General features: G+C 44.8%; 2 protein-coding genes across 4 annotated transcripts; both read left to right on the forward strand.

Moving 5' to 3' along the window:
* The first annotated feature begins 730 nt into the window (after positions 1 to 730).
* LOC146060541 (oligodendrocyte transcription factor 3-like) lies at positions 731 to 1,803 on the forward strand. The gene has a single exon (XM_083173854.1). The coding sequence runs from the start codon at positions 847 to 849 to the stop codon at positions 1,480 to 1,482; it is 636 nt and encodes a 211-aa protein (XP_083029980.1). The 5' UTR covers positions 731 to 846; the 3' UTR covers positions 1,483 to 1,803.
* Positions 1,804 to 9,383: 7,580 nt separating this feature from the next.
* On the forward strand, positions 9,384 to 57,389 carry BSDC1 (BSD domain containing 1). Of its 3 annotated transcripts, none has more exons than XM_083173856.1 (11): positions 9,384 to 9,492; positions 14,978 to 15,038; positions 27,455 to 27,571; positions 38,727 to 38,894; positions 39,402 to 39,456; positions 39,580 to 39,695; positions 40,161 to 40,229; positions 40,626 to 40,707; positions 45,011 to 45,442; positions 45,564 to 45,661; positions 56,271 to 57,389. In XM_083173856.1, exons 1-11 carry the CDS (start codon positions 9,437 to 9,439, stop codon positions 56,301 to 56,303), a joined length of 1,287 nt encoding a protein of 428 aa, XP_083029982.1. In that variant the 5' UTR covers positions 9,384 to 9,436; the 3' UTR covers positions 56,304 to 57,389. The 3 variants fall into 3 exon arrangements, with proteins under 3 accessions (XP_083029982.1, XP_083029981.1, XP_083029983.1); XM_083173855.1 differs by lacking the exon at positions 9,384 to 9,492 and adding an exon at positions 9,499 to 9,697; XM_083173857.1 differs by lacking the exon at positions 9,384 to 9,492 and adding an exon at positions 9,663 to 9,741.
* The last annotated feature ends 14,700 nt before the right edge of the window (positions 57,390 to 72,089 follow it).

Here is a 72,089-nt window from a genome sequence, read left to right on the forward strand (position 1 = left end):
ACCAGCAGCTCTGGGTCCGCCATCATCTCACTCCAGTTTGTGGTTTTTCCTTATAATTTTTTTTCTCCCTGTCAATTGTCTATTCCAGTATAAATGTTTTCAACCATGTTGTACAGAAGAGCAAAATTATGTGGGATGTATGGTCTGGACATGAATGCAGGATTCACAATGACTGTGGCAGTTGCTTTAAATCTAGCCCTACCTGAATATACTTTGGCATCTTGCGTATATTATTATATTAACTAAGCAGGAAAAAGCACTGATGTACTGCAAACCTGTAAATGACAATTTATATAAATTCCTGACTCTTATGTCTGATAACAAGGTATACCATCTCCTATGCTTTTTAATTAAATAACCTAAGCAACTTGATGTTCTGATATACTAAAATATATAAAATAAAGCAAAAAGGCATTCCAATTCAGCAAACATAATAAATAAAAAAATTCAAATGAATGCAATCTTATGCAATAACTCCCATCTCATGCACTCACATATTCCACTACATCTATCTAGCCTGCACCTATATAAAACATATTGAATGGGTAACTGAAAAGGAATGTTAAGGAATAGGTTAATATATAAAAGCCAGCTAAATGTTAACTGCTGAAGCCGGCTTGTGATTGGGTTACACCTCAATCTAGTTTTGTGAGCTTTCTTTGTACCCATTGTGAGGCATAGTGTATAAATAACATAAGCACTGCAGGACCCCAGTGTAACCAGTTGGATAGTGACGGAGGGCCTCTTCTAAAGAACAAGCAGTCCTTGCAAAATATTTGCAATTCAAATCACAACTGATTTAACTTACTTCAACCCACTGACCACAACATTTATAGACTGCAGATAATGGATTCAGATTGTCAGTCTGGCAGATCCTCTTCACCGGAGCTGGAGAGAACAGAGAGCCCCAGCTTCATGGCAGGGCAAATGTTCCAGGAACTGTGTTCGGGACAAAGAATGCCAACCCGGGCAAAGATGAGATCCAACAGGAGAGAGAATCAAGAGAATCTACATGACCTGCGTCTGAAGGTGAACAGTCGTGAACGACAGAGAATGCATGACCTTAACCAAGCTATGGATAGTCTGCGGGAAGTCATGCCATATTCTCATGGACCCTCTGTACGTAAACTCTCCAAGATTTCAACCCTGCTGCTTGCTCGTAACTATATCGTTATGTTATACAATTCACTGGAAGAGATGAAGAAGTTGGTGAGTGATGTATATGGTGGCCACCGTCTGCCTGCCTGTACAAGTTCTCTGCACCTCCAGCATATTGCACCTCTGCCTCCCGTATTACACACAATGCCACACTCAGATGCCAATACTTACACGGGACTGATGGCCCCAGAAGTCCACCGCACTCCTATTGCTGCTTCACTTCATGTTTCAGGACTTCTTTGCCACTGTACCATGTGCCAGCCCATCTCCCATCAAATTTCAAGGACTGTATCCAACCTGCCAGTCTCAAGATCTGGTAAATGACAAACAGTGTGCTGCTTTACTTGCCTGTTAAATACTCCACCAAAACTCTGATCTACTCTAGCAAGGCGCTGCTTATAACGGATATGGAACAAGGAGTATTTCATGTATATACTGTATGCAAAGGACAATCTAAAAAATATATATGTATACTTTTTTTGTCTAATACCTGTTTTCAGAACTTTTTTGTAAATGTAATACTTTGTAACATTAATGACTTCTCTGTAACAATGTAAATATCTATTACGCAGACATTGATGCATTTATATATTTTATTATTCCGTTCCATACTTTTTTAAAATAAAGTTTAAAAACAAATACAACTGTGAAGTCTCTACTCCAACTACTTAATCACACCTGCTATTTTCATTTAACAATTGTCATATCGTATTTCTTGCCTCAACAAGGCACAACAGTATTAATGCTTAAAAATACTATATGTATTGTTTGTTTAAGAATGTTAGAAAGTATTGTTTTAATTAAATAATAGATGCTTGGAACAAACTTCCAGAAGATGTATTCATGTACATGTGCTTTCCGGAGAATTATTATATGGTGCCACAAAGGGTCTGCAGCGCCTTACAAAGTACATTTATTTATTATTTATTTATTTTCAGTTTCTTATATAGCGCAGCAGATTCCGTTGCGCTTTACAGTGATAAAACAAACTGGGTAACAACAGACAGACTTAGAGGTAGGAGGGCCCTGCTGCAAGCTTACAATCTATAGGGATATAGGAGGGAAACACAAGGACAGGCATCAGTAATAGCATAGCAGTCCCACCAAGTAACAAGTGAAGCTTAACATGGATTATAAACAAGGCTGTATCAGAGGCCATAATACCCAAATAAGCAGCAGGGCAGTGAAACCCAAAGTTTTGGTGCCATTGTAGGCTGTAAGGATCAAAGTATAAGTGAGAGAAGGAAAATAACATGAGGGAAGAGAACCCTGGGGTAGATTTATTATAGTGGAGCTTATCGCGCCACTATAACATTTCCTGCTTTGCCTCATTAATGAGACAAGATGTATTAACATCTTGCCTGCTGAAGTGGGGGAGCGCAAACTCCCACCTCTGGCGATGCCCCATCCTGCTGACAGCGCATCAATTAACGCACTGACGCACTCATTTCCCCTGGCCGGCTGGACTGGTCACGCACGGGAAATTGTCGTAGTCAATAGCTGCAGGGGGCGGAATGGTGACCATTCATACATTAGGTAAGAGCACAGCACAATATAGAAAATAACGCAGTGACGATAACCCTCCTGTCCTATAGCGCTGCCCGTTATAAACACCCACACAGCGGATGTCATAGTCATCCCCTGCCATAACGCACAGGGATAGTACATATTACCCTGATCACCACTCAATAAATCTAGCCCCCTGTTCCTGAGAGCTTCTTGTCTAAAGAACTGAATAAACTATTACTAAATAGAATAAACTACTCATACCACTTTCACATCGCAGACACGTTTTAAAAACCGGTATTTTAAAACGGTAATTAAAACGGGTCAGAGCCTTAATAGTGCCCCAGATTACCGTTTTAAATACCGGTTAAGTGTCATTCACATAGCAGTTGAAACGTTTCATCCAGAACACGTTTCAAGGCAGAGTGTGACCATTGCCTGTCATTATGTGTCTGCAGAGAAAGCTGTGCATGTGCTGGGCTGGGGATGGGACACCTTCCCCTTACAATGCCCTGTACTAGGAGAGAGGTGCCAACAGCACATACTCAGAACAGGGAACAGACACAGTAGTGACTCACCTAAACTTATCCAGCAGCAGCAGCAGCAGCTCATGGTGGGGGTGGGGTGGAACTTGAAAAAGACTGAAAGTTGGATGCAGTGGCGTAAGTTCATAGAGGCACCTCGCGCCGGGCCGCCCCCCCCCCCCCGGAGAATGTAGTCGGCGGACGGGGATGGCAGTTAGCGGTACAGCTGAGACAGTTTTCTGCCTGCCTCGCCGCTCCTGGTCACAGTGATCAGATAGGCTGTCTGATCACTGTGGCCAGGAACAGCGCGGCTGGTGGAAAACTGAGCTGTCAGGACGCGGTAAGAACTAAGCAGGGAGGCGGGGGGAGAGGAGAAGAGTGGAGGAGAGAGATCTCCAAGCCCCAGCGCTCACCTCCGCTGGCTATTATCCCCCGACAAGCTACCGTGTGTGTCACACGTATCAGCGTCCAGCCTACCCCGCTCGATCCCCGGTGCCTGCTGACATATAGGAGGGGAGGGGGCGCCACAAATTTTTTGGACAGGGGCCGCAAGTTACACCACTGCTGTGCCCCCCTGACCACAGGACAGCACATGGCTACACCGGTATGTTGGACTGACCCCTGATGTACCTCTACTAGTGCAGGCTTGACTGTAGGAAAATGCTTTTGTTTGTAGTTGTAGCCTATCAGTGCTTGTGCTTGTGTTGTTTGCCTGAAATACCGTTTCAGACAAACTGTACACATTCACATTGCACAAAAAACGGCAAGGAACCGTGTAGGACTCTGCTTTTTACATGGTTCGAAATGCCAGTTAACTTTAAACGGTAAATCGGCTGTGGTGCATTCACAGTGCAGGCTTAAACGTTTTAAAAAGGGAAAAAAACGGCAATATACGTTTTAAAAGTGCGATGTGAAAGGGGTATAATAATTCAAATAAGCAGTTTACAACATTGATTATGTCAACATTATTTAATTAATATATTTATGTGTGTCTTTTAAATATTAAATAAATAACACAATGGTCTCCTACAGGGTAATGACAGTAATAGGTCACAAAAGGCAACCTGTAGAGGAGATCAAATACTTTTTGAGTCAGTAATATACCCCCCATCGAATTCTCACATAAATGTGTAAGGCCGAGTACACATCAGAACGATGTGTGTGTGCCTGATATGCTGGCCCACATATTGGGCCTTATTCTAGTTCACTCTTTCTCAAAAAAACCTTCTTAGATGGACAAAACCATGTGCACTGCAGGGGGGCAGATGTTACTTGTGCAGAGAGAATTAGATTTGGTGGGGTTTTACTACAAAGTGAGATCTATATTGCAGTGTAAAAATAAAGCAGTCAGTATTTACCCTGCACAGAAACAAAATAACTTGCCCAAATCTAATTATCTCTGCACATTTTGCAGTGCACATGGTTTTGTCCATCGAAGAAGGATTTTGTCAGAAAGTGTGAACTAAAAGAAGGCCCAATGTATTGCCCATACACACTAAGGCCCTTATTCAGATCTGTTTGCAGTACAAATTTGTTCTCAAAATGGGCAAAACCATGTGCACTGCAGGTGGGACAGATGTAACATGTGCAGAGAGTTAGATTTGGGTGGGGTGTGTTGAAACTGAAATCTAAATTGCAGTTTAAAAATAATGCAGCCACTATTTACCCTGCACAGAAACAAAATAGCTCACACAAATCTAACTCTCTCTATACATGTTACATCTGCCCCACCTGCAGTGCACATGGTTTTGCCCATTTTTAGAACAAATTTGGGTACTTATGTATTATCTGGGCTGCCGATTTTTTGATTGTATGCCTTAACCTAAGGCATACAATCAGATGCGATGCGATATCGCATCGCATACGACCATATCGCATGCGATGCGATGACCCGATTTTTCCATAGGATTCAATGTTAAAATGGACTGAGTCCATTTTAACATGGAATTCAATGGGAAAAAGGGGTCCTTTTCATACCCCTACTATCCAAGTGGGCATGGAGTTGGATATAAACCTGTGGCGAGCGTAGCGAGCCACCAAGCCCGAAGCGTGGCGAGCGAAGCGCGCCCTGCGAGGGGACGGTAATCTGTGTCCGCTCACCACGCTTCGGGCTCGGTGGCTGGCTACGCTCGCCACGCTTCTGGCTTGGTGGCTCGCTACAGGTTTATATCCAACTTCATGCCCACTTGGATAGTAGGGGTATGAAAAGGACCCCTTTTCCCATTGAATTCCATGTTAAAATGGACTCAGTCCATTTTAACATTGAATCCTATGGAAAAATCGGGTGCATCGCATGCGATATGGTCGGATGTGATGCGATGGACCTGATTTCAAAATCGGCAGCCCAGTTAGTACATAAGTACCCAAATTTGTACTGCAAACAGATCTGAATAAGGACCTAAAACTGTTTAATGAATAAGGAACAATGCCTGGCCCTAGGTTAATACACATGTAGCTCCCCTTGTAATGCTGCAAAACACGTGTACGGGCGCTCTGGAACTCTCCAGTCATACTGCCATTGTGCATGTAATGAAGGCTATAAACCAGGCACGTAGCATCTAATACTTGTGGCATGTGAAGCAGACTTTGGCTTTAGGCTGATTTCACCCCCCCCCCCCCCCCAGTCCTGGCACCTTAGGCTGCAGCCTAATCAGCCTATTGCTTAATCAGGCACTGCGTATGGCCGGAAGATAATATATGTGGCCCATCGGAGCATGCAATTGGGCACACACACTGGCCGGCATGCACAATGGCCCTTATTCTGATTGAGTCGGACGGCTCCGTGTGAAGTCGGATGGCCGATGTTTGGTACATGCGCATAGGCGTATCTGAGCATGTGCGAACACCTTGCACCTCCGAACACGGAGTGAGGTTCGTGCAGAAAACGATCGTATGGAACCATCCGAGCAGGGGGTGGAGAGGGGCGTGATGGGCTGTTTGGGCTCATTACCATAAGCATATGCCCTGCGTTTCATGGGCTGTGACGCATGTTTGGGGGCGGACAGGTGACCGCCCATATCCCTGCCTTCATACGGAAAGTCCATCATTCGATGGAGAAGGTGTTCACATGAAACATCCACTCGCGGTCCGTACGCTGGGCGTCTTACCGCATTCGGACGGTGTGAGCGATCCGTACGGTAGGTGGGGCTAAGAACACTCGGTTCCTGTCTGAAATACGCATCCGTCCAAATCAGGAAATGTAGGAAATTACATATCATGGCGATATTGGTGTAGTGTTTACCCATCCTTGAACTTTTTATTGACTGACACAGGTACTAAATATCGGTTTTGGAGCTATTAGCAGAAGTACGGTTATGTTTCCAAATGTATGGAACTAAGACATATGCACCTTATTTACAAATAGAAGCCAACTTTAGATATTCTAATGGCTTAATACATTGTGCTGGGAAAATTGTGCTTTTCTAGATCATCCCTCCCTTTCAGGCATTTGTTAGTTACAAATTAACTTATGTTTTTGTAAATGCGTTCACTTGACATTTATTTAGGTTACAAATAGGCTGTAGTTTTGAAGCATTCAAATTTTCTTTTACTTCAATTTACAATTACATTTTCACATCTTCATGTGAATGGATTTTGATTTTATACATTCAAATAATATACAGTACATAAATATATATGTATATATTTATATTTAATTTTTTTTACATGTTTTGGAGAACCTGTGGTTTTTCTTCCTTCAAAACTTCTGCAATCCACTGACCTCTAGATCAGTACATAGGCCGACACTGCGCATGTGCCTGTTCCGATATCGGTCATCTGCATTTTACAGGTCCCGAGACTTTAATTTGGCTTCTATGGGTTGCAGCTTAAGCAGCCCATAGAAGCTGGGGGTATGTGCTTGCGCAGTACAGAGGCCATCACTGCGCATACGCCGGTCATTGTAGAAGAGGCCTGATGTAAATAGACATTAGATTTTTGGGGTTATATTGTTCCTGCGCTAGGTAAATACTGGCTGCTTGATTCTTACACTGCAATTAGATTTCAGTTTGAACACACCCCACAAAAATCTTACTCTCTCTGCACTTTACATTTGTCTCACCTACAGCCAGGGTCACTGACAGGTCAACCGGGTCCCGGTAAAACAAAGGGGCGTGGCCTCATCCCCATGACATAAAAAAAACACATGAACACCCCCTCTGTAATTGGTGTGGTGTGGGAGGAGCTGTCTCTCTCCCCAGCTCAGTACACAGCACTGAGCAGAATGTGCTGAGTTGGGGAGAGAGGCTGTGCTGCAGCGGCAGAATGTCGTCTCTCTCCACTGACCAGCTCCCTTCAAGAAGGGGGCAACGGGCCCGGGACCCCCAACAGACCCAGGTCAGATTTAAGTGTCACACCGCCCCTAGGCACCACCCTATTATAAGGAGGGAGATAAAAGACAGAGAAAGGAAGGGAGGGAGCTCTGGCCAAAGCAGCAAATATACCATCAGCAGCACAGGTAACTTCAACTACACAGGAAAAAGCACTTAACGCTGGTTCATACATCTGCCCCATTGTTAACTATATTAGCCATGACCAACATCGCAATTGTGTGTATGGGTCTTTAAACATGCAAGATCCATAAAATATCTGCTCATTCTCTTCTCTTTTGGATGAAACACTGCCAGCACCCATGGTTGTGTAAATTCCTCCCCTTTTGAAGTCAGCAAACCAGAACTTTTACTAGAAAGTAATAATCTCGCCAGAGGGGGAAATTTACGAAGATGTGTATATTCTACTTCACGTGTGATGTTGCCAAAGGCAACCAATCAGAATCTACTTATTTATTTAGCACCCTCTAAAACACAGGTGTCAAACACAAGGCCCGCGGGCCAAATCCGGCCTGACAGACCTCGTCATGTGGCCCGCGCAGCCGCCGCCAGGCTTCACCTTTTATCCTCTTTTTTGAGAGGTTTTTTTTGCACTGCCGGCGGCCATGATCCTGTGGTCTTTTAAGATGTCTGCGGCCACAGGAACATGGCCGCCAGCCTCCACGGCTACGTGGAGGAGGGCCCGGCAGCCTGTTTCCTCTTATCGAGGCAGTGGCAGACGCTGGGTGGGGATGTCATGACAATGACGCCTCCCACCCATGCATCTGCAGAGAGGAAGGAAGGCAGGCCGAGTCGGGGGGCCGCAGCAGGACAGGCCGCGGCGCAGAGAGTGGAATTGAAATTACTGGAGCCGCAGCAGCAGCAGTAAAGGAGCCTGAGGGATAAAATACAGTAAGTTACATAAAAAAAACCAATATATCTGGTGGTGGTGTCATGGCATTACTTTTATATTATACAGGGGGAGCAGCCTGTGGTATCATTATAATTGTACAGGGGGAGCAGCCTGTGGTGTCATGGCATTATGCCATGACACCACAGGCTGCTCCCCCTGTATAATAATAATGCAATGACACCACAGGCTGCTCCCGCTGTATAATAATAATGCAATGACAGCACAGGCTGCTCCCGCTGTATAATATAACAATAGTAATGCCATGACACAAATTATTATACAGGGGGAGCAGTCTGTGGTGTCATTGCATTATTATTATTATACAGAGGGAGCAGCCTATGGTGTCATGGCATTACTTTTATATTATACAGGGGGAGCAGCCTGTGGTGTCATTATTATTGTACAGGGGGAGCAGCCTGTGGTGTCATGGCATTATGCCATGACACCACAGGCTGCTCCCCCTGTATAATAATAATAATAATGGCATGACACCACAGGCTGCTCCCCCTGTATAATATAAAAGTAATGCCATGACACCATAGGCTGCTCCCTCTGTATAATAATAATAATGCAATGACACCACAGGCTGCTCCCCCTGTATAATAATTTGTGTCATGGCATTACTATTGTTATATTATACAGCGGGAGCAGCCTGTGCTGTCATTGCATTATTATTATACAGCGGGAGCAGCCTGTGGTGTCATTGCATTATTATTATACAGCGGGAGCAGCCTGTGGTGTCATTGCATTATTATTATACCGCGGCCCTTTGAGGGTGACCAAACTGCTGATGCGGCCCCCGATGAATTTGAGTTTGACACCCCTGCTCTAAAAGAAAGTAGACAGGATCTGATTGGCTGCCCATAGCAACATCACATGTGAAGTAGAATACACATCTCAGTAAAATTCCCCCAGTGTGTTTTTAGTGGAGGGAAACCAAACTACGGAGCACCCCCACATCAAGGTCATGCTAACCACCAAATGGCAGGTCTGATAACAACAGTAAAGGTGACAGACTTTTGCACACTATGATGCACACAGAGTGCCATTTCACGGTCACTGCACAGGAAACCTCCATGGAAAGGTAATTGCTGGAATGAGATGAATACTGCCGAGACCGCAAAATGGATGTCTGCGCCCTGTATAGCATGGGCCACCGGTCCAAGGAACAACCCGCCACCTCCTGCACGCCCGCTGTTGCTCAGTCAGTGTTTATGTCTGAGAAAGTGGGCAGCCGCTCGCACACTTCCGGTTGTTGTCGTCGTCCCCGGAAGTGTGCGGGATCAAAGGTCGGTAAATATTGGTGATGTCACGGAGCCAACATGGCGGAAGGGTGAGAGTGGGTTTCTAAAGGCTGATGCATAAAAAAAGGATAGATAACACCCGAGCAGCTTTATACTGGGCTGGGAACGGGAAGCTCCTACGCACCGGGACGCGCCGTCCCCAGCAAAGACAGGCGCCTCCTCCGGTGCACGCCGGCCTCGAGTCCCCCATATGCCACACACTGACACTGCTGCGCTGCCCGGCTCTGTGCTGTTCCCTGGACAGTGCCACACAGCCTGCAATGGAACACCCTAAAGAGAGAGAGAGAGTTGCCAAGCCCCGGCACTGTCTCTTCCTGACAGTAGATGAGACCTCTGTAGCTCTCCTACAGACTTGCTGCACTGACGTGATCTGTTATGGCCATCAGCACTCTGCCATCTGTAATGGTATATACAGATCTATACACACCGTTAGTGTGCACCTACAGATAGCGTGTGCTGCTATGGCCCAGCATCTCTGTCCTCATTCTTAAAGAGTGTGCCCACCTAAAAGAGGCTTGGCTAATCATTAGAGTGCATGGGATGGACCCCTTTAAAAGTATATAGTAAATACTGGTAGTACATGCATGTTAATGTACCAGATGAATAACAGCAATATGCTGTAGAGCAGGCTTTCCCATCCACGATCCTCAAGGCACACCAACAGTGCAGGTTTTAGTGATATCCAGGCTTGAGCACAGGTGACTTAATTAGTACCTGAGTGATTCTGATTAAGCCATCTGTGCTGAAGCTTGGATATCACTAAAACCTGCACTGTTGGTGTGCCTTGAGGACCGTGGTTGGGAAAGCCTGCTGTAGAGAATACAAGGTAGTATAAATAAATATGTATATTGTTTAACTCAAGTGAAGTCTAGATCAGTTATGTCAAACTCACGGCCCTCCAGCTGTTGTGGGACAACACATCCCAGCATTCCCTGCCACAGATTTTATATAGTGTATTTTTGAAGGTTAGTACATCTGGCCCTATATGCTGTAATAGAAACCTAGAATTCGATAGCATGGAAGAACCACTTGACCCATCTGGTCTGCCCTTTTTCTTAAACTTTAAGCAACCTCAACCCTATCTGGTCCTGAATTCTTTGTTATAATATTCACATGCCTGTCATTGGGTCTCAGGAATATAGTCTTAAGGCCCCCATACATTAGTCCGACTTGTCCTAGGGACAAGTCGGACTTGATTTCCCCGGCAGCTCCCTGGGAGGGGAACACACGATTAGGCACTTGATGTGCCAAGTTATGCATATGATAAATCGCATGCGATTTATCATATGCAACTACCGGGGAGCTGCAGGGGGAGAGCCGGGTGGAGGGAGCTGCAGGGAAGTGCCGGGCAGGGTGAGATGACAAATAGTCAGCAGGCGGGGGACGCCAGTGAGCCGGGCATGGGGAGAGGCTGGGAGTGGACACAGTCAGCGGGCGGGGGGACTACGGTGAACCGGCGAGGGGAACAGGTCACGTCTGTGCTGGGCAGGAGGACAGGCAGCCGCAGCTTCATGGAAGAAAGCCCCAATACAAACGAATGGGCAGCCAGTGATTGGCTGAGAGCTCTCTCAGCCAATTGCTGATTGGCTGAAAGAGCTCTCAGCCAATCACTGGCTGCCCATTCGTTTTTACTGGGGGGTTTTCTTCCATGAAGCTGTGGCTGCCTGTCTTGTCCTCCTGCCCAGCACGTGAGCTTTTCCCCTCGCCGGTTCACCGGCGTCCCCCCGCCCGCTGACTGTGTGTCCACTCCGAGTCCCAGCCTCTCCCCATGCCCGGCTCACTGGCGTCCCCCGCCTGCTGACTATTTGTCAGCTCACCATGCAGTTCCCCCACGTCCCCCGCCCACTGACCCTGCCCGGACCAGACTGCACATAAGATTTAGGAAATCTTATGTGCAGTCGGTGCGACTGCCCGACTCCGATCCAATGCGCACGGGACTGCGCATCGGGTCGGACAGGGTGTCAAAACATGCGATTTGGGACGATTTCACTGCCCGATTCATCTGAATCGGGTGAAATCGGGCCCAAATCGCATAATGTATGGGGGCCTTTACACTATGGGGCAGATGTATTAAGCCTTAACAAGAGATAAATGCAAGGGTGATAAAGAGAGATAAACGTACAGCCAATCACCTGCCAACTGTCATGTTACAGCCTGTGTTTGAAAAAGTCAGTAAGGAGCTGATTGGCTGGACGTTTATCTCTCTGGAGAAAATTTATTGCAGCTATCCTATTATTCATGTGTGATAATTCTCCATAGGGTTCATGAATTCTCTTCACCTACTATGAGCTAGCTAAAAGTTTGGGAGAATCCATATTTTGGGGTAAAAATGTTGGGACTTAAGGCCTTATTCTAGTTCACTTTTTCTGACAAAATCATGTGCACTGCAGGTGGGGCGGATGTAACTTGTGCAGAGAGAATTAGATGTTTGTGGGGTTTTACTTCAAAGTGAGATCTATATTGCAGTGTAAAAATAAAGCAGCCAGTATTTACCCTGCACAAAAACAAAATAACTCACCCAAATCTAAATTCTATCTGCACATTTTACAGCTGCCCCACCTGCAGTGCACATGGTTTTGTATATCTAAGAAGGATTTTGTCAGAAAGAGTGAACTAGAATAAGGCCCTTAGTTCAGAACTCCATTATGCCACACGCTGTAATACCTATTGCATATCATACCACACGCCATAATGCACATTACACGTTATATCAAACACCGTAATGCCTATTACATAATGCCTCCTCCTCCTCCCCCCTCCTCCTCCCCCTCCTCCCTCCCCCTCCCCCTTCCCCCTCCTCCCTCCCCCTCCCCCTCCTCCCTCCCCCCTCCTCCCTCCCCCCTCCTCCCTCCCCCCTCCTCCCTCCCCCTCCTCCCTCCTCCCTCCCCCTCCTCCCTCCTCCTCCCCTTCCTCCCCCCTCCTCCTCTCTCCTCCCTCCTCCCTCCTCCTCCCTCCTCCTCCCTCCTCCCTCCTCCTCCCTCCTCCCTTCTCCTCCCTCCTCCCTTCTCCTCCTCCTCCCTTCTCCTCCTCCTCCCTTCTCCTCCTCCCTTCTTCTTCCTCCTCCTCCCTCCTTCTTCCTTCTCCTTCTTCCTTCTCCTCCCTTCTTCCTTCTCCTCCCTTCTTCTTCCTTCTCCTCCCTTCTTCTTCCTTCTCCTCCCTTCTTCTTCTTCTCCTCCTTCTTCTTCTCCCCCCCCTCCTCCCTCCCCCTCCTCCCTCCTCCCTCCCCCTCCTCCCTCCTCCTCCCCTTCCTCCCCCCTCCTCCTCTCTCCTCCCTCCTCCCTCCTCCTCCCTCCTCCCTCCTCCTCCCTCCTCCCTTCTCCTCCTCCTCCCTTCTCCTCCTCCTCCTCCCTTCTCCTCCTCCCTTCTTCTTCCTTCTCCTCCCTCCTTCTTCCTTCTCCTTCTTCCTTCTCCTCCCTTCTTCTTCCTTCTCCTCCCTTCTTCTTCCTTCTCCTCCCTTCTTCTTCTTCTCCTCCTTCTTCTTCTCCCCCCCCCCCCCCCCCCCCGCAGTACCGGCAACAGCCAGGCAGAGCGGTGGACAACTCACCCGGCTGTATCAGATCAGGTTGCGGCACTGCTATTTCAAAACTCTAATGCACATTACACGTTATATCAAACACCGTAATGCCTATTACGTAATGTCTCCTCCCCCCTCCTCCCTCCTCCTCCTCCCTCCCCCTCCTCCCTCCTCCCTCCCCCTCCTCCCCCCTCCTCCCTCCTCCCTTCTCCTCCTCCTCCCTCCTCCCTTCTCCTCCTCCTCCTCCCTTCTCCTCCTCCCTTCTTCTTCCTTCTCCTCCCTCCTTCTTCCTTCTCCTCCCTTCTTCTTCCTTCTCCTCCCTTCTTCTTCTTCTCCTCCTTCTTCTTCTCCCCCCCCCCGCAGTACCGGCAACAGCCAGGCAGAGCGGTGGACAACTCACCCGGCTGTATCAGATCAGGTTGCGGCACTGCTATTTCAAAACTTTCAAAAGGCGGCTCACGAGCAATGTTCCCTCTAATTTTACGAAGGCTGTGTGCGGCAAAAGATTTTGGCTGTGCAACTTTGGAAGGAAATTTTAATTTTTGTGCGTCACTTATATATAATTGGAAAATGACGTTCAGCATTTGTGTTAACTTTACTTCAAAATTATATTAAACATTTGAACATTCAAAACACAGCACACAATGCATTTAATGGGTGAAACACACATTAATTGAGTCCACAACTGCAAAAAAGGACCACTGCTGCTTTGTGCGCTCTGTTGTAATGTCTGTGCGCACGCTTGTCGAGTTGTGTGCGCGCGCACACGTGCACAGCTTAGAGGGAACACTGCTCACGAGCCAATTGGAGCTTGCGGTCTGACAGGCAATCAAGAGCTACCAATGCCGCTCCTGTTTGGCTGCCGATCTGCGAGCTCTGATTGGCTCGTAAGCCGCCTCAAGTTTGGAAATAGCTGTGCCACAGGTCTGCTCTGATACAGCTGAAGCTGGGTGGATTGTCCACCACTCTGCCCGGGTGTTGCCTTTAACGCAAACCACCACTCTGGCCGCATTTCCAAACTTGAGGCGGCTTACGAGCTTCCTGGCAAATCTGGTCACCAGGAAGCAGAATCTGGACACCATGGTGCAAAGTGATGTAAATGGGGGTACAGGGTATGGGACAGTGTTATTGGGGTGCTTTAGGAGTGGGACAAGTATTTTTAGGCTTGTGGGGGGGTGGTTGTGTTGGTAATTAGTTGTTTTTTTCAAATATATACTTATGCCCATTTTCACATACCCCAAATTTTATGCAGGCATTTATTTTACACAGAAACGCTTGCTTTTTTGGGGGGTGTTTGTTAATATTTTTCCTTAAAGTATATTGCAGCCGTTTTGCAATATTAGCACATTTTAAATCCCCCAAATCCTTTTTTATTATGCTCTCTAATGTAATACTATGCTGTTATGCTATGTTATTTGCCATTTTTGGGGGTATAGACTGATCTCTACATTTTCACCTGCATTTTTTGCTGGTTAACGTATTGCAGGTCACCCATTTTTGACATTTTCAAATAGGATAGGTCCAAAAAAAACAGGAGCGCGTACAACGGCGATAAGTGTGCAAACTTTACCCACAATAATGGATTGCATTATCACTGCTAATAGGATATCCCTCTATGCGTTTTATTGACTATTGTTTTGGTTTATATTTTACAAACGCACATAGAAGCAATTGCATACAGTTGCAATGACTGGCTTAATCTTTTTAAAATTGTATTATAATGTTCAGTATACCACTTTTTTTCTTGACAGGGAGGATGGGGGCTGGTGGAGAAGCTGGCTACAGCAAAGTTACAACAATGTACGGGAAAAGGTATGTGGTCATTAACCAGTTTGGTTTGTCACAAATACAAATAAAAGAACAGTAATCTCATGTGCTTGATGTGGTATGACCACAAACACCTGCTTGAAATTCCAGAAATACATGAAGCCATTTCAAATGAACTGGTTTTGGTTCCGCACTTTTTTCTCTGTATTGAACACTTGTAGTTCCCAAATATTCTTTTATCCCCTAATGGGGGGGCAGCACATACTACCCTTCTCTGGTTGGGATGCGGTCTTTTGGTCCACAGCATTATGGTAGACAGTCATTAGGTCGACACCATTAGGTTGACATGGGAAAAGGTTGACATGGGTCTAAGTTGACATAGAAAATGGTCGATAGGTCATTAGTTCGCCAGTGTCTAGGACAACATGGTTTTTTTCACTTTTTTTTTTGGAGCCGACGTGCCGACCGGCGGTATTTCATGCCCTACCATCCACTAGGGCGTGGTTGGAGAATAAAGTAGTGTGCCGAGCGTAGCGAGCACTGTGTCCATGTCGACTGTGTTGACAGTTAGGTCAAAAAAACTGTGAAAAACCCCATGTTCACCTTTTCACTGTCGACCTGGACATTGTCGAACTAATGACTTGTCGAACTAATGGCCTTTCCACCTAGAACCATGTCGACCTTTTCCCATGTCAAGCTAGACCCATGTCAACCTTTTTCCATGTCGATCTAATGACTATCAACCATCATGCTGTAGACCAAATTATCCCAACCCCTCTGGTTATGCTCCTATAGAGAAAGGAAGGACAAAGTGAGAAATATCATGGGGTGCACTCGGAACTGTGTAGCGTAGTTAGTCCAACTGATTGTAATAGCTCTTAAAACATAACTTTTATTTGAGTTTTATTAAGATAGTTTAAAAAAAAATATAGAGTGTGAATAAAGATATCAGAAAATGTGATTCCATGTGTTTGTATGTCCTGTGCTTATGTTTTACAAAGTGCTGATGAATTCCCTAAGGCAGGGGTTCCCAATCTTTTTCTAATCACGGCACCCTAGAGTATCAGAATTTTTCCAAGGCACCCAAAAATATATATCAATTTAAGTAGATTTGTGTTTATATGTGCTTCTTAGGTTCAGTTGTGTGGTAAAGGGCAGGATTTGCTTCTGATTGTACACATTTTATGATTGGCAGCAACCAGCACTGGTTTTGTCCAGAAATAATTGATCATAAATAATTTGAATTGGTCCTGGACGACCAACCCGAGGCACCCCTGCAAGTGTCCCGAGGCACCCCAGGGAGCCTAGGCACACAGTTTGGGAACCACTGCCCTAAGGCCTTTGTCCCCTTTTATTGTACTTGTATTAGGGGTTATTAGACTCAATGTATAATTAGCTTTATATGCTTTGTACCATTAGTTCCAATAATTCTGATTGATATTAGGGGTGTGGTATAGGGTTCCGACAGTCATTATCCCAACTGGCCGGACCCAGACAGCTGCGGGCACGGTGGCTCGCTAAGATCGCCACCTATCCACACGAGGGAGAATAGCCGGTGGCCATCGGGCCCCCGTGTGTCGGGGTTTTGACTGTCGGGATCCCGACGTCGGGTAAATGACTGTTGGGATCCTGTCCGGCACCCGATGTTAGTCGTGTGCCCTCTTTTCATAGGATGCTTCTGTATTAATCTAGGTTATAGTCTTCCACATTTGTCTGAGTGTCTTTCATCTAGTAATAGTTGTTACAATGTATTTCACTTCCCCCTCTGGGCTTCGTGCCAACTATTATTTGTAACAGTTACTGTATACATAGTTACATAGTTACATAGTAGGAAGAGAGTGAGCGACCCGCACCATCTATAGTGCGTCAGATATTCAATAGGGTTATTAGTACGTGTGAATGGCACTGAGCCCACCTATGGGGAGTGTGTTATATATATATACACTTGCCTCCTAGGTTGAGGGTGCTGTCAACTGATTGGTAAATTGGAACTTATGTAGAGAAGAAAAGCAAATCAGTTTCAATGTGACGCACTCCTTATTCACAAAATTGTCAAAATTGACTAAAATACAGATATGTCTTTATTAAATAGTACAGAACAATTATAATAGTGAGTATCACTTACAGGTCATCATTAATTAAGTAGTAATCTCAAATTTTTATTATTTATAAATTAATGCTTGACCCGATAATATGTTTCCCTGTGTCAGGGACTTTTTAGTGGCGAAAAATTAAAATAAGATAATAGATATAGAGAAATAGAAGTTATAGAAAGATTAAAATTAGTCTCTGTAGACCGTTAGTATTAGATATTAGTAATACGGTTCCTGTTAATGTTACAGGTAAGTATGGTACATTCTTATAGGTTGAAATGTAATTAATAAATGGGTTTTATTCCCAATTCTGCATCTAATATCGTTTTTTATTGCGTGTTTTTAAAGAATAGTCTCTTTCCACTTTTCACATATATGTGTTGTATTCCAATTATATCAAATAGGAAGATGGGTGGTGACCTGCCGTACGGCCTAGTGAACCACTTCTTTCTTCAAATCCTATTGATCACATCAAAAGTCATACATATGTCCGTAGGTGCATATATTCATTTATAGTATGGATATAATAAGCAGTTATTTCCTTTATTCCATGTCTCCCTATGTCTGTATCTGACAGGTATTAGGTGAGATGCACCTTACACATTTATGGTTATGATGCTTATATAATAACACATTTATCTAATGTATGTCACAACTACATATGTGATTTTTGAGCGTTCATAGTTATCCAGAGTGCGTGGTAATCGACAGTGAGCTTGCAGCAAATTGTCCAATCTGTGCTATAAGTTTAGTATTTCACTAATTATGCTTTACATATATTCATGCAAATTGATCAGAGCCAATTGCTCAGTCTGTACTATATATTTTGCAAATAATCGTGCATATAGTTTTATTTAGATATTTTCTGCAGACCAATCAGAGCAAATGCCAAATCTGCAGTTGATAGTTTGTGTATCAATTGTATACTGAATTTAATACAAACGCATGCTAGCATATACTTCCAGCCGTCAGCCAAAAGTCCGCAGTATAATAGGTAGTTTATAAGTGACTTTCTGGAGTGTACAGGCGCCGGAGCGCTCTCAGTATATTAGGCGACTTGTAGCCAGCACTGTCGTGGACCGTGTCACTGAGTTCTGCTTGTATCGCAGTATTTCAAGTGTACCACGCTATCCTGACTACGACAGACGCTGTAATGAGCGCTAGTTATACATTATGTATTTAAACACTTAATTATAAAAACATCAATACGTTTGCTGCCGACAGACTAGAGCAATATGCCCAGTTCGTAGAGTGTGTGTTATAACCAATCACACATGCAATTTATTGTTCCAGATATATTTATACACATTGGTCAGTTAATGCCAGTTTCGTGGGAGATAATTTCTATATCAGTTGTATTCTGACATTCACACATTCGTATGCTCTTTAATAGAGCTTCCGTCGTATAGTGAGTGATTTGCAAAGCACTATCAGAGCTGTACAGGCGCCGGAGCGCTCTCAGTACAGTGATCAGCTAACAGCCAGCGCTGTCCGGGATCGGGTCACTGAGCTCTGCCTGTCTTGCAGTGCCTCAGATGCACCTCGCTCTCCCGTCTATGACAGCCGCTGCGGTGAACGCTCATTACACGCTACGTATTAGGACACAGAATTATAGATACATTGTTACATTTGTATACATTTCAACAACTAAATTAACGGCTACAGAGCGAGCTGCCAGGCTCGCTCTGTAGCCGTTAATTTAGTTGTTGAAATGTATACAAATGTAACAATGTATCTATAATTCTGTGTCCTAATACGTAGCGTGTAATGAGCGTTCACCGCAGCGGCTGTCATAGACGGGAGAGCAAGGTGCATCTGAGGCACTGCAAGACAGGCAGAGCTCAGTGACCCGATCCCGGACAGCGCTGGCTGTTAGCTGATCACTGTACTGAGAGCGCTCCGGCGCCTGTACAGCTCTGATAGTGCTTTGCAAATCACTCACTATACGACGGAAGCTCTATTAAAGAGCATACGAATGTGTGAATGTCAGAATACAACTGATATAGAAATTATCTCCCACGAAACTGGCATTAACTGACCAATGTGTATAAATATATCTGGAACAATAAATTGCATGTGTGATTGGTTATAACACACACTCTACGAACTGGGCATATTGCTCTAGTCTGTCGGCAGCAAACGTATTGATGTTTTTATAATTAAGTGTTTAAATACATAATGTATAACTAGCGCTCATTACAGCGTCTGTCGTAGTCAGGATAGCGTGGTACACTTGAAATACTGCGATACAAGCAGAACTCAGTGACACGGTCCACGACAGTGCTGGCTACAAGTCGCCTAATATACTGAGAGCGCTCCGGCGCCTGTACACTCCAGAAAGTCACTTATAAACTACCTATTATACTGCGGACTTTTGGCTGACGGCTGGAAGTATATGCTAGCATGCGTTTGTATTAAATTCAGTATACAATTGATACACAAACTATCAACTGCAGATTTGGCATTTGCTCTGATTGGTCTGCAGAAAATATCTAAATAAAACTATATGCACGATTATTTGCAAAATATATAGTACAGACTGAGCAATTGGCTCTGATCAATTTGCATGAATATATGTAAAGCATAATTAGTGAAATACTAAACTTATAGCACAGATTGGACAATTTGCTGCAAGCTCACTGTCGATTACCACGCACTCTGGATAACTATGAACGCTCAAAAATCACATATGTAGTTGTGACATACATTAGATAAATGTGTTATTATATAAGCATCATAACCATAAATGTGTAAGGTGCATCTCACCTAATACCTGTCAGATACAGACATAGGGAGACATGGAATAAAGGAAATAACTGCTTATTATATCCATACTATAAATGAATATATGCACCTACGGACATATGTATGACTTTTGATGTGATCAATAGGATTTGAAGAAAGAAGTGGTTCACTAGGCCATACGGCAGGTCACCACCCATCTTCCTATTTGATATAATTGGAATACAACACATATATGTGAAAAGTGGAAAGAGACTATTCTTTAAAAACACGCAATAAAAAACGATATTAGATGCAGAATTGGGAATAAAACCCATTTATTAATTACATTTCAACCTATAAGAATGTACCATACTTACCTGTAACATTAACAGGAACCGTATTACTAATATCTAATACTAACGGTCTACAGAGACTAATTTTAATCTTTCTATAACTTCTTTTTCTCTATATCTATTATCTTATTTTAATTTTTCGCCACTAAAAAGTCCCTGACACAGGGAAACATATTATCGGGTCAAGCATTAATTTATAAATAATAAAAATTTGAGATTACTACTTAATTAATGATGACCTGTAAGTGATACTCACTATTATAATTGTTCTGTACTATTTAATAAAGACATATCTGTATTTTAGTCAATTTCGACAATTTTGTGAATAAGGAGTGCGTCACATTGAAACTGATTTGCTTTTCTTCTCTACATAGTTACATAGTAGGTAAGGCTGAAAAAAGACTTGCGTCCATCTAGTTCAACCTGGTATAGATATCCATTGCTGATTTGGTAGGTTCTGGTATTTTACAGACAAATTATATTTCTTATTTGTACCCATGGATGTTTTTCTCCAGTAAATGTTTGTCCAACTTTGCCTTGAACGCATTTAATGAGCCAGCCATTACCACCTCTCTGGGAAGAGAGTTCCAGAGTTTGACTGTTCTGACCGTAAAGAAATTCTTTCTACTAGCTGAATGAAATCTTTTTTCTTCTAATCTATACTCATGCCCTCGTGTCCTAGATTCCTTTCTAGTAGAAAATAGGGTGTGTGACAGTTCCTTATATTGGCCCTTGATATACTTGTACATGTTGAGCATGTCCCCCCTTGAACGTCTCTTTTCTAATGTAAATAGTCCCAAATTGCTTAATCTCTCCCCGTAGCTTAAATTCTACATTCCCCTAATAAGCTTTGTTGCTCGCCTTTGGACTTTTTCTAATTCTATGATGTCCTTTTTATAGTGTGGGGCCCAGAACTGTACTCCATACTCTAGGTGAGGTCTCACCAATGCTTTATATAGTGGCATAATTACCCTTGAGTCCCTAGTTTCCATTCCCCTCTTAATACATGCCAGAATTTTGTTGGCCTTTTTTGTAGCTACATTACAATGGGCACTACATCCTAGATTGCTGTCTATTTGGACTCCTAGATCCTTTTCAAGTATGGAATTACCCAGTTCCTCTCCGCTAAGGTTGTAACTTGCACACTGGTTGTGTCTCCCAAGGTGCATAACCTTACATTTATCTACATTGAACCTCATCTTCCATTTTTTAGCCCACTCATCTAGAATTGCAAGATCATTTTGAAGCATGGTGACATCTTCTGGTGATTTGATGACTTTGCTAAGTTTTGTATACAAACTCTATTCATAAACAATAGAGCACCAATGGTAATTAGCCTCCTAAAGCTGTGTGCACATGGTGCAATATGGTTGCTGAGTGACCATATTGCCAGTGATTTGTTTGTGCTGCAGCGATAAATCGACCCTGTGTTCAGCCCCCTAATGGTCACTTGCAATCAGCTGTTTCCCTCTGCAGCTCCCCCGGCGGTACTTGTGTACTTTCACGGCTCCCATCGCATGCCATATGTAGTGGCATGCGATGGGATGCGATTTTTGCAGTTGTTAAGCAATTTTTTTTTTAAACCGCATGCGATCGCATGTGATTTTTAACAGAAATGCTTCAAAATGCATTGAAATTAGTATCAAACATGTTCAATGGCCCCCAAATGTAATTTTTCAGGCTGTACCACCCCCACTATCAACGCGAACCCGAAGCGTGGCGAGCGTCAGTGGTACGCGTCCTACGACCTTTTCATACCCCCACTATCCACGTCGGCGTGGAGTTGAGAATCGAAAGTGTGGTGAGCCACCGAGCCTGAGCGTGGCGAGCGGACGCGGACACCTGTGAAGCCCGCGAGGGGACGCGTATACCTGTGAAGGTATCCGTGTCCCCTCGCGGGGCTCGCTGCGCTCACCACGCTTCGGGCTCGGTGGCTCGCTGCACTCGCCACACTTTCTATTCTCAACTCCACGCCGACGTGGATAGTGGGGGTATGAAAAGGTCGTAGGACGCGTACCGCCGCCCCTCGCGGGCTCGCTGCGCTCGCTGCGCTCGCCACGCTTCGGGTTTGCGTTGATAGTGGGGGTGGTACAGCCTCAAAAATGACATTTGGGGGCCATTGAACATGTTTCATACTAATTTCAATGCATTTGGATGCATTTCTGTTAAAAATTGCATGCGATCGCATGCGATCGTATGCGATTTTTGGCTATACGATGGACATCGTGGGAGCCGTGATTGTACACAAGTACCCCCCCCCCCCCAGCAAAGTCTCCTGTTCATCAGTGACCATCTCTGGTCGCTGATGAAAACCTGGTCACTGAGCAATATATTGCACCGTGTGTACACAGCTGATAAACGTATATATTCTCTATTTATGTAACGCAGTCTCATTCATATAATATTAGCTTCAATTTATGTTTAGCTGCTGTTTGTCTCTTGTAATATAAGTTTTTGCATTTGTAAATCTAAATATAGGTTTATCTGTTGTTGTTGTTGTTGTTGTTGTTGTTGTTTTATAGCTATTTTTTATAGCTATTTTTAATTGGGCTGTTTCATTATTTAATTTCTCCCAGATTATGCCATATCAAATCCTCCAGCTATCTCCGTGAACATCAGAGCTGTATTGCTGAGTTATGTGTATGCCCTCTGTGTAAATATCCACTTCTGTGTTGTTTTTAAAGCATGTACCGTATATACTCGAGTATAAGTCGACCCGAATATATGCCGAGGCACCTAATTTTTACAACAAAAAAACTGGGAAAACATATTGACTCAAGTGGGACCCTCACTCGAGTATAAGCCGAGGGGGGCTTTTTCAGCATAAAAACTGTTCTGAAAAAGTAGGCTTATACTCGAGTATATATGGTATTTATATGCTAGTGTTGGGGGTTGCTGCTGTGTAGCTATTGTGCTGCTGCTGTGTAGCTATTGTGGCTACTCATTTATTCTGTATCAGCGCCGGATCTAAATTGATCTACAGATAATATAAATGGAAAATATCTGTATGTCATTTATGTGTTCAGCGGGTTTGTTGTATATCAGAGTTGGGGCTGTGCACCAGCAGGTGAGCGGCTTTCCCGGCGATGATGCGGAAGCCATACACACTGGGCGGTTTTGAGCTGAAAGCTGCTCAAACTTGCTGTTTTGAGCGGCTTTCCGCTCAAAGTCGCCCAGTATGTATGGGCTTTTAGATTAATACAGAAGCATCATATGAAAAGAGGGAACAAGACTAATACCAATCAGAATTATTGGAACTAATGATACAAAGCTAATAAAGCTAATTATACAGTTATACCCCTTTCACATTACAGCTAAAACATGGTAAATTCACTATTTTAAATGGCTTTAAAACGTTTCTAGCTGTAATGTGAAAGGTCCAGAGAGAATTTACCGTTTTTAAAATACCTGTAATCCAAAACGGGTTAAAAGCAGTGTCCTACCCGTTTCAGAGCCAATCCATTTGTAGTGTAAATGTCTCTGAAACATCTCCCTTGTGACCTCACCAGGCACAGGCAGGAAGTAAAGAGCTGAGAGCAGACTTTTTAACCCAGTGCATACTGTGCAGGTGTTGGGATCATTTGGTCAACAGTCCTTAGGTCGACACTGTTGGGTCAACATGCTGGAAGGTCGACAGGTGTCTAGGTCAACATTACAGAAGGTCGACATGAGTATATGTCGACAGGGTTCTAGGTCGACATGGGTGAAGGTCGACATGAGTTAGGTCGACAGGTCGTTAGGTCGACATGGGTTTTTTCACTGTTTCTATAGCCGACACGTGCCGAAAGGCGGTATTTCATGCCCTACCATCCACTAGGGCATGGTGGGAGAATAAAATAGTGTGCCTGAAGCATTGCGAGTGAAGCGAGCGGCTGCGGTTCACTTCCAACTGTGTCCATGTTGACTGTGCCAACATTCGGTTAAAAAAACAGCGAAAAACCCCATGTGTCGACCTTGTCCCATGTGTCGACCTTGTCCCATGTGTCGATCTTGTCCCATGTTGACCTAGACACCTGTTGATCTTCCACTGAAGGCCGACAGGGAGGTCGGCAGGGTTGGAAGGTCAAGCATTATGTCAACAATGGGAAGGTTGACAGTCAAAAGGTCTACATGACTTCAAGTTTTTCGGTCCCGAATGTCGACATGGATACTGTGTGCTCGACACACTATTTTACTCTCCCGCCATGCCGTAGTGGATGGTAGGACATGAAATGCCGCCTGTCGGCATGACTGCTCAAAAAAACCTCATGATGACCTTTTCACCTGTGTTGATTTTAGCCATATTAACCTAATTCAGGTGTTGACTTAAGGTCGACACAAGCATTAGGTCGACAATCAAAATGTCGATCTGAGTTTTCCCGGGATTTTGTTTGAGCCAACGTGCATGGCAGGAGAGTAAAATAGTGTGCCAAGCGCAGCATGGCGAATGGACATGGTACACTTAGACATTGTCCATGTTGACATTAGGGACATTTAAAAAAAAAAAAAAAAAACTCATGTTGACCTTTTGACTGTCAACCTTCCCATTGTCAACACAATGCTTGTTGCGACCTTAGCCATGTTGAACTCAGGGTCTTCGTTTTCAGGCTCAAAGTATTCTCATCATCTTTCAAGTGTGCAACTTGTTGATATAATATGTTGGCCATTAGAATCTTTGATGTTTGTGGTGGAGGTTGTATATTTTCCATTGTAGCTGCATAAGATGCTGTACAGCATTTGTGAATCATTCTTTCTACTGGCCTCTTCCATTTCTTGGGCTTTTCCTTTGCACAGTGCTTCTTTATTTGCTTTGAGTTGCTTTTTAACTTGTGTATTCATGTGCAGGTAGAGTTTATGGTTAATGTTTTTAACTTCCACACATTCTTCCACTAAGGTGTTGGCGATCCATGGTATGAGATTCCTCTGTTTAAATGGTCCCCTTTTTCTCTGCCAAGGCCCCCATACACTAGTCCAACTTGTCCTCAGGGTGGACTGGTGTACCTTTGAGAGCCCCCTGGCAGCTCGCTTATGATTTGGCACTGGATGTGCCAAATTATACATGCAATACATTACATGCAATGTATTGCATGTATATCCCTGGGGAGCTGGCAGCGGCGGGGGCCAGGCAGGGGTACTTCACCACTGTTACCCACACCTACGGATTGGACCAACATATCGTGGGTGCTGAAAAGGACCCGCAATGTGTGGCTGATGGGTCGGATCCAACAGATTGAACCTGCAGCAGGTTCTGACCCGATGCACAGGGGACCGCGCATCGGATCGGATGAGGTGTCAAACACATCCGGTTTCTCGGCCGGATCCGTCTGGAACTGGCGAAAGCATTTCAAATCAGACAAGTGTATGGACACCTTGAGGGACACTTTTATTTTCCTTTTTTGTGTCCGTCCAGCTGTGGTTTATCATTAGATGATGGGGTGTGAAGCTGTTTTTGAGCAGAATTTGAAAGTTCTTCTGAGTGTTGAAGTCTTTTAAGGTGTTAAAGTCTAAAACTGGTTGGGGTTTCAAGGAGTTTGTTACCTTTAGTCAAGTCAAGTTTATTGTCATCAGCAGCGGGAGAAAACTCTCTCTGCAGACGAAATTGTGTAATACATAAATACCAGTACAGTAAAAGCAATAAGGGAAAATACATAAGGGATACATAAAATCAAACATCACTTCAAGCATTCAACATACGCACTGCTGATGGTAGGAAACTATTGTGCAAACGGCTTGTACGTGCCCTCATGGTTCTGAACCTTTTTCGCGAAGGTAATTTCTCGAATGAACTAAAAAACGGGTGACTGAAATCGGCTAAAATATTTTTGGTACGCTTTAAAATTCTGGAATTATAGAGCTCCAGTATGGTTGGCAGCTGCACTCCTATGATTTTTAGATTTGCTTGTAATAAATTATGCTGACGAAATTATCAAGCATACTTTTGTCTTTTATCATGGAGAACCGTGTTAAGAGATGGTTTTGAGAGTGCTTGAACCAGGTGTTCGATATTGCAAGATTGTTGTGTTTGGCAAACATAAGTAAGCACGAAGACCATTGTCATCCAGATAAAAGGCCCAGCTGCCTCTGATGCATTGGTTCTGCCATATGCACTAGTTTTTGCTGCAGTATTTTGTCCTGCCATTGGTTATGTAGCTGGGTATTACGATTCCTTCCTCATGGGAACCACCCCTCCCCATTAATCCGGGCTTGGAACTGGCTGCTGTAATGACAATGTGACTGTAAAAATCTAACAGTCTTCATTAATGAGCTGATGAATGGTGTGTGTGTGTATGTATATATGTTAGCATTAATGCCTCACAGCGCTGAGGTCATGGGTTTGATCTCCACCATGGCTCTAACTGTGCAGAGTTTGTATATTCTCCCCGTACTTGCCTGGGTTTACTCCGTGTACTCTGGTTTCCTCCCACAATCCAAAAATATACAGATAGGTTAATTGGCTTCCCAAAAAAATTAACTCTAGAATGTCTTGAAAACCCATGCAGTTCATACCTGTTTGGCATGTCGCTGTCTGCTGTGGTGTTTCTAGCACAGGTCTGGTTTGAATATCAGTGCTGATATACAGACCACACTGTGCTAGAAGCACTACAGCAGACAACGACACCCCAGGCAGGGAAGAGGAACTGCATGGGTTTTCAAAGAAGAAGAGAGATTGCTAGAATGAACACTAGTATGCGGCTAACTCAGTGGTCGTATTTTGCTTGGTGATCCCCCTGTTAAGTTGTCCTGCGGGTGAGCGTCAGATTCCATTTTCTTTTTGTTTATTTCCTTGTGTTCATTTATGTTGATGTCTAGAAATGACAACTCGAAAAATTGGCCCTCGTTAATGCTCGATCGTGGCCCTCGATCCTCTCCCTCATCTATACATGCATAGACAACGGAGTGGGTCACTAATGACCCACCGGAACGTGCATTGTCCAGCGATGCATACACACTGGATGATATACTCACAAGGGCTAAAATTAGAGACATCGCTCATTTTATTGCCCAGTGTGTACGGGGCTTAAGTGTCCTAGCTCCCAGAAACAGGACCTACCTCGTCCCTTAATGAGCTATAAACAAAAGTATTCATACGGAGATGGACACGTAAGTCTTAATGCTTGGACTGTTATAAAAGGTAGACAATAACTTTCTTTCATGCGGGATGAAAAAAAACCAACATCCTGGTAATCTCAAGTATAGTAATGTTGTTTATAGAATATTTGTTTTACTTTAACAATAGCAGAAAATGAATTGAAGGGATCTAAAATACAGATGGGTTAGCTTGTAGTTGTAACCTTATGTGTTGTCTATTCAGTCTGCAGAAGCTTTGGAGTTTATGAAAAGAGACCTAACAGAGTTTTCCAGAGTTGTGCAGCATGACACAGCCTGCACTATTGCAGCCACAGCTACTGTTGTGAAGGAGAAATTGGCGGTGAGTATGAATAGTTATCTAACAATTTGCATAACTTGAACTTCTCGGTTCACCAGCTGTCCTATTTCCATAGAGGTGCCATCCTTACCTGCTAACACCCTTCCAACCATACCCCTATATTGCTTACCTTACCCTGTTCCTGGTGCAGTGCTGCTCAGTATTCACTTCGACTGTTCTGTGAATCACTGCAGTGGAAAACATTGTCAGGGAATGGACAACCCGTCTAACAAACATATTACGGCTTAGGGCATTATATAATACATATACATATTTTTATTTCAGCCTATGGTGTCACACTGGGACCATGGGTATTGCAGGTCCTCTGACCGGGCACCAAGGAGTTAAACTTCTGGAGTGCAGCTGGGAGAGGCTCCTCCTCCCCAATACCCATCCTGCCCCAGGCCAGTCAGTTTTTTCTTCTTGGTGCCTCAGGAAGAGGGCATACTTTTAGGAGCAGGGCACTTTTAGCCCTGATTTAAACTGTCTTGCTGCAGGCCCTGTGTCCTCAAAGTGCCACTGAGCAGCACAATAATCGCACTGTTGTCGGGGCTCTGACCTCCATGCCACAGGAAGGCATGAACAGTAAGCGGAGCCCCTTTTAGCACACAGACTTCCCTAGCGGCAACTCACCACTGGTGGGGGTAGTCCTGGCGACGGGGTCCCAAACGCTCGGTTTCCCCTCTAGGCAACTAGGACTGACCTGTTAGGTAACAAAATATGGGCACGTTTCCCTGGGTTTGGGCTTCAGGCGTGGGGGGATTTCTTTTTGGATCGGCCCGTAGATCCGCCCCCTAATTCCAGTGCGGGTCTCTCTTCCCGTCCTGGGTGACGTCCCTCCGCCTCTCTCCCCATCCTCCCTGCTCAAGGGGGCCATTAAACGTGGAGCAGCACATTTGCTGGACACTGTGCCTGCAAGGGAAGCAGCTTCTGCGTTTCCCTAAGCCTTTTCTACAGCAAAGGGAAGGAGAGAGAACCGGTTTAGAGTGCTATCCTGCCTCCCTATCCTACACTGAACTGGTGTCATGTCGTATATTCCCCTTCATTACTTCATGGTGTAGCTTGTTGGGATTAGATGCCTATATAGGGGAGTTTTTTTTTTATATACACTTCTCACTAATTGGGGATATCTGTGATAGAGGATTTTTTCTCTATTTATAATCAGAACTGTCTGTTATCTTGCAGTTTGTTTTACTGCTGTGGTAGGCTCACAGATACCAGATCCACTTATTCATATTTGTGGTTCATCCAATTTAGTGTAGTGCCTATCATTACACACTGTCCTAATTTTCCTCCTCCTCCTTAGTTGGAAGGATTTTTTAAGGTAGAGTGGAAATACCCTAATAAAAAGTTCCTCCTTACTAGGTGTTTTTCAGAGTTCTATCCCATTGCAGAAAGGGATATGAAGTTCTGGTAGTCTCCGCTTCCTTTGGACGTGCATATTGCCCGTCTGGTCCGTTCCTCTACTCTCCCTATTCCGGATTGGACTTCTCTAAAGGAGCCTACGGACAGGAAAATTGAGCAATTTCTCAAGGCTATTTACTTAAATGCGGGGGTGGCTATTCGTCCTGCTACTGCAGGCGCATTGCTATCTCTAGCCATCGGGGGATGGCTGGATGCTCTAGCGGAAGGTCTGAGAGGTGGCTCTCACAGATCAGATCTTATGGGGTTGGTGGATAACATCCATGAAGCCTACACCTATCTTGGTGAGGCTACTTTTAGACTCCGGTACCTTTGCATCTAAGATCTCGGTCATGGGCAGACATGCCTTATGGATCTGATTTTGTTGTGCTGTTAGTGAATCTAAGAAGGCTTTAGAAGCCATCCCTTTCTCCGGTGAGGTTCTGTTTGGTACAAAACTAGACAAAAATTGTAGCTACCATTGCGGCCTTCTTGCCCTCTGCGGCTCCGAAAGCGGAGACTTCAGGATTTTGTTCCTTTTATCCGCAAGGAAAGCAGAGGGGACAGTCTTCCTCATGCTTCCAGCCCGCTCAGTCTACGCCACAAAAGAATAAGGGCTGCCAATCCTGGTCAGGACATCCCCAAGTCCCTAAACAACCTGAAAAACCCGCAGCTTGTCAATTTTCACCACCAGGCCAGCAGCCCTATGGTGGGATGTCGTCTACTTCTTTTTGCAGACGTGTGGTCGGCTATCACTTCAGACACTTGGATCCTGAACATTGTTTGGCTCTTCACAAGGCAGTTCGGACTCTCCTCACTGCAGGAGTCATAGAACTGGTCCCACCCCTACAGCGGGGAACTGGATTTTATTCAAACCTTTTCCTTGTCCCCAAACCGGATGGTTCCTTTCTTCCCAACGTAAATCTGCGGACTCTGAATCGTTTTCTCTGGGTTCTCAAATTCAGGATGGAACCCTGCGGTCCATTGTGCAGGCGCTCCGACAGGATGACTTCCTAGCCTCATTGGATGTGCGGGACACATGCCTGCATATTCCGATTCGGAAAGACCATTAGTGTTTTCTCAGATTTGCAATTCAACTACATTATATGTTCCAGGCTTTGCCATTTGGCATGTCTACCACCCCCCTTGTTTTCACGAAGGTGATGGACGTAATGATTGCCCATCTGAGATTACAGAGTGTAAGGATCTGGATGACCTCTCCGACCACCCTTCAAGATCACATTCAGTTGACCCTGTTGGTTCTCCAGACTCACGGGTGGTTGATCAACTGGAAAAAGTCCGGTTTTGTTCCTGCCCAACAGATGATCCACCTGGGAGCCTTGTTGGATACCCATCTCCAAAAGGTCTTCCTCCTGGCCGACAAATGCAAGTCTCTTCAGGCATTGGTCAGGGAGCTCTTAGCTCGCAGGGTGGTGATGGTCCACTTCTGTATGCGGCTACTGGGCAAGATGGTAGCCTGTTTCAACATGGTACAGTATGCCCAATGACATTCTCACCATTACAGTTGGAGCTCCTCCACAGTTCCTGGTAATCTTCAGGGACACCCGCCTGTCTCTTCTTTGGTGGCTAGAGTCCTTTCACCTGAAACAGGGGAGGTCCTTTCTCATCCTCGACTGGGTGAGTCTTACATCTGACGCTAGCCTCAGGGGCTGGGGAGCAGTAGTGGAATACCACTAATTTCAGGGGCGTTGGTCGAACAAAGAAACCAGACTGACAATCAACATCCTCGAGCTATAAGCTGTCTACCTGGCCCTTCAACAGGCGGGATCCCTGCTACATCACCAGGCGGTGAGCGTACAGTCCGGCAATGCCACCAAGGTGGCCTACATCAACAACCAAGGGGGCACCCACAGTCGGGCTACAATGCAGGAGGTGTCTTATGCACTCAGCTGGGCGGAGAATTTTCTTCTCGCAATATCAGCAGTTTACATTCCGGGCCGGAGCTAGCACGAGAGACCCAGGAGCCTTTCTAATCGACGTCCTGGCAGTGTCGTGGCCATTTCACATGGTGTATCTGTTTCCCCTGATTGCCCTCCTTCAATGAGTGCTTCGGAAGATACAGGCAGAACGGGTGACAGTCATTATTATTGCGCCCAACTAGCCAAAATGGGCGTGGTTCACAAACCTGAAGAATCTGTCCCCATGGCGCCTTTCTCTAGGGTCCTCAGTGCAGTTCGGGAGCATTCCCCCCTTGATGGACTACTTTGCGACGTCCCATGGTCTCAGTGTGACACCATAAGCTGAAAGAAAAAACAGGATTTTTGTCTTACCTAAACTTTGTCAATACAGAAGTTTAACTCCTTGGTGCCCAGCATCATCTCTCATGTTTCGTTTTTCAAGTGAATACCTATTCAGCCTGGATAGCCTATCTTTATATTGACTCAACACCCCTTATTTTTTTAAATAGAATCTTTTTTATTGGACAATAAAGAGAAAAAAACTGTACAGAACACCGTAGTGCATTAATTAATCACATACAAAAATAATTAAGCATATCCGGAACTATGCATGAATATAATCTGCATACAAATGTATTAAATATATGATGTTATGCATATATATATAAAAATAAAGACAATATTAACCACTTAATGTCTGAGTCCTGTACATTCAAAATATCTAGACCATAATATCAATTTCTAACAATTAAAGAAAGATGAAAAGGGAAAGAGAGAAGAAGAGAAAAAAAAGAAGAGGGTATCATGCAAATATCAAGTAGGGGATATATCCCACATACAAAAAATAAAATAAAAACATCACATTGAAACAGTATCTCCTAACAAATAGATAAGTATGATCGGCACGAAATAGTAATAACGCATTCCTATTTCAATTACTAATCCTTAATGTAGTTACCAGAATTCGGGCCCAGTAATATTATGAGTGAGACGAAGAGTGTGGGGATTCCAACCATCTGTTCCAAATTTTGTCAAATTTAGCCATGGTACCGCGGGACATGTATACATATTTTTCACTTTGTACAGTAGTGTTTACCAGGGCCTTCCATTCCACCAATGTAGGTCCCAGACTAGCCATCCAGTGCCTAGCTATCACCACCTTAGCAAGAGAACAGAGATTTATCACATACTGACATTCTGTATTGGTAAGAGGGGCATTTTCCCTACTGCCCAGTACACATAGCTTGGGGGTCAGTGCCTGATCAGAGATCCCAGTGGAAACTATAGTCGCTTGAACACCAGCCCAGAAGGAGGAGACCAAGGGACAATCCCACAGTAGATGCCAAAAGCACCCCTGCAGGGAGTGGCATTTAGGGCAGTCTGGGGTGGCACGTCCTCCAAAGGTTACAAGTTTTGTTGGAGTCAGGTATGTCCTATGTAATATGAATAGCTGCACCTGTTGGAATCTCGCAGAGACCGTAGCATGTCTGGGAAGTGCCAACGCCTCCTCCCACTCTTCCTCCCCCAGCTGCCCAATATCTACCTCCCACTTGGACTTCAGAGTGGGCAGGGAATCTTTATGTAAATAGGACAGTAAAAGTGAATATGTCAGGGAAATAGCCTTAGTCTGACCCAGGTTGCTTATAAAGGTCCTTATTGGGGAAGGTGTCAATACAGGGGGACTATTGTTAAATTGTGTACCCAGGGCATGGCGCAGCTGAAGGTACCTGAAAAAATAAAATTGAGACAGTCCATACTCCTCCTTCAACTGTTGAAACGATTTTAGCTGGCTGGCCTCATAGAGCTGCCCAATAGTCACCACGCCCCGAGACGACCAGAGCCGCCTACCCGACAAGGACGCGGTCTCAGAGAGTTGCATGGAGTGCCAGAGGGGAGCCTCCGGATCAATATCAGTATAACCCATTATCCGTTGGACCTCCTGCCAGATCCTGACTGCCTGGACAACCAGTGGAGGAGCACCTCTGGGCATCTTGCCGCCCAACAATAACTGTAGAGGTGTCACCATGGGGCATATGTGATGTAGGAACACAGCGGGAAGTGATGACCGATCATTATCCTGTACCCAAAGCCTAATATGGGAGAGTTGACAAGCATGATAGTAAAGTCTAAACTGCGGCAGGGCCAAGCCCCCGTCTGTCCTTGACCTGGTAAGCGTATTAATACTAATCCTAGGGCGTTTGTTCGCCCAAATTAGAGAGGACAGCAAACTATTTAGATGTCTAAAAAAGGAGACCGGGACATAGACTGGTGCCTGCTGTAACACATACATCACCTTAGGTTGTATGATCATTTTAGTCAAACTAACCCTGCCAAGAACGTTTAGGGGGAGTCTACTCCAGACGCGGCTATTATTAGTGACTAGGATTCCCAAGTATTTAAACTGGGAAACCCAACGAAGTGGAAGAGGGATGCCCGGGTTAAGAGGTGGGGACCCACGCAAGGGCATAATGGATGATTTGGCCCAGTTTATGGTAAGGCCTGAGAATCTACCAAATTCCTCCATTATCTGTAAGGCAATTGGCATAGATAACCTTTAGTCCTTTAGAAACAGTAATAAGTCATCTGCATAAAGCGCCACAGTATCAGTTCTCTGTCCCAATGTTAGTCCAACTATATCAGAATGGTGTCTGAGCACACATGCCAATGGCTCAATTGCTATGGCAAATAAACCGGGGGAGAGCGGGCATCCCTGCCTAGTACCCCGCCCCAGCTGAAAAGGGAGTGACGTGTGGCCATTGACAGAAATCCTGGCCATCGGGTGAAGGTATAGCAACTGCACCCATTTCAAAAACCGAGGGCCAAACCCCATAAGCTTCATTACCTGCCACAAATAAGGCCACTCGTCAGAGTCGAAGGCCTTATTGGCATCGAAAGAGACCACAACTGAGTGCTCCTCCTCTGTATGGATAGCCTGAATATGTGTGTACAGGCGCCTCAGGTTAGCACAGGTGGACATGCCTGGCATAAAGCCGGTCTGGTCCGGATGAATTATGGATAAAATTACACCATTGAGCCGAATAGCCAGAATTTTTGCCAGAATTTTAGCATCTGTCGTAATTAGGGAGATAGGCCTATAAGAATCAGTGTATTCAGGGTCTTTCCCGGGCTTAGGGAGGACTACTCTGACCGCTTCTGACATAGAGTCTGGCATGACATTAAGGTCGAAAAGACAATTAAATAAATCTAGCAGTTTGGGGGCAAACAGGTCTAAGTTTGATCTATATAACTCCACCGGTATGCCATCGGTGCCCGGAGCCTTACCCCCGGAAAAGGATCGGACCGCCACCTCAACCTCGGCCACAGTAATAGGGGCATCCAGAGAAGCTCTAGCCTCAGTGGACAGCAGGGACAATTCAATACATCCCAGGTATCCACAGAGGTCCCCCTGTGAACACATCAATCTAGAGCCATATAAATCCTGAAAAAAATTAAAAAAGACTTCGGCTATATCCACAGTAGAGGTCTGTAGTACACCATCCGGTCTATAGATCTGGGCAACCGAGTTTGCGGGACGGTCCAAATGCACCAAGTGTGACAAAAGACTACTTGTCTTGTCGGCACTCATATATACGGTGGGATCTAAACAGTAGGTTACGGGCATTTCGATCCTCTAGGTGGGAGATCCACTCAGCCTGCGCCAGGTCCCACTCCACTCTAGTCTCCTCCAGGCCACTGTTTAGATATCTAATCTCCAGGTCCCGACATCTCTCCTCCAGCTCCTCACCCCTAGCCCTAGCAGATGTCTTGAGGGAGGCGATCTTAGATATCAAGGTGCCTCTCATATATGCCTTAAATGATTCCCAAACCATTGGAGCAGAAGCCGAGCCCACATTATCATTAAAATACCCCTCCCATAAATTTTGGAGATCCGAGGTTTCACCGAATTGGAGCAACCATGAGGGATGCAGTTTCCAATGGGACTGTCCCCTCCGGCACTCCATATCTACCGCCAGCATGAGAGGGGAATGGTCCGAGACACCTCTAGCCTTGTAGCATACATCCACAATTCTTGGTAACCGGGACAGGGAAACCAGAGCTAGGTCAATTCGCGAAAACGAGTGGTGAGTCCTGGAGAAGCAAGAGAACTGGGTAGCGTCAGGGTGTTTAACACGCCACACGTCCCTCAGGCCAAGTGACGTAATGTAATTTGCAAAATTTGATGGGCAGTCATTGAAAGGGACAGAGCCAGGAGGCCTCCACTTATCTAAACCGTGATTCATTAGGTTATTAAAGTCCCCAAGGCATATAACTGGCGTGTCAGGTGACTGGGCAACAAACGCAACCGCATGGCTCAAGACCTCGTAGTTAAAGGGAGGAGGAATATAGACTGCCAAAACAAAAAAGGGTTGGGAATGTAGTTTACAGTGTAGGAAAACGTATCGTCCCAGAGGGTCTGTTTTAACCGAAATTAGTACAAACTGTACCGTTTTTTTAATTAGAATGGAAACCCCCCTGGAGTATGTGGTGTGAGAGGCGTGGTAAGCCCAGCCCACCCAAGGCCTTCGCAATGAAAGTAACCTATTTCCCTCCAGATGGGTCTCCACCAAGCATGTAACATCTGAGCCATATTGTGTGATCAACTTAAGTATTAGGGAGCGTTTGATCCTGTCATTGATTCCTCGGATATTCCAGGTTAGCACAGTGAGGTGCGTCATCATGGAGGGAAAAACATAACACAGTGATAACAATCGTCACCTCGACAATCCCCTTGAGGCACGAGGTGCAGCACCCTCACCCAACCATGAATTATTGAATCCCCCCGATATAAGCAAAACACAGTAAAATAGAATGCATGATACACTACACAGTAAAGACAAAAAAATAAGAAATAAAAAGAAAAAGACATAACTAAGAAGATTCCCCAATAACTCACCCCCTCCCTGTATACCTCCCCGAACAATGGCATACTTGAATCCCTAAACTATGAACTTATCGGAACAGAGTAGAAAGCTCCCCCAATAAACTCTGAGGGCAATTAAGTAATAACTACCAATACAAGCAAGGGAGCCCCCCAGACATATATTAGTAAATGTGAACCTTAAGTAATTCCCCCCCCCCCCCTCCCAGAGCATAGATTATAAAGAGCCCCACAGACCCAACAGGGACCACATTCCTTATATAAGCAAACTGATAACGGCAATATCAAAAATATGTATGGCAACATCCACAGCTACTGATCTTGAAAGTCTCCCCAACCCACTTGTAATAAAGAGGAAAACTTTGTGTCATTTTCAAGATGTTTGTAACCACACTTTACCACATAGTCATATGGAGAATCAGTCCGGGGCCAGCTGTCTAGCACCGGGTGCAAAGCGATCCAGCCATGCCGCCGCCTCACGAGGACTGCTGAAGAACTTTGTTTCGCCATCCGCTACCACCCGCAATCTGGCTGGAAATAACATGGAGTACGGGAGGTTCAAATCTCTCAGCCTGCGTTTCACGGGCATAAACAAAGCCCTTTCCTTTTGCACCTCCATTGCGAAGTCGGGAAATGTAGAGATGGTCACGCCATTCCTAGTCATGGGACCCCTGGTGCGGTTCAATCGCAGTACTGTGTCCCGATCTTTGTAGTGTCGAAATTTCGCAATAAATGTCCTGGGAGGGGCCCCAGGTGGGAGAGGCCGAGTAGGGACCCTGTGCGCCCTTTCGACCGCAAACTGAGGAGTGAAGGATTCTTTACCATAAGTTGTTAGGAGCCATTCCTCCAGGAACGTCTCAGGTGCTGAGCCCTCCTCCTTCTCTGGTAGGCCGACAAACCGCACGTTGTTTCTCCTCAGGCGGCCCTCCATGTCCATTAACTTGTTCTGGATAGTAGAGACCTGTTGTGTCAGAGTAGTCACCGTGGTTTTCAGGGGATCGATCGCGTCCTCAACTGTAGATACACGAGTCTCGACCTCCCCCACTCGTTCACGGATGCGCTGCACATCCTGTCGGAGCAATGACAGATCACATTGCACTTTTTCGATCTTGTCCAACAGCCTCTTTTCAGTACCGGATATAGCATCTAGAATTTGCTGTAAGGATGCAGGTGCAGGAGGTGCATCAGCACTCAGCTCCTTGGGGTCAACTGGATTTTCAGAGTCGGGCGTGTCCTCCACATTAGATGCAGACTGATTCTGCGCCCCAGACCCCTCGCATATTTTGCCAGCTTGGCCGCAGGGGTACCATGATTTTGTTTTCCCATGATAAGTGGAGGCAGGAGTATGAATCCTCCCGTATACCCGCTAGGTAGGTTCTGTAGCAGTGGACAGGACGAGGTTAAGTTGCAGTATTATGTAGTGCAGCACAAGCACAAGATTAAGTTGCAGTATTATTCAGTGCAGCACAAGGTTAAGTTGCAGTATTATTCAGTGCAGCACAAGGTTAAGTTGCAGTATTATTCAGTGCAGCACAATGTTAAGTTGCAGTATTATTCAGTGCAGCACAAGGTTAAGTTGCAGTATTATTCAGTGCAGCACCAGGTTAAGTTGCAGTGTTATCCAGTGCAGCACAAGGCTGTGTGCTGGGGGACAGTGATCAGAAAGTGTGGCAGACAAGGGGTTAAAGTCATCCAGCTGCATGCAGGTAGACAGTCTGCAGCCACTGGCATTCACCACTCCCCACCCAGTGCATGAACCACTGTGCCTTCGGGCAGAATCACACAGCCCGCCACCTCCAATATGGCCGCCGGAGCTCCAGAACTGAAGGGTGCCTTATTGGCAGCCAGATCTGGGGCCACCACTTGAGTGCTGCAGGGGTATAGGCTGCCACTTAGCAGGGGGGAGATGCCTGCCCCAGCCCCACCAGCCGCCGCTCACCTCCGCCCGTCCGTCCGCGTCAGCAGCAGCGTCCACAGCAGGTCAGCAGCAGAGGTCGCGCCCGGCCGGAAGTGCCGGGGACGCCAAGGAGGACAGGCCACAAACCTCACACCCGGCTCCCAGGCTCCAGAAACGGTGCCCGCGGGTCTCGGTCGGCTCGCCGGGTACAGCGGGGGCCACAACAGGTACGCGGGGGGGTCAGGGGAGCAAACCGCTGGTGCAGGATTTACTTTCAGGATAGGTGTCCAGGGAGCCCCAGCACTCCACGTCCTATCCTCTTGCCGCCGTAGCCACGCCCTCAAACCCCTTATTGATGTAGTTGCCCTTCTCTGAACCAATTCCAGTTCATTTATATCTTTTATTAAAATATATAGAAAACTAAAGAATAGTAAAATAATGTTTCAAGTGTTTAGTAGTAGAATCCTGGAACGATCGAGTAAATGAAAAAGAAACATTATGACCAGACAACCCTAGCGCAGAATAAAACCTATATGAAGAACATATTGGCACAACTATAAAGATCAGAGCCAGTTTAACACAGGGAAATATGACAAGCGCAGATCTTCAAATCAAATCCAAATTTGCAGCTGTTTAATAAAGGGATACTCAACGCTTTTAAACTAGAAGACACAATTTCAACAAGGAAAAAACAGCACTTTTTGGATTTGATCCAATTTTTGTTCACAAATAAAAAAAACTATTTTAACAGAAACTATACATCAGTTTAATACAGCTCTAGTCACCACCACACCAGTAATTGGTGGCACTGTTTTGGCTGAATGACATTGAATAACAATACTGTGTATCACCTCTATTCTTTTATGTTCGGTAATGCAACAGACATATTTGCTCTATTTTAGGAGATACAATGCAAGGTGCTGCATGTCTCTTTTCTGTTACACTTAATATTTCATACAACAAGTAACTTTTTTTTAGTTATGTTTTTTGTGTTTACATTAAAGTATTTTTGGCATTGGGTTTTTAGGATGAATAATTGTACAGATATTTCTGTCAATATAGGTGGAAGGGTCTGCTGGTACTACAGAAAAGGTGAAGAAAGGTCTGTCAGATTTTCTGGGAGTCATTTCTGACACTTTTGCTCCATCTCCTGACAAGACCATCGATTGCGATGTTATCACACTGATGGCCACACCATCTGGGACAACAGAACTTTATGACAGCACTAAGGTATTGGGATCTACACCAAAAGTTAGTACGTGTTGCATATGTGGTGTGACAAGAAATCACATATACTAAGTATAGAAGAAATCTGGGTCTTTATTTTGTAGCAGGTAAACAGCATAACAGGTTCACAGCCTGGCAAACAAGGTTAAAACATCGCAGGATTTTTCACAGATTTTACAGTCACGGTACACTCCAAAGCATCTAACATTATATTACATTACTTGTCTATCACCAAGCTTCTTTTAGCATTGGGAGCAATGATCTCCTGCACTGGCCACACATATGACAGGAGGTACTGCTAGTCAGCCAAACCTTGATCACATCAGTTTAGGAAGCATATACTGGATTTAATTTTACTGCCGCTGCTCTAAAACCTGGACTGGATCTTCCACATTACCTCATGTGGAAATATGCTGTCCCTGCCACAGTGGCTAGTTAAATAGGACTGTGATCATATCATTATATTTATTTAGAATTTGCCTTTCACTTATTCCTTTTTTTTTCTTACAGGCACGCTTGTATAGTCTGCAGTCTGATCCAGCTACATACTGCAATGAACCTGATGGTAATGCATTACAATAAAAAATTTGTGGCTCGGGAAAGAGAAATGATTATGTAGATCATGATCAAGTCAAAATGTAGTACTATTAACATAGCAAATCGGCTTAAGCTAACTTATGTATGACAGGTCCTCCTGCACAATTTGAAGAATGGTTAACACATTGGGATTCAGAGGAGCGGAAAGCAGGAATCTCAGAACTACTGGTGACCAGCCCATCCATTCGTGCGCTTTACACCAAAATGGTATGTTTCATTTAGTGGTCTGTATATTCACATTTTGCAGCCTAGCATGTAGGCTACTTGTTTAATTGTGTTTAGACAAAAGATCCAGAGAGAGTCTTTACAAATAGTAAAATCATGTGCAGCTTGTAAAAAGAGCTTTAGTGCTACAGTAATGATCGACTGCAAATATTTAATTCAGACTAGGCAAGCATTTGTCTTAGCCATAGATTAGTTATATAGCACCAAATAGTAAAATATTCCGAAAATCCGGATTGTTCTCTGCTCCAGTGGTTGCAGAGGACACTGTTACCATAGTATATTTTCTGATTGTCGTTCTGCAAATGACTACTATGCAAAGAGTATGTGTGCATGTTTTCATTGCTTACTTGCAAGTCAATATAATATAATTTACTGTTGTCTGAGTTTACAATGTGAAATTGGTAATATAGCTATACCTCTTTGTTCACTAGAATTGATTTCTTACAGGTACCTGCAGCTGTTTCACACTCAGAATTCTGGCAGAGATATTTCTACAAAGTATACCAGTTAGAAAAAGTATGTGGACATATGATTATAGCTTTCCTAAACAATGGCTAGGACTTGTGCAAGGGCAAGCTGATATTAATGATGGCTAGTAAACAATATGGGTCTATCTGTATGGGTGGTGTGGGCGTGTGACTGCATACACACGTACACCTCAGTACAGGATATCTGCATTTAGCTCTGTGCATGAAATGACACTGAATGCAGCTAACTTGTCTGTTTCGCACCCGTATCTGCATATCTGGGGCTATCACATATGGCCTTGTGTGCTGTTTGTCCTCTTTACCAAAATGTACTGTTATTCTGGGTTCTGTGATACCATCCCACCATATCCCTGCTCCCTAATTTGCTATGCTATATCTATGGCTGCACTGTTTTTTTTTATAACAATAATGTGACTGTCGTCAGGAGGAAGCACGGAGAGATGCTCTGAAGCAGAGAGCCGAGCAGAATGTCCATACTGAGGAGCCAAGATGGGAGGAGGAGGAGGGTGAGTACACAATATTATTGATGCAGGGACTACCAGACCATTACACTTGGTATGTACAGCTTCCAGGGCAACACCACTGCCTTGTCAATCCCCAGACTTCTAATGCTAACTGACCATAGTGGCCAGCCCCCTGCGGGACTGCTGATCCTACTGGCTAAGTAGTGTTGCCAATGACGCATTCTGCTGGGACCCTCCATGGGCCATCAAACTTGTTCAGAGCGGTTGCCTATCAAAGAAGGGAATGCAGCCAGCAGTGGTTCAATGAGAACCTACTGCAGGGGGAGCAATCCTCCTTGTACAGTGTTAAACCCCGTAGTAACCTGTTCTGCTGGTTGTCATAGAACTTGACAGCCTAGCTCCTACCAGGGGGATGGATTCTGTTGTCTACGATCACATGACCACCCGGCGCTGTTCCTTTGGTAGCAGCGGGCAGTGCAGTGAAATGCCTGTCAATAAGGCAGAGATGGAAATGCAGGCGATATTGCATGGCCTGTTCTGTGCAAATAGAACTGATAAATTGATATACAAGACAATAAAATAAAACTTATAGATACAAAGAGATGGAGTGATATAGAAAAATTTTTTATAAGCTAATATAAATTCACTTCAGGTAGGTCTTACCAGTGTTGATAACCAATCAAATGGAATTAAATAAAAAATAGAGAGCCAATCAGTGTTTTAAGGGCCTGAAGCAGAGCTGGTTGCAGTTTTGCAAAATTTTCCAAAACTGCAAACTCCGGCTGTAGTCTCTGGGAGTACGCCCAGCACAGGGCAAAGCCGTCCCACTCATTGGGTCCCTCCCCCTGATGTTCCCGCAAAAATTTGTGAGCGCTTCGCTAAACAATGAAGCGCTCAACACATGACCAACAGCTCCCTGTCTGCTCAACCTATCTGCAAAGCCATGTTTTGGGCCACGGCGGCTGCGTTGTGGGTCACGGGCAGCTTCTGTGACCCCATGCAGCCTCTGCGGCCCTTCCCTGGAGCGACCCGGACATGCCTGCGTTTTCAGGACTGTTCTCAGAAAATGCTGCGTGCCGCCCCCCCCCTGTGGGCGATCACAGTTTACGTATTTGCACTCTGGCGCATGTGCAGACATTTGCCATCAACTTTGACCTAGGCCTCAACCGGGTGGTTGTCTGGATTCCATCTTCTACTGTACTATAATACCAGTGATCATCCAACTATTGTCATCCATTGGTTACTATAAAATACAACAAGAACTACATAAGTATAGCTTGCATCTCCTACATCAGGACACATACTACTAAGGAGATAAGCGCAGCAAAATTCATGCTTTATTGTTTAAATGAGAGATCAGGTAACCTCTGTTACCAGCAGCATACCCCCTTGCCAATAGGTCCATACCTCAGTGCTCAGTTAACACAGATTTTGTTTGGTTGTAACTTTTCATCAAAGTTCATTTACAGTAGTGTTAATTATGAAAGGAGGGATCTGGATGGTTATTTTATATGCGTGCAGCTGGTAATAATTGGCTATGGTGTGGAGTAGCTAGGGAGGCACTGTACACACTGACTACTCCATCCCCTGACTGCTAGTGCAAGCTGACCACAGTGTCCAGCCCCCAGGAGCCTGTGTCAAGTTTGGATCACCTTACATGTGTGGCTCTCACGAGCCTCCCTGCCAATGAGTTCCAGGAAGTCTGCAGCCTCAAAGGTCCATGATCACGTGATGCTGCACCCCAGGGACCACCACTTCTCTGCTGACAACACAGAGCTGCCAAATGCCCACACGAGTGGAGTCTCTGCACTGCCTGTGTTCATGGATAGCCTGAGGCATGCATCTTTGCTGCACAAGCGGCACAGAGAGCCAGGACCACAGGGTGGGGGGAGTGTGGTGCTATTGAAGGAAAGCACTAGAAAAGGCTCTACGCTTCGGGTGCCATCTTGCTGCAAACAACTGCCACCCGGCTATGAGACCACACACCTTTTTGAGGAGTGCTGTCCCTTTAATAAGCGTATCCCATCAAGGGATGACAAAATGTTTATTTGTTTACCAAAATACTTGTAATTGAAACCTTTGAGTGCCAAGTGGATTTGTCAAAATAGGTGTGAAAATTGGCAAGCAAACATTTTTGATCATCATAATGACTTGTATTGCTTACCTTTATACCTTTAATAGAATCTTTATTTACCCAACTTTTTTAATTTGAATTTATATAACAAATGTGAGCGACGCTGGCATTTTAAGTGGATGTTTTGAACATCTCTCTCATAGATGTTGGCACTCAAAGGGTTAAGCTCCGGACCCACATATAAAGTTAGATTGTAAATGTGTATGTACAGAGCCCTTTCCATTTTTGACTTCCCTACATAATTGTGCTAACGGTTACTATGTATCTATATGAATTTATGTGCGGTTAGTTATCCCCTTTTTTGGCACTAAGGGTTAGATGTACGAAATGTAATCATGGAGGAGAAGCGATAAAGTGTCACCGGCCAATCAGCTCCTGAATGTTAAGTTAAAGGCTTGGTTTAAAAAGGGACAGTTCGGAGCTGATTGGCTAGAGATAAAGTACTATCCACTTTATCACTTCTCCTCCCTTATTACTGCCTTATACATCTACCCCCTTGGAACTAATGTGGTGCTTTTTCATAAAAAGTGCACTTAGAAACTCATGCATTAGTTATTATATTCTAGCTTCCCTCAATGCCTGTGCTAATAAGTAAATATTATACTATATGAATTTTTGGTACTTGTTTCCTAGCAGGGCGCCCAGATTTCCTACGTACGCTCAGTAGCTAATTTAGTTAATTTATTCACTGCACCTTGAGTGAAATTGCATTGCATGGGCCTTTTTTTGTGGCGTGAGATAAGATGAGATGTGAGATATGCGATCTCAGTAGTTCATATGGTAAAACACCTAAAACAGCACCACTCTCCACGTCACCCCGAAGCGTGGCGAGCGCAGCGGAACGCATCCTCCGACCTTTTCATACCCACACTATCCACGCCGGCGTGGAGTTGATTTTATATAGTGTGGCGAGCGACACTAAGCCCTAAGCGTGGTGAGGGGACTCGGAATACATGTAAAATAATCCGCGTACCCTTGCGGGGCTCGCTACGCTCGCCACGCTTCGGGCTTGGTGGCTTGCTGCGCTCGCCACACTATATATAATCAACGGTACTTCTGTAGTTTCACGGTGCCACCGCGTGCACAGTCTGTAACAGAAACTTGTGCGCGTGCCGCTCTAGCTCTGTCTGACTGAGCTTGTGCCGCTCTAGCTGTACGTAAACAGCGTAGCGGCCGGCCAGCAGCAGCAGCAGCGCTGCCCAGGCGCTGACAGGTCAATGTCACTGTGGCACTTGTAGTTCCACAGTGAAATAGGCAGCGCCTGGGCACCGCTGACAACGGGGGTATGTTAAAGTGGACACCCCGGCACAGCGATGCCGGGGCTTCTAAACTGTACGCGAGATTCAGACGCAACTGCGTCTGAATCTCGAGTCACATAGATAGCCGCTAAGAAGCATCTAAATTTAGGTGGCCCTAGGGGAACACTATTGAAACCCACCCTCAGTGCCACTAGTGGACGCCACAGCTGTGGACCGTGTAAATCCCACTATCCACGCCCACCCGAAGCGTGGCGAGCGGCGGCGGTACGCGTCCTACGACCTTTTCATACCCCCACTATCCACGTCGGCGTGGAGTTGAGAATAGATTAGTGTGGCGAGGGGACGCGGATACCTTCACAGCTATCCGCGTCCCCTCGCGGGCTTCACAGGTGTCAGCGTCCGCTCGCCACGCACCAAGCCCGAAGCGTGGCGAGCGGACGCTGACACCTGTGAAGCCCGCGAGGGGACGCGGATAGCTGTGAAGGTATCCGCGTCCCCTCGCGGGGCTCGCTGCGCTCGCCACGCTTCGGGCTCGGTGGCTCGCTGCGCTCGCCACACTAATCTAATCTATTCTCAACTCCACGCCGACGTGGATAGTGGGGGTATGAAAAGGTCGTAGGACGCGTACCGCCGACCCTCGCGGGGCTCGCTGCGCTCGCCACGCTTCGGGTGGGCGTGGATAGTGGGATTTACACGGTCCACAGCTTAGTGGGCGCCCTGCTAGGAAACAAGTACTGATTTTTTTTTTTAAATATTTTCTATATTTAGTCCTTATTTCTTTTGGTTTATCTCCTCACTACTCACAATCTATCAATGTTGCTTATTAGGAAGTTGTAATACATGACTACCAAATATTTATGTGATTGGGGTCTGACTGTAAAATTGCTTACTGTGAATACATTTCAGCTGTGGTACTTCAAAGCTTATATTGTGTCCTTAATGTTTTTACCAGAGGACTTTATTGGGTCAGGATCACCTCGTGTCTCCAGTTTTGATGAGAAATTAAGGATGTTGCCACACACAATTCCCACTCTAAATGTGGAAACTAGTTCTGAGGAGCAAAACAAACACTGCAGAGACACTATTTGTGTCACAAGCCCCTCTGAGAGCAGTGAGAGTATCTCCCCCATCACTCAGATTGACAACCCTGCATACCATAGTACCACAGCTCCAGCTGAATCCTCTGCCAGTCAAACTGCAGGAACTAAGGAGCTACAGGAAGACAAAGCAGATGAACAGTCCTCTCAGACCTCTGACGAATCCCCATTGACCAAAGGAAATGCACAAAGTGCAGTTCGGAAGGATGAGCCCCCTTCTGATCTACGCGTGTTTGAGCTAAACAGTGACAGTGGCAAATCAACACCTTCTAACAATGGCCAGAAAGGTAACCATAACAATCATTTGTTTTATTTGACTATTTTTAAACGCTATTGGTGTACTTTCATTAAATGAAATGCATCTCGTCTTTCACTGAGTTATAATAAATCATTTTCCTTTACTTCCAGGGTCAAGTACAGATGTCAGTGAAGACTGGGAGAAGGACTTTGACATGACAGAGGAGGAAGTACAGTTGGCCTTGTCCCGGGTGGAAGTGTCTGGAGAGGTGAGTTTCTCAGGTCAGGCTGCTATGATAAAAAGTAGTGATTTCCATCCAAGAGTGAGGTAAGAATGGTGCAGTGATAGGCGTAAACACTGGGGGTAAATGTGATAGGGTACGAGACGTTGGACTTTGGCTGAGTGTGAACTTTTTTTTTTTTTTGGTCAAGACCAACCTGATTGGTGCTTTAAAAACATGTCCATTATTTAGCTCCTCTCACTCTATTATATTTACCCCCCTGGTATGAGCTTATGCTGTCAAACAGGAAAAAAAAACATGTTCTATAGGTCACTAGCTCTTGTGGCCACCATCCAGACTCATCACCTGTATGCCTCTCCAGACCCATCCCTGAATGTTCTTGTGTCTCTGCAACACTATGTCCATGCCTCTTGTCTCTCTAGCGCCATCCTCAGTCCCCCTACTCCCTATGTCTGTCTCTGTCTGTTTTTCTCCAATTTTAAATTCGCGCAGAAGGTGTTATGCACCTCCTCCTGCATTTATATTGCTATGTATCACATATGCTCAGCTGCTGCGAGAAGCTTACCATATGCAATCCATGCTGAAATCAGGCCCTTAGTTCAGACATATTAGGTCCGCCTTTTATATCTGTGTGCATGGCCATACCACCGAATACGAGATATGTCGGTTGCTGCGGAAGCCAGAGAATGACATCTCAAGTAATGGGCCCCATACATCAGCAATTAATTGTGACAATCCTGAGATCTGGAGATGATTGCCACAATTAATTTTATATGTGTGGGCTCCCCCTTTTGGCAATCCCAATCAAAAATTAATAGGGATCGCCAATCGATTGCTTAATCAATTTTTAAACATGCTTAATAATCTGGTATTATCTGCAGATCTTTTTTATATGTGTGGACATTCCCAATTCGCCTTCATCTATTTACATTATGAACAGCTGAAATGACAATCGATTGGGCAATTTTCAGACATGAAGATTCAATCTTTAGATGGAAAAATCTGCCGATCACTGAAATAAATCTGTAATGTGTGGGCAAAGTCAGATAGATTGTAAAATCCATTGGTACTTGTTTCCTAGCACGGCCACACCGATTTACATCGGGGTGGTCGTGTTGGAAAAATCGCGTCCATCGCATGCGATTTGGTCGCATGCGATGCGATCGACGCGACCGACCCGATTTTTTGATTGAATGAAATGTAAATCGGGTCCCTGGGACCCGATTTTACATTGGATTCAATGTAAAATATTCCCAACCCCCCCAAATTTAACGGCGTAAACCCCACCCCACGATAGACGCCAACCCGAAGCGTGGCGAGCGCAGCGGTGCGCGTCCTCCGACCTTTTCATTCCCCTACTATCCACGTCGCCGTGGAGTTGAGAATAGAATAGTGTGGCGAGCGCAGCGAGCCACCGAGCCCGAAGCGTGGCGAGCGCACGCGTATACCTGTGAAGTTATACGCTTCCCCGCGCGGGGCTCGCTGCGCTCGCCACGCTTCGGGCTCGGTGGCTCGCTGCGCTCGCCACACTATTCTATTCTCAACTCCACGCCGACGTGGATAGTAGGGGAATGAAAAGGTCGGAGGACGCGCACCGCCGCCCCTTGCGGGCGCGCTGCGCTCGCCACGCTTCGGGTTGGCGTCTATCGTGGGGTGACGACGGGGACATCTATAATGTGAAATGGGTCATATTGGCCCATTTCACATTTTTCACATTTTCTCACGATTTCAATGTTAAAAAATATTTTAACATTGAAACCTATGGAAAAATCGGGGGCATCGCGTCGGTCGCGTCGTGACCAATGTTAATGGTCCCAACCGACGCGATGCCCCCGATATTGTGCCTTTGCCGGCAAAATGGACCTGATTTCAAAGGAAATCGGGTCCATCGTGTGGATCGTGTACCTTAACTTAAAGGTACACGATCCACAAGATTGTGGCCGTGCTAGGAAACAAGTACCAATCCATTTATCTGGCCAAAAAATCCCTGGATCTGGAAATCCATTAAATGTGATTGCTGATGTATGGGGCCCATTAGTGGGCATATTCAAAGGAGTTCTGCTAGACATATAAGGCAGAACAAATATAAACTTTTCTGGGCCAAGAATGACATGTCATTAGCTTGTTTATGACTGTCGACATGGACACTGAAACATAGCAGCGGCACACTATTTTATTCTCCCACCACACCCTATTGGATGGTAGGGCATGAAATACCGCCTGTCTGCACATGTAAAAAGTGAAAAGCCCAATGTCAACCTTTTGACTTTCGGCCTAATGATTGTGTCGACCTAATAACCCTGTCGACCTTCAGTCATGTTGACCTCCCTGCATTTTGACCTAATGCTTGTAGTCCTAGTGACCGTATCCCGTGCTTAATTATAATAATGTGCTTGTAACAAGAGATTAAGCTTGTATAGCAAAACATCTGTCAATTTCCTCCCATAGGACAGTAAAGTACAAGTCTGCCAGGTTTCACCCTTTTCATCCCACCAACGAGACACACTGATGTGTCCACATACACCTCTCCTCCATGTGTCCACAAACACCTCTCCTCCATGTGTCCACATACACCTCCCCTCCATGTGTCCACATACACCTCTCCTCCATGTGTCCACATACACCTCCCCTCCATGTGTCCACGTACACCTCTCCTCCATGTGTCCACGTACACCTCTCCTCCATGTGTCCACGTACACCTCTCCTCCATGTGTCCACGTACACCTCTCCTCCATGTGTCCACGTACACCTCTCCTCCATGTGTCCACGTACACCTCTCCTCCATGTGTCCACGTACACCTCTCCTCCATGTGTCCACGTACACCTCTCCTCCATGTGTCCACGTACACCTCTCCTCCATGTGTCCACGTACACCTCTCCTCCATGTGTCCACGTACACCTCTCCTCCATGTGTCCACGTACACCTCTCCTCCATGTGTCCACGTACACCTCTCCTCCATGTGTCCACGTACACCTCTCCTCCATGCGATTTAAGTTGCGCTATACATAACACATGAGATCTCTGTTATTCTGTAGTGATATACATCTTTTGTGCAGCTTTTTCCTTTAAATAGTGTCTTATTTGCAAAACTGGGTGAATGGAAGGCATAAGCATTTCTGACTAAAATGGTATGGGACGTGCCTTTGTTCAGTGTGTGAATGTCAGTGTAATATGAAATTGAATATTACAGTGTTTTCTAGGCCTATATTTAGTGTTTGAGAGCTGCTTTATCTGCATTAGAGATGGAATGTTAGTGTTTTCCTGGAAAACACTAATGGAACATTTTGTGTGCAGATACAGCCACAGTCGCATACTGAGTATATGCCACACCATTTTAATCAGCAGAAGCTGCTTGTACGTCCTATTTTCTTAATTTTAACTGAAAGTCATAAAGCAGATGCCCAGTGAGACTAGGAGGGATGTTTTTTTTTTTTTAATAATATTTTTATTGGTAGAGTAAGTAGAACAGAATGGTACACATAATGACTCAGTTTAGCAGATCAAATTATGTCATATCGTAGGTACAGGCATTAACAGGTTTATATTGACAGGAAAAAAAAAACAGCTCGTCACAAAAAATACAGTCTGTGATGAAAGAGGGTGAGTTTTTGGTTAGAAGGGCATCTCGTAACATTGACCATTATTATCTATCAGAAGGGCGGTCTTCCCTTTTCTAAGACAGCCGTATTATACCAGGTGGATAGTCTCACAGCCTGTCTGAGATTGTTTTGATCAGTAGCAGGTAAAGTATGGACATAAGGTAACCAAGTATCAAAAAATTTTAAGGCTCTCGTCTCAACATCCAACATACATTCCACCCAGTCCATTTGGTACATATAGGACAGTCTAGGCAAAAAGAGGGTTAGAGATATATTATCGGATTTTATCCATTGTGATAATATGGTTTTCTTGGCCGCAGCTGCGACCTTCGCCAGGAGGAGGCGTATTCCCTGTGCAAGTTTAGGCGTGAGAGACGCTGGATAGTAGTTCCATAAAGCCCAGGGCAAGTTAATTTTGAAAGTAATATTTAGAGTATTGGTGATGTAGGTCTGAATCTTGTCCCAAAAAAGCTGAACCGTGGTACAATACCATAGGCAGTGAGCTATCTCCGCCCCCGGTAAGGAACATTTAAAACAATTAGAGTTGTCAGCTATTCCCGTAGCTTGTCTTAGTTTAGGGGTATAGTAGGCCCTATGCAGTATCTTATATTGCATTTCAGCGTAAGATGCCGAAACGAGTTGTTTATTTAGTTTTACTGTCAATTTAACTACTTCAAAAATGTTCAACTCGGGAGTTGTATCTTGCCATTTAGCTAATCCATTAGTATGCTTTGACAGGTCCAATTTTTTTCTTGTTAGATCATATAACAGGGAGGTGGATGTTGATCTACCCTTGCCTGTGATCATTAGGTTATTTAGTATGTTAGTTGACTCATCTTTGGGTAAGGTAGTAAGTAGTTTAGATATATAGCTTCGGGCCTGGAAATATGCAAAGAGTGGGAGGTTAATATTTGGGAATTTTTCCTTTAGGTTTGATAGTGTAAGCACGCTTGAGCGTTCTGTATCTAAGAATTGGTAGACATATTTTAAGCCCCCAGCATACCATTCCCCGAACACACTGTCTGGGCTTCCCTCTTGGAAACCTTTATTATCAATTAGCGGTAAAAAGAGAGAGTAATTAAGGGGTAAGCTGAAGCGTCTGCGTATCGTGCGCCAGGCTAGATAAGGGGTAAAGAGTAGGGGGTTAGATCGCACTTCCTGCCCCACATTTAACAGTGGTACATGCATGAGTGTTACCAATGACATATTGGACAAGAAAGCTCTGTCTAGGGTTAGATTAGCATAGTGACTCGTCCCCCCTACCCAATCCAGAATATAACGCAGGTTTGAAGCTAAAGCATAATCTTGGATATTTGGTAGATTAATGCCTCCCAGTGACATGGGTTGCTGAAGCTTAAACAAAGCAATTCGCGGGCGTTTCCCTGCCCATATAAAATTTGTAATTGCCTTATTTATTGACATGATCTCTTTCTTGTGCAGTAGATACGGTAACATCTGGACCGGATAGAGAAGGCGAGGAAAGGAAACCATCTTAAACAGTTGACATCTCCCTAGATATGATAGAGGGAGGCGCTGCCATTTATCAAAATCTTTCTTCATTTGGGCTATGAAGTGGGTATAGTTCACTGAGTATAAATCAGATATTTGTCTAGGGAAACGTAGACCAAGATAGGTTAGATAATTTTGTGCCCATCGAAACGGGAATGGTGGTGTCCACCCCTGGGTGGCCTCTGGGTGTAGTGCCAGTGATTCTGTTTTATCAAAATTAACTAGGAATCCTGAGATTTCGTGGAAGTCCGTTAGGATTTGCTGCACTTTTGGAATGGCTTGTTTGGGATTGCTAACATATAATAATAAGTCATCGGCAAAGGCCGATAACTTTATTTCTGAGCGTCCTACTGAGACACCCTTCCATGCTTCTTCTTTTAGGAATGTTCTAATCAGAGGGTCAAGGGCTAAATTAAAAAATAGTGGCGAAAGTGGGCATCCTTGTCGGGTCCCTCTATATAGAGAGAAGTAGGATGAGTTTATCCCATTGACTGTTACTTGTGCAGTGGGGCAAGAGTACAGCATTTTAAATATATTTATGAATCCCTCCCCAAATTGTTGTATCTGTAGAACTCTTAGAACATGTGACCAGGAGACTCTGTCAAATGCTTTGTCCGCATCGCAACTAACTATGATGGCCTCCTTGTTAGCTTGTTGTTGGAATTTATGCAGGGCAGCAGTCATCATACGTACGTTATGGACAGATGTGCGCCCCCTTACAAAACCATTTTGAGCTGGATGTAGTATCCTGGGCAAAATGTCTTGAAGTCTCTGCGCTATTAATTTCGTAAATATTTTTAAGTCCTGATTTAACAGGGAGATGGGTCTGTATGACTGAACCTTCTTGGGGTCCTTCCCAGGTTTGGGGAAGACCACAATCCTAGCCTCTGTGAATCCCCTAGGAGAAGCATTGCCCGATATTAAGGAGTTGAATAAGGCCATAAGGGGAGTGTGTAGTTGTTCCTTCGCCATCTGATAATATTCTGAGCTAAACCCATCTGGGCCCGGTGATTTACCTTTCTGTAATGATTTAATGACGGATGTCAACTCTAAATCGGTGACGGGGGATGTAAGTGCTTCTCTTTCTTCTGGGGTTAACATCGGTAGGTCTGCTGACCTCAGAAAATCTGTACCTGCCTCTGGATTGTCTGGTTGGGATGCATATAGTTGATCATAATATTTCTGAAACGTCTGCGTGATTTTTAGTGGATCCTCCTCAGTTAGCCCCGAGGGTGTTTCAATTTGTAGTACTTGGGAGGGAGTTGTGTGGGCACGGGCTAAGTTGGCCAACAATTTCCCCGCCTTATTGGAGCCTCTATAATATCTATTCCTTTGAATATTATGTGTGAATTGGGCTCTCTCGGTACATAAGGCATCATACGCCTGTTTAGCTGTTTTATAGGCGGTGCGAGTTTCAATACTGTTTGTTTGGAGTAGAGCATCATAGGCTTCCGTTAAACGAGAGCTGCAATCTGCTATAGCACTCGCCAATTTCTTACGCTTCCTGGCCACATATTCCATAATCTGGCCTCTTATCACTGGCTTAGAAGCTGCCCAAAATAAATTAATGTCTTGCTCATGTTCTGCATTATCTTGCATGTACGTTTGAATCACATGTTTCAGATGTAGCTTAAAATCGCTGGAGTTACTTAAATAAGAGGGGAACCTCCAATTGTAAGAGGTGTAAAGGGGGTTCTTAAGTGATAATGTGAACCAAATTGGGGCATGATCAGATAAGGTAATCGGGTTTATCCCGGAGTCTAGAACTTTGTGATACATGGATTTTGACAATAACCAATAATCAATCCTGGAGGAGGAATGGTGGGGATGAGAATAAAAGGTGTATTCCCTGGACACCGGATTGCGGCATCGCCATGGATCACATAAACCCAATCCCTCGATTAGTAGTTTTATTGGCGGGGTATCCCTTCCCTCTCCACCTTCTCCTCCGCCTGTGGATCTGTCAAGCCCAGCTGATTGTACACAATTAAAGTCACCGCCCATTATGATCTCACCTTCCGCCCATGTCAGTAATTTAGAATAGATATTGGTGAAAAACACTTTATGCCTACTCAATGGTGCGTATACTGCGGCCAGTGTGTAAACTGATCCAGGCAGCTTAACTTTAATAAAAATAAAGTGTCCCTCTGGATCCGACCATACATCTCGAATATCATAGGGGAGGTGTTTTCGAAATAAGATCAGTACTCCCCGTTTCTTTGAATTGAAGGATGCTGCCCTAAATTCCCCGACCCAACTGTCCCTCAGAACATTGTTGTCGCTGCTATTCCAATGTGTCTCTTGTATGAGTGCGATGTCTGGCTTAGAGCGTTTCAGATGAGCCAAAATCTTTTTCCTCTTAATCGGTGTGTTCAGCCCCTCTACATTCCATGAAATAAATTTAAGAGAAGACTGTACTCTAGTGACCTTGTTGGCCTCAGTGGCCATTTCTATCCGATACCTGTCCTAAACCACATAACAATAAATTCGTAACTTTGGTCTGGTCCCCTTCCCGTCCCAGCAAGCGGGTCGGGGTACCCCGAATACGTAACATTATAGTAGCCTGTACCTGAGGACATAGAGTCATTCGTGTAAGTAACATTAGTAATTGTTAACCATATTGTTTTGAATAATTTCAAGAACCAATGACGCAGCCAAGCGAGCTGCATTGTAACCAAGTAATACATCAATCTCACATGAAGGATGTTTGTAAGAAAAGATAGTGCAACACCTAAGCACTGTGTCAAAGCGTTGGCAACTGTCTGTACTGTAAAGTCTACCCAAACAATTTCTGAAAGACATGGACCAGAGTTCCACCAATCTGGAAGATATGTCACAACGGTGACATCTAAACTCAGCATTCTCTGAGTCATAGAGAATAGTAGTAATATAACATAGTATGTAGGTGGGAGGTTTCGAGTCCCAAGTTCAACAGTGCAGGGGGCCCTCAACATATAAAACCTCAAGGGATGTACGTGCATGAAAGTTACCAGTTCTAGATGTTCAATCCGCGTCTGACATATGGGAAGTAGCACCTTCTTTTAGGGAGTCGATGAAGTTTCTTGCCGCTTGTGGGGTGTCTAAGAAGTATGATCTCCCCTCGTGGACCACTCTCAACTTGGCTGGGTAAAGTAAGGCGAATTTCTGTCCCATGTCGAATAGCTGTTTACATGCTGGTGCGAATTCTTTCCGTTGAGCAGCCACGAGGAAAGAGAAGTCTTGAAATAGCAGAAGTTTGCTACCTTGGAATTTCAGATCTTTGTGCTTTCTGTATGCGTCCAATAAGCGGACCTTGTCTGCATAATTAAGAATTCTTAAGATCACCGGTCTAGGTCTGTCGCGTGAATTTTGTCTTTCCGGGCCTATTCGGTGTACTCTCTCAATCACTAATGATCCATCTTGGGGTACACATCCCAGCTCTCTCGGAAGCCAGCTCGACACCAGCGGCATAAGCTCTGCGGTCTTTACAGATTCAGGTAGCCCTATGATGCGTATATTGTTCCGTCTATTCCTGTTTTCCAGGTCCTCAAGCTTATCGTGGATAGTGGCCACCAATTTTTCCTGTGTTGTCACCAGTGCCTTAGTGGCTGCCAGTTCATCTTCTAGATCCGAGATTCTCTGTTCAGCCTCCGAGAGCCTCTGTGCATGTTGTGTCAGCTGAGTGAGGGTTGAATCGATCGATTGTTGTATAGGTGCCAGCTTTTGATCCAGTAATGAAGCTAATATAGCCGTGAGTTCTTGTGTGGATGTGGACTGTGGGACAGGAGATGATGGTGCGTCGGAGTCTCCCTCTTGTCCCGACACTGGAGAGGTGGGGGAGTGAGATGTAACCGATTTTCCCCGGCTTTTACTCTGTTGTCCACCTTTCTGTGCCCGTTGTGGTTTTGCTACATATTTATCCATGATGTAGGACAAAATATAGCTGCTATGCTAATATTAGACTGCTGTGTCACTCGCTTTCCTGTATGTCGCAGCTCCTCCGACCTGCAGCAGTAAGCCACGCACACAGGCAATTTGCAAATTAATCTCTCAGAATAAAGTCTCTGTAATGTAGCACGCTGGGGTGATGTATTACACTGAACTTATAGGGCTAAGTCCAATTGTTTAGAATGAGCTGCACAGAAAGCAATTAAGAGAGATGTCTAGGGGAGGCTAATATAAAGCTGATGGCAGATTCAGTGATTAGCAGTTCAGATGTTTCAGGTTCTGTAGCTGTATGTCACTTGTTTCACTGTTTATCAGCTTGAGGTCAGTAGGCCACCCACTCCTCTCCTGGTAACTACAGCCGTTTAATTCTTCTCCTCTCCCCTGTGGCTCCCTTAGCTGGGTGGGGGTTTGAGCGCTGTGTCTATATCTGGCACTGTGTTTTCTTCTGTGTGCTGGGGGTCCTGCTCCACCAGATCCGGGCCTCTACAGCAAACTAATAAAGTAGGTTTGTAGGGGTTTGTTTGCAGGTTGTGGGCTGAAGCAGGCAGCCCAGGGTCTGTTGTGTGTGTTAGTGCTGCGTTCCTAAGATGGCGGCCAGCCTCTGGGAGTCTGGTGTCTTGGATGTCTGAAGACACAGCCACAATTTGTTTTTAAAGGGAGCGTTTTACAGGGGGAGGCCTCCGAGAGTGGTGGGAGATAGGCGGGGAGGAGATGGGTACCTGGAGCGGGTTTGGCAGCCCGCGATCTCGTCCGCGATGTCCGCGTCTAGGCCCTCTCCAAAATCTAGGTCCCGGCTTTGGCGGCCGCTCCGTCGGAGTAGGCCGCAACCCGCAGAGACGCTAGGTAGCGTCTCCCGACTCCGCTGCTCTACCCGGCGGGTGTATCCGGCGGCTGGGCGCTTAGGTGGGTGAGTGGAGGGTGAGTCCAGGGAGTCTAGGTGCCTGTAATTTGTAATTTTATCCCAGTCTTGGACGGAGCTTCCCCGCTCAGCGTCTGCTCTGGGTCCCGGTCAGGCCACGCCCCCTAGGAGGGATGTTTAATGTGAAACGAGGCTAGATGTCCGTGAACACATCTGTATGTTGGTGGGATGAAAGATGCTTGCACACTTATGGGTCCGGATGTAATTACGCCCAAGTTCAGCATCCATGCAGGATGACGGCCGACCTCAGATGTGTTTTTAAATGGGCAGTCATTTACAAGGCATGATTTTGCATTGTGACCAAATGCCCATTTAAAGAAAACATCCAAGGTCGGCCGGGATCTTGGGCATCATTACATCTGGCCCATGGTGTTTGCTGAGATCCATACATTCGCTGTGGTCACATATGTTGTATTTTTCCATCTGCTTATGAATTTGACGGACCCGTGCATCACATGGGAACCTTAAGTAAAGGGTCCTAACCTTTGAAACCCAAATAGACAGCCTCTAGACATGCTTATATAGCTGGATAGTGTGCTTGCCTTTTTATTCTCCTATAATGTTCAGCTCCATCTATCTAGCACCACTCTGTACGTGATGTTTATTTACTTCTGTGATCATTTACATTGTTTTCTTGTTTATAACATGTGTTTTATTGGTGACTCATTTTATGTCTTTCAGCTGGAGGATGAAGATTGGGATAACTGGGAGTAATTGCTGGAGAGAGAGATTAACACATCTTCACCAGGACACAGCACGAAGAGCCTAAATCTTTCTCATCTTAGTTCATCTGCCTTGACCACATTCCTCTATTGTAAATCTATACAGGATGACACACCATATAAACAGGAGAATTCTAATGCGTCTTCTAGTCTGTACTGGCATGGTAGGGGTTATTAAGTTATGGTTGAATTTTTGCTTTAATCATTTGTTCTTTTAACTCTTTCACTGCCAGATCCTGCAGTGCCCTGTAACGCTAAAGAAAATGATTCTCGGGCCTGAGTTGTTTGTAGTGTCCGGAGGTTGCTGCATGGGGTCATGTCTCTTGGCAGGGTTACCTTTAGTTGCTTTTTTCGTGTTATACAGTGTTTGAGCTAATAATTTAGGAAAGAAAGCTGTTTTCCTAATGAACATTTCTTTCTGGTCCCAGTGAAAATCACTGTAAGAGGCTAGACAGATTGGTATAAATTCCTTTAAGGGCAACCATTCTTTATGCAAAATATTTAAAAGCCAAAACACTATGCCGAATGCTTAGTTGCTATAATACTTTAACATCCATTCCTCTGACATCTGTAATCCTTCATGGTTTTTATGGTTTTCCTGTAAGGAACATATTAAACCTTGGATGATACAAAAAAAAAAAAAATCTCATATGTGAACTGTTGGTCATTGCTGACCAGAAGTGAGCAACCCTGCTATAAACTGGACCGATTTCTACTTCCATTCAGCGCAGATCAGGCGTTGAAGACCATATTCTTATGTGTACAGGCTGTTATCACGTTAGGCTCCCTCTCTCTGTTATTAACACATCCTTCTATTCTGTCAGTTGTTTGTGCAATATATATTATCTATTTAAGTTATATGGCAGCAGGGAGGAGGAGGGGGGCAGCTTATTTTGGGGGAAAATTCTAACTGCTTTTTTCTTCTTTCATAATCTCCTGAATCTTACACAAATCTTGCACTTGGCGGCTATGAAATAAATGGTGGAACCACCTTTTCTCTGTACACTTACTGCATAGAAATCCAACAAGAAAGCTCCTTTATTTTATAGTAAATAAATTGCGTTCCGCAACCCAGTTACTTTTGAGTGTTGGCTTTTTATTTTAAATTATGTAACTTTATAAAACATTTTATTGATAAAGGCATTTTATCATCGTTCTCATTCTTGTTGTTCATTCTTATTATGTTGTATAATGCTATACAGTAATGGGTGTGGTGTAGGAGATCTATAGCATCTAGGCAGACAGGAACTAGGCTGGCAGGTTCAAAAGGTCAACAGGGACAAAACGTATAAGTGTCCACAATCAGTGTAAATGTGTGTGTATTCCCACAGGATCGCTTCGCTCGCCACGCTTCAGCCAAGGGGGCTAGCTGCACTTCTCAGATCCTTGTCCATGTGGATTGTAAATCAAGCTGAAGTTGAGAAATCATGTAAAAAAAATAAAAATAAACACTTGTCGACCATTGTTATGTCAACCTTTAATGCATACTTGCCTACCCTCCTGCATTCTGCAGGAGACTCCCTGAAATAACAGCAATCTCCCTCTCTCCCTCATTAGTCTAGCAATCTCCCTCATTTCACCTAGCCCACATTACACTGTTGCATTTTTTTTTTAGGGGGGGGGGGGGGGTAGGAACAAGAGATAGATACATTTACATTGAATCATCTGCACCATTTCCCAGCACTTTAGCAAATATAGTATCTCTTACTAACTGCTTAGGGGCTCATCTACATTTGGATATAAGTCATTTAAAAAATTCCTCTCAGATATTGCAGTACGCACCCAGGTGCCAAAATCACAATCTCTTTTCACAATGTCTCCATATATGGAACTAGCCACGCCCTTTGGGTGGAGCATGACACGCTGTGGAAAACTCTACTACCAACTATAATCTCCCTGAAACTAGTTTTCAAAAGTAGGCAAGTATGCTTAAATGTATGTGGAGCTGATGTCCAACATATGGTATCAACCATTTTATCATTGACTTAGACACTCTCCACACATTATCTGTATACCACATTACATAGGTATTTCATGTCACACAGACCCAGGCCCATCTCCAAGTGTTACATATGAGACATGAAGTAAAATATTCCATGTTGGGAAAGAAAAATGATCGCAACTAAACTTGTGCAAATATTTCCTAGGCTAGTAACTTCATAACAGAAAATGTGGTCTTTTTTTTTTTTTTTTTGTCTGTGTCGACCTGTTCATTGTCTACCTAGACATTTTAACTGCTTTCCATTCTTGGTAGACAGACCAGACTAGACAAGAGCCCAACAGTACATTTTTTGTGTTGCTTTTCATGAAGAAGAGACCACCGCGACAGGAAATAAAAAAAATATTTAACCTACATCAAAGTGTCAGTCTTTCCCGCTAGACTACTTTTATTACATGTTCTAGCGGCAAGTTACAAGCCCCAGGGACTCCATGTAGCTTTAGGCATTTTGACTTACAACAAGCCTCTGCTTGAATTAAATACAGACACACTTCCCATGAGCATGAGTGGATAGAGCATATATTTATTTCACATTCATACCTTGTCTACAGATGGAGGCACTCTCGTCAGAGCCAGTCAGCCCCGCCAACCCTTGCCAATCACCAAATGGGTCACTCGCGTGTCCCATTCCTGGCAATGGACTTGCAAGCATGTGAGACGGTGTGTGGCAGCAAATACCAGCGGATAGTGCACAGGTGGACTGGCAGAGAACGGCCCCGTCTGTACAACAAAGTTATGACTCTCCAATAGCATCCAGAAATACTGGAGAAAAGTTGTTGTTTTTTATTGATTTTGCAAAAACCCATGCAAATAAAAAGCCTTCTTTTATTTATCAAACACAGGGGCAGATGTATTAAGCCTTAAAAAGAGATTAAAGCGAGAGTGATATATGTCCAGTCAATCAGCTCCTAACTGTCTTGTTACAGGCTGGGATTAAAAATGGCAGTTGGAAGCTGATTATCACTCTTTATAACCCTCTCATTTATCTCTTTTTAAGGATTAATACATCTGCCCTATAGTCTCCACCCAGTCCATTTAAAAAAAAAAATTCCCTATATTTGAAAATTAGTTGCGGCTCAATGTATTCATTCTTATGAAGTGAAGGAAATGTAATAGAGTGCGGGATCTCACATTTTTAATGCGGCAATCACTTACATAGAAAAAAAGGTTGATTTTGACATGCAAATGTTGCTTTACATGAGTACAAAGTCCGAGAGCGATTTAAGCCATTATCGCTGGCTAAGTGGTCGCTGAGCAACCATATTGCCAGTATTTTTTTGTGTTGTGGGAGATAAATCGCTGGGAGCATGCTCCTGCAGCCAGCCCTTAATGGTTGCTGGTCAATGCACTGTGCACCAGCGACCAACGATTTCTAGGTCAAAATGAGGTAGAGACAGAATAAGACAGAATTGCTTGCCATTTTCAGTCAAAATTGCTGGTTGCTGATGAAAATGGTACACTGAGTGAGTAATAGAGACATATTAAGCCAAAATTGATCAGCGATCATATTGCACTGTGTGTACACACCTTTTCCTTACAAAATTTAATTTCTTCACACCACTTTTATACATACAAAATATTAGATCACTGGATCTCAATTTAGCCTTTTGTAACCCGTCTCAAATGTCAATATGCATGCTGATTTGTGAATTCATTTATTTCTGTAAATGTTATGTGCATTGAACAAGTACCGTATACCACCAAGTACAGAATTAAGGCACTCATGTAAACTTCTGTATCATATCTGTCTGCTAAGAACTCAACAAATAGAACTGAGAAATATTAATGTATCCATTATATGTGTCACCTGGATTTGTTCCATGAGCTATAGAGTATAGAAAGGTTTCTGGAATCCAATGTGGAACTGGATATGCAAAATTTGCATTTTATCAGTTTTTTTTCCTCTAGAGTCAGTTAAACCATTGGTGAATGGAGACCAGGCACCAATGGGTTAACCCCTTTTCCAAGACACATAAATAACCCTTAATAAAATAAAATCCCACAACACACAGATAATAACAGTAGACGGGTTCTGGGAATTTTAATCTCTACCATCTTTTAGGAAAAATATTTTATAATATATGATGTTCTGTATGTGGTAAAAAGTCTTGCTGATTTATTGTAAAGGAATTCTAACACTCCAGTATGTAAAGTTCTATGGTACGAGAGAAACCAATAGAGCATTATTCTTTCTATCTGTTCACGGAATGTGGCATCTCTGTTCACCTCATTAAAAGCCTCTACTACTTATGGAAGCTGCAGAATGCCAACATATAGACAGCACATGCATTCTTTACTTTCTGGCCCTTATTCTGATCACTTCACTCAGATGCAAATTCGGGCAGCGTACCATTGTTTTGCGTATACACATGCACAGAACCATTTCTGCGCATGTCTGTAAGCAGGGAGCTTGTGAACTCGGCGATAAGTCCAGTCGCCGAATGCTCACTGCTGGCCTTCTGAAACTATTTTTTGTTTAATAACATGTTTTTTGTACAAAAGAAGGGTACAGCAGTGGGGTCTAATATGGCCCCATCTTACACGAATATATATATATATGTACCAATATGAGATGACAAATATTCTATTCAACAGAGATTTTTCTAGTTCGGTGGCGATGTATCTGCGATACATCAACAATGTTTTCATGGTGTGGACGGGAGCCACGACTAGGCTGCTAGAATTTGTAGAACATTTAAATCATCTAACAGGATCTATTAGATTCACAGGCAATTATAGTCCATATTCTATTGACTATTTGGACGTAACAGTCCATATGCAACCACTCTGTTTAAAAAGTCCACAGACAAAAATACACTTTTGCTAGCTGAAAGTTTCCTTCTGCAACCTCTTAAAAAGGAATTACTGTTCTCACAATTGTTGAGGGCGGTTCGGAATACATCAGAGCCCGAGAAACTAGATGTAACTCTAGATGCTATGTGCCGAGACTTGAGTGATCGTGGATATAACAAAAATGAAATTGCATTGGCAAAACAGAGAGCTAAAGGCCTGAATAGGACCGATCTCGTTAGGTTGACACCTAAAAAGATATGGGATTCCAGAATGGTGTTTTCGAGTACCTACTCAATTGCGTCCAAAGAGATAAGGACAGCTATACTCAAACACTGGCACATCATCCAAACGGATCCGATATTGGGTGCAAGTTGTTCTACTGTTCCCCTATTCTGCTATAAACGCAGCCGTAACCTCGTGGAATATAGTTAAGTCCTATTGGCGGACTGTCTTATTGAAATATCGGGGTTCATATAATAAGGGCATGTATATTACAGAAATGGCTCATCGGATCTACAGGAAAGCTACTATATCCACTCCTTTATTTACTATCCTTGAAAGAGTTCCTATAAATCCCAGAGGTGGTAACAGGCCAAGAATTGATTAGGAAAGAAAGCTTCTGGATTTATACCCTGGATTCACTTACCCTTAAATGTTTAAATGAAGGAATGGATATAGTAGCTTTCCTGTAGATCCGATGAGCCATTTCCATAATATAAATGCCCTTATTATATGAACCCCGATATATCAATAAGACAGTCCGCCATTAGGACTTAACCCTATTCCACAAGTTCCTTCCACTTCTATTTCTTGTTTTTCCCCCTTGTTTTGTTTTCACTTGTTTTTCTTTTCTACTGTCTCTAAAATTAATTGATGTAATATGAGGTTCTAAGTCTGAATGTAAACCTTTCATTATACTCCAAATGGCCCCTTGTAAATATATATACACGTGCTCCTATGGCACTGCTGGCAGACACAATGGGACACTTCACAAAAATGTGTGTGCCAAACACAATGGTTTCAAATGTCTGTCAGCCACTGTTTGTGTGTTTCAATAGGCTTGTTCACTGCTGGCTCATGGTATCATGTGGGCTCAGCTCTCATGGTGCTGCTAATTTCCCCGGAGCAGGGTAACTGGGGACGTGGTGTGAATAGCCCTCCCTGATCCTGCCAGGGGGGAATATATACCAAAGTACACCCTAATGGTATAAATACAAATCACAAATATATGGTCACCCTTGCTGTAACATATGTGGGGCTGAGCATTTACCCGGCTGGTGGAACCTGGCCAGAACTGCCACTTCTGAGCCAAGATTCTCACTGCTGCCGGGAGATGAGCCGAGGAATGAGCTAACAGGCAGTGGGGGAACAGCACGGGACTGTATATGGACAGGCGGCGTGTATGTGTCACCGCCGTCTGCCTCCCGTCTGATCCCAGATAGACGCACAGAGCTTAAGTAGGCAGCGGCGTGTACACGGTAGCGCCGACTGTCTCACTGTGGCTCTGTGATTAGGGAGGCGGCGGTGCAGACGCCTAGCACCGCTGCTCCAGGTAGGCTTACGATCCCAGTGAGAACTGGCGTACGTGAGCCCTACCGTTTGGCAGCCAGAACACACAATAAATTTTCAAAATGTCAAATGGGGAGGGGAAGAGGGGAGTCAAACACACTGATTTAGGTCAGTGTACACTTCGCAAAACGGAGCTTCATCAGGGCCAAGCCTACCTGGAGCAGCGGTGCTAGGCGTCTGCACCGCCGCCTCCCTAATCACAGAGCCACAGTGAGACAGTCGGCGCTACCGTGTACACGCCGCTGCCTACTTAAGCTCTGTGCGTCTATCTGGGATCAGACGGGAGGCAGACGGCGGTGACACATACACGCCGCCTGTCCATATACAGTCCCGTGCTGTTCCCCCACTGCCTGTTAGCTCATTCCTCGGCTCATCTCCCGGCAGCAGTGAGAATCTTGGCTCAGAAGTGGCAGTTCTGGCCAGGTTCCACCAGCCGGGTAAATGCTCAGCCCCACATATGTTACAGCAAGGGTGACCATATATTTGTGATTTGTATTTATACCATTAGGGTGTACTTTGGTATATATTCCCCCCTGGCAGGATCAGGGAGGGCTATTCACACCACGTCCCCAGTTACCCTGCTCCGGGGAAATTAGCAGCACCATGAGAGCTGAGCCCACATGATACCATGAGCCAGCAGTGAACAAGCCTATTGAAACACACAAACAGTGGCTGACAGACATTTGAAACCATTGTGTTTGGCACACACATTTTTGTGAAGTGTCCCATTGTGTCTGCCAGCAGTGCCATAGGAGCACGTGTATATATATTTACAAGGGGCCATTTGGGGAATTGGGTCCACACTGTGTAAGGATAAAAATTTATCCTTTTTTATTACACCGTCCGTGTCTTATGTTTGTTATCTGTCTGTCAATATTTCGCACCCTTGTTTTTTATGAATATGAAATAAAAGTTACTTTTTAAAGAATTTCTGTATCTTCAGGTGCACCACATAGAGACATTTCTTTTCTTTCTTTGAATAAAGTCCTACTTCTGTGTCCAGTGGTAGCACACCCTCATACTATTTAAGTATACAAAAAACTCATTACATGAAGTCCTGAGGGTCCTTTAATACCACATGACTGTGTAAAATCTATAAATCCTGTGCGACTGACCTTCCCCCATACCCCCCACCCTGTTTTTTGCTTTCATTATACTCATGTATGGTTAAAATCTGTATTATCTTGATGTGAATGTGACAGTGATCAAACCCACGGAGTGGGTGAAAGTTATATGACTGCGTAAAAAGTCGGCTTAGCCGCACTTAAATTTTAGTGTTGTAGATAATCACTTACCTTTCACCTTTATTTATTTAGAATAGTTTATTCACCTTAAAATGAGTCCATTTTCATATATGAATTTATCCAACAAGAGTACCCACATTATTAGACATAAATGAATTCACTGCATCTATCGGTCTATTTAATCACCATTATTCACTATTTCAATATATCGCTTTTTTAGTATATTTACAAATTATTTGATATTATTGTAATTGAACAGCACCTTAGTTTAACTATTCCATATTTTTCATGTAAATTACTCTATTTAAAAGTAATTATATTGAAACTTTATGAATTAATATAAATTATTTATTTAATAGCTGTCAAAACTTTGATATAACCAATTCTAGTAATTAACCCCTTCCCGACATATGACGTACATTTACGCCATATGTCGGTTGGGGGTGAATCAAGCCAGCTCACGGAGTGAGCTGGCTTGATAGAGAGCAGGTAATGGCTGTATATTACAGCCATGTCCCTGCTCTCACGGCCACGAGCGGCGAGTTCGCCGATCGCGGCCGTTTAACCCTTTAAGCACCGCGGGCAAAGCGCCCGCAGTGCTTAAATAGCTGATCGGAGGGGGGGGCGCCCCCCTCCGGCGCCGATCGGGGCCCCCCGCAGCGCGATCGGAGGGTGCCGATCGGTTGCCATGGTAGCCAGGGGTCTAATGTAGACCCCTGTGCTGTCCGTGTATTCATACCTATTACATCCTGCCTCAGGCAGGATGTAATAGGAAGTGCAAAAAATCACTACGTTCAGCCATAGAGCTCTATGGCTGAACCTAGTACAGGCGATCGCGCCCCCTAGTGGTCAAGTACACTAGGGGGCCTTGTAGTAAAAGTAAAAAAAAAAAAAAAAATAAAGTTTAAAAATAAAAAAAAATAATAAAATATTAAAAGTTCAAATCACCCCCCTTTCCCCATTTCCCAAATAAAAATAAATAAATAATAAAAAAAATAAACATATTTGGTATCGCCGCGTTCCTAAAAGTCCGATCTATTAAAATATAACATTAGTTATCCCGCACGGTTAAAGGCGTAAACGGAAAATAATCCCCAACGCCAAAACTACGCTTTTTGGTCGCATCGCGTACCCCAAAAAAAATAACTAAAAGAGATCAGAAAGTCGCCCATATCCCATAATGGTATTAATTAAAAAGTACACTTCAGCCCGCAAAAAATGAGCCCTCACCCAGGTCCGTAGGTGGAAAAATAAAAAAGTTATAAGCCGCAGAACATGGCGACGCGACGCAAATTCGAAAAACCGTAACATTTTCTATTTTTTTTTTTAGTGGTAAAATGTAACGAAAACTATATAAGTTTGGTGTCACCGGAATCGTAACGACCCATAGAATAAAGATAACCCATCATTTTAAACGAACTATGAACTCCAAAAAAACCGTAACCAGCGCAAAATTGTGGAATTGCGTTTTTTTTTTTTTTTACCCCACATTGAATTATTTCCTGATTCCCCAGAATATTATACGGTATAGTAAATGGTACCATTAGAAAGTACAACTTGTCCCGCAAAAAAAAAGCCCTCATGTGTCTATATAGCCGGAAAATTAAAAAAGTTACGCTTATTTGAACACAAGGAGGAAAAAAAAAAAAAAAATTACCTTAAAAGGCAATGTCGGGAAGGGGTTAAGTATTGATTCCCATTACTTTTAGCCCTGGATATCTGGAACCTCGCTTTGTAAAATCTAATTAGCAGGGATTGAAGTGGAATGCAGACAGCGTTCCATCTATATCAGGCATGTCCAACTTTGGCCCTCCAGATGTTGTGAAACTACACATCCCAGCATGCTTTGCCACAGTTTTGCTATTCGAGAATGCTAAAACTATTGCAAAGCATGCTGGGATGTGTAGTTTCAAAACATCTGGAGGGCCAACGTTGGACATGCCTGATCTATATAATACTGGTCTGCATTATAGAACGCAAATCAGCATTCCACCAGCAATGGAACCGGAAGTAAGCGTCCTGCAGGAAGTAAAGACGCTACTTCCGCCCACACATCACATAGCGGAGAAGCTCCGTGCTGCAACGTGCTTGCTACGGGCGGCTAGCAGACGCCGGTCCACAAAATGTTGTTGGACCCAGGAGTTCTAACCTATGAGGACTCCCCCTTTTTTTGAAGGAACCCCTTCCGGGGCTGAAGGTGTGGAACGCAGGTGCCCTCCACTATAGGTAAAACATGGCGTCCATTTGGAACGCTTGGCGGGATCGCCATGCGTTCCACTGTTCTGTTAATCAAATTAAGGGTGATATATTTAGATTTATCCGTTCATTTCCCTCACATTTAATTATATACGTTTAGTGCCACTACACCTGCGATTTCCATATTATCCAATACGGATTTCAGTGAGTTTTTAAATCCCATAGTTCTCCATAGGAATTATCCTGACAGGAAGTGATGTAATCATTAATCCTATAAATAGCTTCTAGGGCTCATAAACTTTCATTCTGTGTTTGGATTCCCTAGAGTGCACATCTGGTCCTACAAAGAAAGTCCTACATGTAAGTTTGTACTCCTTCTCACTCGGTTTTTGTTTTATCACTGTAACATAGATTTGGATCATGTACTAAATGTTAGCCCTCCTGGTTTCTTTTGTAGATGGACTCTTATTTTTGTGTTGACACCAAATGTGGGCTAAGTAAATCCCCATTCAGCTGATTCCAATAACTGAGCTATAGTTATACTCAGACCCATTTTAACTGGACTATTGATTACCGGCGGTATGTAAATAGAAATTACTACTTTTCATGGGCCATCCCTATACTAACTGGGAGCTTGTGTAATTATACAATTATATGCTTTTTTCTTTAGACTTATTGCAAAGTTCTCACGGATTCCATCATTCGGGACTGCAGGTCATAATTTTGCAGCCTATATCAGATCTGTTTATTTTGAGGAATTATATGGTATGAATCCTTCTAGATATTTTTACTCATTCTATCATTAGATGGTTCCTTTTTCTTTTGGGACTTCATTTATTCAATCTGTATGGGTATGGTCCCTTTTTGTATTAAAAGAAATTTGAACTATTAATGATATCCACCATTTATATTAATGAATGACTGGTTGTCCAACTTTTCAATTTGACCACCTACTGATGTTAACGTCCGTCTTCTCCCATCTAATGTGTTCACATCAGATGGTAGAAGATGGACGTTAACATCAGTAGGAAGTCACGTGATAGGAGCGTCATAGGATACAGGACGATGGAAAGCAAGCGGTGAAACCGGATGCGCTAAGCCGGAAGTGATGGATGGAATATGCTGGCCGGAAGTCATGTGTCCCGGACTGGAGTGCAACCCCGGACCGTGAATAATTACAATTTAACGCTTGTGCATAAGGGATAATTATAGTGCATACCGCATCCAGACTGAGGCGGGAATTGGACCAACACCCACCCCCAATTCTTGTCAATCAGACAAGGTATTTAAACGAGGAGAGCAGAGGGTGAAGACACACCTTGAAAAAGACCCAATGAAGGATCGAAACGCGTTGGTGGAGTCTCTCTCTACAAGTTTTTACCCCTGGAAACCAGTAAACTGGTGGGACGGAATCATCTGGAAGTGATTGTGAGCAGAAAAACGGGGCCCCTTTCTTTGTTCTGCTCACCCACATCACATCATCATTTCCAGGTCAGACCGGTCCTACACTGTGAGGCGGCTCCAGTGTGGACTTTCATATAAAGGTTTGTTTTTATTATTTGTCAAAAATAAAGGTTACTATTTTTATTCAAGTAGTACCTTTTTTTAATTAGTTCTACCAACCTCATAAAGTTTGCCAAACAGCTGCTTTTGGTGAAAGGGAGGAGGCGGACGAGGAAAAAGACCTACTTGACAGGCGATTTGAATTTCTATCGGAGTGAGTAATTTGATTAGGGGGAGTTAACCCCGTGACACTATCTTCTATTGCGAATTTTGGGATACACTATATATAGTGTTATATGCTCTTCTATACCATACACATTGTGAGTGTTCTGAAAAGGGGGACAAACCCTGTAAAAGTAGACCTCTTGATGTACTGGGTTGTTAACATTGAATAACTGATTGGCACCACAAACAAACAGTATTATACGAGGACAGCTGCCCTCTTTCTCTATTATCATTTCATGTACCAACTTTGATCAAAAAGAAGTGAAGAGGGACATCAGGACTGAACACCTCAACAGGTGAGTACCAGTCTCTTTTTCTATTTAGAGCGCCCATATTTTTATTTGAGATTTTTTTTTTTTACACAAAGTCTGGTTAGATTAGTATAGTTACAATAGGTATAGGGGGAGCAAGGATAAAAAGGATCCAAGTACGCCTTAGTTGGGGGTGGGTTGTACAGGGTGGGGGGTTATGTGGGAGGTTTGCTTTGGGGTTTTTGGGCGGTTTTCTTTCTAAGTGTTATCAGGTTTAGATTTAAGTAGGTTAGATAGCTAGTTATTTTAAGGCATGATGTTATATTACACCTCCTTACATACTGCTGGACGCGAAGTCCTGGATGGCGCCTCCAAGTATTTGTGTGTATATCCCTGCTTTGGAGGATCAACATCTACCTTACATATCCTTATATCTATATGAGAGATTATGCATGAATATTCTTTTCTCTTTCCTCCACTAGGTGACACTGGAGAGTTACAGTGGGGAATAGAAGGCGACCACAGGGAGCTTGGGCACTTTAGAATAAATTAACAGTGACTAACTCCTCCCCTTCTACTTCCTCTCCTAGGCAGTCTTAGCATGTGCCCTGCGGGAGCTGGGTGCGTTCAAGCTCACTCCTGAGTTTTATATATTTTTTAATGTAAATTGATGCTACAATCAGCAAGAGGACAGGCAGGTAGCTCCCGGGCGCTGTCGGCAGGTCCGGTCGCAGCTGCATGCAGCTTGCCTCCGGTACCTGGCTACAGGATCCACAGATCCTGAGGTCCCGTCGCCGCTGCTTGCAGCGCGCCTCGAGGACCTGTTAGCATGCCGCACCCGACAGCTAAGGCAGGGGTAAGTATAGCGCTGATCCCCCGCTAGCGGGGGATTCAGTGTAAAAAGCCGCGGCAGCGCACTTTTAAAATACAGCGCCATTAGAGGAGCGAGAGCGCGGCATGCTGGGTACTTCCGCTTCCTCCTTCTTTGTAGGAGCGACAGCCATTGAAGCAGCAGCGTGATCCGCAGCTCCCTCGAGGTGTCTGGAAGTGCCGGTGACCCTGGTTCAGTGAGTCACAGCGGGACATAGGAGGTCAGGGCGGCTTGGACTGTGTCCAAAAAGGTCCCTTAGCCGGCGCAAGTTATATTTATATACAGTGCGCGTATCGGGCTTGTGGTAGACTCTGCCTTTTTTTCTATACCTCCTCTCCTGTCCAGTATTTCCATCTTTCTCTCCTTTCTGTGTAGGATTGCTGAGTGTATGATGGCTGGTAAAAAGATTGCTTGCAAGAAGTGCAGCAATAAATTCGCGCCACACGCGGAGGGCGCCATTTTATGTCCCTCATGTGCTGCATCCCCAGCCCCCACCCCTTCAACATCGGGGCAGGATATACCTGTATGGGCTTCCCAGTTGTCTACAGTGATTTCTCAGCTAGCTTCTGAGTTATCTTCGGTCAGACAGGATAGGGATGCAGCCAGGGATCAGCAGGCAGAGTTAACTTCTGCTGTGGAGAGTCTGTCTAGAGCATTGCATGCAGACTCCTCTACACCCCCTCCCCCTAGACTGGCTTCTGCTAATAGGATGTTTCCTCAGGTCACTCTGTTAGATGATACAGATGATGACATGCCAGCTCTAGAGGAGGGTGAATTTCATGACCCTGATGCTCAGCCTGATGCTGAGCCTGATGCTCCGCTTATACAGGACACTGATGTCCCCTCTCAGGGTTTAGAGGACTTAATACAAGCAGTCAGGTTAACCCTCAATGTCACAGAGGAGGTGAGACCTGCTGCGCGTCCCTCAGTGTTTGCTAAAAAGCAGAAACAGTCTGCATATTTCCCAGCCTCAGAGGAGCTGGATGAACACTTGCAAAAAGCTTGGTTACACCCAGACAAAAAGTTTCAGGTGTCTCAGAGATTTTTCACTGCCTATCCTTTTCCTAAGGATGCTAGAAAGGCATGTGAGACGCCACCTGCTGTTGATTCTTCGGTATCACGCTTGTCCAAAAAGACAGTGTTGCCCATTCCAGGAGCCTCTACCCTTAAAGATGTGTCTGATAGGCGGTTAGAGAGTGCTCTGAAGAACATTTATTCAGCTGCAGGTCTTTTACAACGCCCAGCACAAGTGGGATGTTGGGTCAATAGGGCCATGGAGGTATGGGCATCCCAGGTGGCCTCCTCTCTAGACCCAGGGGCAAGTGATATGTTGCTCTTAGTGGAACACATACAGGAGGCTGCAGGTTACTTGGTAGAAGCCTCTTCAGATGTTTGTATGCTTGCGGCTCGTATCTCTGCCCTCTCAGTTTTTGCTCGCTGTACTCTTTGGTTAAGACAATGGAATGCAGATGCCGATTCCAAGAAGGCGGTGGAAGCATTACCCTTTGCTGGTGAGGCCCTCTTTGGTTCAGAGCTGGACAAAATGATTTCACAGACTACAGGGGGTAAGTCTCAGTTCCTGCCCACCGCAGCCCCTCCCCCGCGTAGGTCATTTCCTACTACTGGAGGGCAGTCCTTTCGGTCATTTCGGCCCACCCCCAGATTCAGGGGTAGGTCAAAGGGAGCGGCTACTAGCTCCAGAGGCTTCCGAGGAAAAGGCAGAGGTTCAGCCAGCGCACCAATCCTGGATGCAAAGGTTACCTCCAAGCCCTCGGCATGACTCTCCCAGTTCCTGTCCAGAACACAGGGTGGGGGTCCGGCTGCTGTTTTACCATCAGGTTTGGGCCGGTTCATGCCAGGACGCATGGGTAAAGGACCTGGTAGCAGTAGGCTACAAGATAGATTTCTTGTTGCCTCCTCCTCAACGTTTTTTTCCCACAGGTTTGCCAGCTTCACAGGAGAAAGGCAGGGCCTTGCAGGCCGCCATTCAGAAGCTCAGGGATTTAGGGGTGGTTATCCCGGTCCCGGAACCGGAAAAGGCAAAGGGATTTTATTCCAGCCCTTTTCTGGTTCCAAAGCCGGACGGCTCAGTAAGACCCATCTTGAACTTAAAGCAGCTCAATCCCTTCCTGCGGTTCACTCGCTTCAAGATGGAGTCACTGCAGTCTGTCATTGCAGGCCTGGAACCAGGGGAGTTTCTTGTATCAATCGATATCAAAGATGCATACCTGCATATCCCCATCTGGCCCCCTCACCAGGCATACCTGCGGTTTGCTGTCCAGAACTGTCACCTGCAGTTCCGAGCCCTCCCATTCGGCCTCTCCTCTGCACCCCGGGTGTTTACCAAAGTGATGGCTGTCATGATGGAGATACTCAGGGCTCAGGGAGTTACAATTGTCCCTTACTTGGATGACCTTCTGTTGAATGCTCCGTCCAGGGAGGTCCTTCTGCACAACATCCACCTGACACGTCAGACTCTGGAGTCCCATGGCTGGATGCTCAACATCCAGAAGTCACAGCTGACCCCATCGCAGAGGATTCTGTTCCTAGGGATGACTCTGGACACGGTCCAGAGAAGGGTATTCCTTCCCATGGACAAGATCTTGTCCCTGCAGGAAGCGGTTCGACTGGTGCTGCAGCATCGAACGGTCACAGTTCTCCTTTGCACAAGGCTGCTGGGAAGGATGGTGGCCACGTTCGAGGCGGTGCAGTACGGGCGGTTTCGATCTCGCCCCTTCCATCTGTGTCTGCTCCGCCAGTGGACAGGTTCACACCTGTTTCTACAGCAGCGAATCTCTCTCTCCCATCAGGCTCGAGCATCACTGGCATGGTGGCTCAACTCCAGCAACCTGCAGGAGGGGCGGAGGTTCGCCATACACAATTGGACACTCCTCACCACGGACGCCAGCCTCAGGGGTTGGGGAGCGGTCACGCTGGGCCTCCACTTCCAGGGACTGTGGACCCCGGAGGAAGCACAGATGTCCATCAATGTGCTGGAACTGCGAGCAGTATATTATGCCCTGCTCCAGGCGGAAGTGGTCCTCCGGAACAAGGACATCAGGGTGCAGTCGGACAATGCCACGGCTGTGGCTTACATAAACAAGCAGGGAGGTACCTGCAGCCGCGC

Source organism: Crinia signifera, chromosome 2 (genome assembly GCF_055691185.1).
Source record: "Crinia signifera chromosome 2, ASM5569118v1, whole genome shotgun sequence".
Taxonomy (NCBI): Eukaryota; Metazoa; Chordata; class Amphibia; order Anura; family Myobatrachidae; genus Crinia; species Crinia signifera.

Coding starts and splice junctions, on each gene's coding strand:
- LOC146060541 (XM_083173854.1), top strand. CDS start 847: ATGGATTCAGATTGTCAGTCTGGCAGATCCTCTTCACCGGAGCTGGAG.
- BSDC1 (XM_083173855.1), top strand. CDS start 9,510: ATGAATACTGCCGAGACCGCAAAATGGATGTCTGCGCCCTGTATAGCA. Junction 39,457..39,579: donor ATACTGCAATGAACCTGATG/GTAATGCATTAC, acceptor TATGTATGACAG/GTCCTCCTGCACAATTTGAA. Junction 45,662..56,270: donor GGGTGGAAGTGTCTGGAGAG/GTGAGTTTCTCA, acceptor TATGTCTTTCAG/CTGGAGGATGAAGATTGGGA.